A 71,453-nucleotide genomic window follows, 5' to 3' on the forward strand; every position below is an offset into this window, starting at 1 on the left:
GTCCATGCCACACTGCCTGATCACAGCTAACAGGTTTAGGGGTTGTAAGTAAAGCCTGCATTGATGTCATTCTAACACAGTGCCATGTTGACAATGATGGCTGCCTATTTTGCCTTATCTACTCTCCCAGTCTGCTCTCATAGCACCCTCCTCACAGATCAGCCTCCTATGTAGCACCTAGACACACTGTCCAAGCCCCACCACTGACATCAAAAGGCCAAAAGAAAGTCAAGATATAGGGTTTGTGTGTGAAATAACAAAATAAGGTGGAAGCCTTAATTTATGTACGCCCTCTTTACAGGAACATTGGGTATTAAGGCTGTCCCATTGTTTATCTCTCTGTATTCCATTTTCCCTTCTGGATCTTCAAGGAGACTGTGTCCTAGTGGCCATCAGTAATCACCTGAACTTCAGCGTTCACTTGGTACTCCAGGGAACATACTGAAAATCTCAACCATGAGTTGTCTGTCAGCTCAAGGTGAACTGTGCCTGGTTACCTTGGCCCAGTAGCAGCAGCAGCAGCAGCAAGAGATGACCAGCAGCAGAGGTTGGAGCAGTGGTAGCAGCCACAGCAAGGCAGCTGAGCCCTTAGCAACCATGAGGATTTAAGCAACTTGTATTCTCAAGTACAGACAGGGTCACATGTGATGGCCACTGTGAGACTCGAGGTGGTGGGGGCTAGTACAAGACACAATGAGTTTTCAGATAAGACCACCATGAAATGGGCAGCAGCATCTTGACTATGGCCTCAAACCACCATCCTCACAGCTGAGACCCCTGTGTAACTAGCATTAAGATAAATGGAACAGAAAGAACAGGCTGAACTCACTCTCAACTCTCAAGGACCATTTCATTAAAGCACAACAAGGGGCAGCAACCTTCCCACAGGAATGGAGGCTGTTCCAGGAGGTAGAGTTAGGGTCAGGTTTATATTGGTCTCAATGAGGAAACAGAAATAGAAAAACAGGCTGTGGTCACTTAGGAGAGAGGGGGAAGTTCCTTTGATTAGGCCCAGAATGGAATGTTCAGCGTGGGGAGATGGAACTTTCTGTGTGGCCTAGGTCAGAATGATCAGCCCGAGAGGTCAAACACATAAGTCCTAATCCATGTGGTGTTTTGCTTGACCTGGAGAAATAAGGCAGGGGTCAAGCATTCAACTAGGATTACAGGCTTGAGTACTGGAAGCCTGATGACAAAATGACCTCAGAGTCAAGAAAGGTGACAAAGGAGTTTTATTAGCTGGGCTGTGACTGCCTTATCCTGGGCTACCTCAGAACTAAAATCAGCTGTGACCTCCAAGGGGATGAACTTCTTTCTCTGTCCTTCCCATTGCAACCCACAACCAATATAGAGAGGGTGCTCCAGCTCCAAGCCACCCACTGCCCAACCACTCCAACTGCTCTAACCACCCTTTGATGCCCTGCCCGCTCCAGCATCAGCATGTGGTGGGACTTCCAGCCAGGCTAAGCTTCCTGCTCCTCTGGTTCTCATGTTGCCCACCGGTTTTCATTGATTTTTTACATCCTCTTTTTGGGCCAAATCCTAAACACCACCCCCCACACACACACACACCCCATCAGACAAGCTTAGAGTTCATGCAGCAGGTCCAGCAGATAATAACAGGCCATCCTTTTTCCAAACGAAATCTCCAGGTTGGAAGAGATGGGCTGGATCTGGGCTGGGCTGGGATAGTGTCTCCCAATGGCTTCAATGGATTGTCACACCTACTGCTGTCACACCCACACAGACTGGTAGGTTTGGCAGGCTGAGGCCCCACTGATTTTCATGACAGTTTCAGGCAATGGTCTGTGGCAGTTTACCAGGGTGACAACCAGATATACACAGACATAGAAGGCTTGAGCCTTTAACTATTGCTCACAAATGCAGTCTCCACCCTTGCACACTTGTTACCACTGTTTTCCATGCCTCTTCCTTTAACCTTATCCTGCCTCATTTTCCAAAAATGACTCTGATCCCTTGATATGTAGGGGACTAAGATCCAAGAAAATTCTTCAAGCTGACTCAGGGGTGCTGACCCTCTTTACTCTGGAACCTATAATTTATAACTTTATTTTAACCTGACATCTAAGTTACCTGTGTAGGCCTTTGGACAGATCTCAATGAAGGCACAATCTGAGGTCCATAGACTTCCTTTGCTGAATTATGCAGCTGGTATCAGCCCAAAATTATTCAGTACCCACTATCGCACATGACTGGCAAATAGACAGACATGGACATTCCAAAGGCATCCTTCCTATGACCTCCCAGCTCTGATTACTTTTTAATACATTTTTATTGTAAAAAATACTGTACAGAGGGGTTACAGTTACATGAGTAAGATGAGTACATTTCCTATCGAGCTTTGTCACCTCCTCTTTTGTTTTTCCCCTACCATTCCTTCCTTCCTACCTCCACAGCTACTCGCCCCCCCTCTCCTGCCCCCGCACTGAAGTTGTAAAGTTCATTTTCAACATAGTGTCTTGTACATCTCATTGTTACAATGGGTCAACCTATATCCCTATTTCAGCATTTTGTTTTTTCCCTTCCCCTCCTCAAATTAGAAAAGTGTATATACAAGATATAGGACACCGGAATCCAACAGAGTGAAAACAGGGGTTATACCATGGGGGATGAACATACCAAAGAAACAAAAAAAAAATCACATACTACATTATAAGTATGTTAAAAGCAATAACAATAAAAAAACACTTGTGTCCCTATCTTGGGGTTCATTTCACTTAACATCATCTTATATGGTAATATGCACATAGCTTTAGACCTTTTCTGCTTATCCTAGACATATGCTAGTTATTGCAAATAAGGGAAACCATGGGACCAATGTTTCTTTAGACCTAGCTTACTTTACTTAATACAATTTTTTCCAAGTCTTTCCATTTCCTAACAAATGGAGAGATGTCATTCTTTCTTATGGAGGCAAATAATTCTTGTGTGTGTGTGTGTGTGTGTGTGTGTGTGTGTGTGTGTGTGTGTGTGTGTGTGTGTGTGTCACATTTTCTTGATCTATTCATCTACTGAGGGGCGTCTGGGTTGGTTCCATATCTTAGCTATGTTAAATAATGCTGTGATAAACATAGTTGTGATGGTAGCTTTAGTATGGCCTTGTTTGTGATCATTTGGGTAAATGCCCAAAAGAGGGGTTGCTGGGTCATAGGGGAGCTCTCTGTGGAGTCTTTTGAGGAACTTCCATACTGCTTTCCATAGTGGTTGAACAAGTTTACATTCCCAGAAATAATGCAGTAGGGTTCCCTTTTGGCCACATCCCCTCCAGCATCTGTTTTTATTAGATTTATGATTATAGCCATTCTAACTGGGGTAAGGTGGAATCTCAATGTTGTTTCCATTTGCATTTCTTTTATGGCTAGAGAGGTCGAGCATTTCTTCATGTGCCTATCAGCCATTCTTCTTTCCTCTTCAGAGAAGTTTCTCTTTAATTCTTTACCTCACTTATTTATTGAGCAGTTGTTTCTTTGAGGACTTGTTGTTGGGGGATTGAATTTTTTTGAATTCCAGGTATATTTTAGATATGAGACCCTTGTCCATTGTATGGCTCATGAAGATCTTTCCCAAATCCATGGGCTTTCTTTTTTTTTTTTTTTGTAGGTCCTGGGGCTTGAACTCTGGGCCTGGGTGCTGTCCCTCAGCTCTTCAGCCCAAGGTGAGCACTCTACTGCTGGAGCCACAGCGCCATTTCTGGTTTTCTAGTGGTTTATTAGACATAAGAGTCTCACAGACTTTCCTGCCCGGGCTGGCTTTGACCGCGGTCCTCAGATCCTCAGATCTCAGCCTCCTGAATAGCTAGGATTACAGGTGTGAACCATTGGTGCCCGGCTTTCCATGGGCTTTCTATTGATCTTGGTTGCTAAGTCCTTTGCCAGGCAGAAGCTCTGCAGTTTCAAGCAATCACATTTGTCCAACATTTGTTGTGTTTCTGGGTCTTTATTAAGAAAATTTCTGCATGTACCAAGGAACCCTATTCCTTCCTGTAATGTTTTCAGGGTGTCTGCTTTGACTTTGAGGTCTTTGATCCATTTGGAGTTGATTCTGGTGCAGGGTGATATATAAAGATCTAGCTTTAGTTTTCTCCAGATGTTGAACCAATTTTGCCAGCACCATTTACTGAAGAGTCTGTCTTTCTTCCATTCTATTTTTTTACCTCCCTTATCGAAGATTGGGTGGCTATAGGTCTGTGGGTTCATTTCTGGGTCTTCAGTTCTATTCCATTGGTCCTCAGGTCAGTTCTTGTGCCAGTACCAAGCTGTTTTGATTACTATGGTTTTGTAGTAGAGTTTCAAATTTTGTACTGATATTCCTCCACCACTGTTCTTTCTGTTAAGGGCCGTTTTTTTTTTTTTCTAATCAGGTTCTTTTATTGTTCCATATGAATTTTTGGATTGTTTCTTCTATTTAATCGAAGAATGAGGTTGGAATATTGATAGGTATCTTATTGAATTTGTAGATAGCCTTTGGAAGTATTGCCATTTTCACGATGTTGATCCTCCCAATCCAAGAGCAGAGGAGGTTTTTCCACTTTCTAAGTTCTGCTTTAATTTCTGATTACTTTTTGAAGTGCCAACAAGTGACTCTGGTATCTGACATCATCTCTAATTTCTGAGAAGAAGCTTTTAACTGACATATACTCTGTTGCTTTGATCCCAAGAGTGTCTTCTCCACACTCCCACTCAGCAATCTGAACCTTGAGTTTTCTGAGTTAGCCAGCCACTCCCACTCAGCAAGTTGAACACTCAACTATATGAGAGCAGTACCAGATGGTGGGTGGACAGCCCAGAGACCTCCCAACCATGACAGGACCAGATGCCAGGTAGGCGTCTCCCCCAAAGATGGCCAGAACAGATGCAAGGTAGAGTCCTACCAAGGCCAGACCAAATGCTGACTAAATGGTGAGAGGCTCCCTCAACCACAGCCCTATGGTGGATAGTCTCTCAATGTACCATGACTCTACAGAACCTCACAGTACAGTTGCAATCTTGGAGGTTGTGAATGGGTTACCAAGTGTGTCCACTCCCCATTATCTCCACTGCTCCAGACGGACCAATCCTCAGAATATGGTAACTATGCAGACAGAAGATGTCTGAGTAACTCTAAAAAGATTTTTTAATGGCATGTCTGGCATCCATGAGCCAGCTGTCAGAGTGGTGGAAAGACCATGGGGCCCTGAAATATCTCAGGAAGTGCCACCTCCGTGGGGAATTCCATCCCTTGGAAGCCAAGGCCATCTGACAGTGTCTCCAAGGAACCCCAATATCCTAAAAAGAATAAAAATTAGGCAGACAACAAAAGACAAGACAAACAAGTGGCCACAGACATTTCTTTCTTTAGTTACTGGTCCTTCTGGTTTTTCCAATGCCGAATAGGCAGCTCCAGTATCCATGAGGAATTTTGTCTTTTTGCTCCCTATTTGCAATGTTACCATGGGCTCTGGAGGGGGAAGGGAGTTGCGGCTGAGGACAGAGCCTTGGCTCGTCATTCTACATCCTCTCCCAGGTTTAGAATCTGAGCCTCCTTCTTTGTCCTCCTTGGACATTCCTTTTTCCCTGCTACAGTTCTCTGTTTTTCCTGCAGGGAATCTCTGTTATCAAACATTCACTGAGTGACCACTACAGGTTCAGATAACACCTTTCCCTCAAAACCTTCTAAGCTTTGAAGCATTTTTCTAATATCTGGGGCCACCTGGTTAACGAAGGCCAAATGATTCCTGTCCACGTTGGTCTTCATGAAACAGGCACTCAAGGGAGGCTTGGGGAACCTCAGGGCAGAGAAACATCTCTCAGTGGCTATCCACTGAGAACAGGACAATCTCCTACAAGGGTATTTTCTGGGGGACAAGGCCTGATGCTGTCCAGATGCATTGTCTTGCTGGGGCCTCCAGATGAAATGACCTCGGAGTCAAGAAAATCCATGGAGGCCAAGTCAAAGGTGATATAATGATCATGGAGTGAGGAAATCCACAGATACACAGTTAAAGATGACAAACAAGGTTTTAGGGGATTTTTTGTTTTTTTGTTTTGAGCTGGTAATGAGGCGTGAACTCTGGGCTTAGGCGCTGTCCCTCAGCCCTTCAGCTCAAGGCGAGTGCTCTACCACTTGAGCCACAGTGCCATTTCTGAGCAGTTTCTTGGAGATAAGAGTCTTACAGACTTTTGTGCCTGGGCTGGCTTTGAACCACAATCCTCAGATCTCAACCTCCTCAGTAGCTAGGATTGTAGGTGTGAGTCACCAGTGCCCCGCTAACAAAGGAGTTTTGTTTACCCTAGAAAGGGGGTCTGTGATTACTTTGCCCTTGCCTAGCTACCCAGAACCAAGAGCAACCTCGACCTCCAAGCCGCCAAAGAGAAAGCCTTGACAGTTCTTAATGGCTCTGCAAAGCTCAAAATCTCCAAACCTCCTATGGGTGAGTTTTTCCTTTTCCTCCTTACTCCTTCTCTGCAGGCCTCTCTGACAACTGCTGGCCTCTCACCTCTCTGCAGCCCTCTCAGGAGTCCACAGGTCTCTCCACAGGTCTCTCTGTAGGCCAATCGCAGGATTGAGGCCTCTCCACAGGCCTCTCGGAAGGCCTCTCCACAGGCCAGCCCCACTCTGCTCTGGGAAGTGCCTCTTGCCACTTCTCTCTCTCTCTCCCAATCCTGATCCTCTGAACACACAGCCCATATATAGGGTTCCCCATGCCTCTACTCCAATGGCTCCAATGGCTCCAACTGCCCTCTGAAGCCCTGCCACCAAGCTGCCCACTGCTCAATCCCTCCTTGTCTGTCCCTTGACACCCCACTCCCCACATGCCTCCATGGATTTTCTCTCTCCAAGGTCATTACAGTGACAAAGAAATTTTATTAGCCTGCAACTGCCTTGTCCTGGGCTACCTCAGTACTACGAGCAACTACAACCTTCAAGGAGGTGAGTTTCTTTTCTTTCTTTCTTTCTTTCTTTCTTTCTTTCTTTCTTTCTTTCTTTCTTTCTTTCTTTCTTTCTTTTCTCTCTCTCTTTCTCTCTCTTCCCCTCTCTCTCCCCCCTCCATCTCCTCAGAACATGTACTATATATCTACAAGGTGTCCCACCCCCAAGCCACCCACTTCCCAACAGCTCCACCTGCCCTTTGACACTGGGCCCTCTCCAGCATGGTGGTGATGTTAGTGTGGGGTGGGACTTCCATCTTGGCAGAGCTTTCTAAGCCTCTGGTTCTCACAATATGTAAATGGTTTTTTACAGGCTCCCTAGTTATCCCTTCTCAAGAGGTTGACTGCTGTTGGATACAGGATATTAAAATATGAATGTATGTCAGCATCCTCTCACTTTTTACCTGCTTAGAAACTAGGATTATACATGTTTTTACTGGCAGTGAGCTTAGGGCTAATGTTCTGTTGGGTCCCCCCCCCCATTTTCCTGCAAGATTTACTTTATTTTTCACAAAGTTGATCATTGTAATCCCCTGGATCCAGATTTTAAGAGAAATTTCCTTTTCTTTCCAAAGTAAATGAAAAAAAGACAACTTTGAATTGTTTATATTACTTGTTTAATATTTGAAAACAAAAGTCAAATTGTGTCCTTTTTTCTATTTAATACAGAAGCTACATTTACAAACCAAAACATAAAATGGATGGTGCAGTTATGGTCAATTGTTCCAGGTACTACACAGAATCCAGGCACCTCATCACAGCTTCACAGTCTCCAGCCACATAAACAGTGACCCACTGACACCTAACAAGTAGAAACGGCCCCATAGACCTTTTTTGGGAGATGCAGTACCATAAATATTGGAAACAAATAATTGAGCCAATGAAACCTGACCATGTAGATGCAGACTCTGCAGAATCAAGTACACAGACATAGGCTACAAATCCCTGGCCAGATTGACATGGTCTTACAGATCCTAGCCAAGTACTACTGGCTCAAAACTCAGTAAATACATACAGCTCCACAGACAATGGCTGTGTAGATGAGCTCACATAGACTCTAACTGCATACATGCTTTCCTAACAAACCTGGGCATGTAGATGAAGTGCCACAGCCTCCTGTCTTGTAGACAGTGCTCTACCCACCCTGGCTGCATTGATGTAGCCCCAGAGAACCTAGCCTAGTAAATGTATACCCTCAAGTCCCTTTCCAGAGACTTGCCTCAGAGATCTCAACCTGTTAGACAAGATCCCATGGAATCTACCTGTGAGGATAGAGCCCCACAGATCCAGGCGACATAGATGTGTGTGACACAGTAACAACTCCAAGTAAAACTGTACCAACTGACCCTGGCTGGACAGATGCACTTCCACATATTCTGGACATGTAGAAATAGGGGACCTTGCTCACCTAGATTCATCCCAACAGACACCATCCACTTAAACATGGCTCTGAACACCCTGATTGCATAGACATGGCCTCATTGACCCTGGATATATAGACACAGTTCCACAGTCATCAGCATTAAGGAGACCACATTCACAATGGTTGCATTCATTGGGCTCCATAGTGCCTGACTGCATAATATATGCAGTTTACCCAGATACAGTACTGGCCACGTAAATGTATGTCCCACAGACCCTGGGACAAGCAAATGTGGCCCATAAACTCTAACTATAAGCATATAGCTACACAGACATCTGTCACAGACATTTATCATGTAGACATGTACCCACACACCCTTGTCATATAGATGTTTCACCACAAGCTGCAATCAAGTTGATGCAGTCACACAAACTAAGCCATGTAGAGGCAGCCTACACCAAACCAGTCTGTATAGCCCAAAGATGCCAACTATGTACATTCAGTCCAATACTCCCTGACCATATAGACACAGTTCCATATAGACACAAGCTATGACCACATAGACATCTGCCCCACAGACCTTGGTTGTGTATACTTCCAGACAGATTCCAGTTTTCTATAGTCATGCCCTATTGACCCCAGTCACACAGAGCCATCTTATTACCCCCGACAGTGTAAACACAGACCAACAGACCCCAGACAAGTAGATGTGGCCACTCAGACTCTGCCAAATAGATGATGTCACCATAGACCAGTGCTGCATAGATGACCCATAGAGAGTATCTACATATACTTGTTTCCACAAAAGTAGATCACTTAGGTACAGTCCTCACAGACTCAGACACATAAAAACAGATCCCAAAGGCCCTGGCTATTGCACTTACTCTTGCTGTGTAGACATGAACCAACAAACCTGTATGGATAAACAAGGCTGCACACACCTTGTAAACATTAGCCACACTGATCCTGGCTGTGTAGAATAGGCTATACATATCCTGATAGGGAGACGCAGAGCTAAAGATACTGGCAACATAAATGCAGGCACCTTCGACAAATAGGACCTCTTACTCAGATGAGCTCAATATACTCTATTGGGTAAATGTAGCCCATAAATATCTGCCATGTATACTTTCCTCACAAAACTCAAGCACATAAAATCCAGGCACATAAACATAGACCCTACAGGCCCTGCCCACATAGATACAGGTACAAAAGAAGCCAACCATGTATACACAGTCCTACAGACCCTGGTTGCAAAGTGGCAGCCATGTTGATGGAGCTTCAGTTGACCTGGCTATAGAGATGCAGCTCCACAGTCCCTAGCTTCTATGTAGAGCCACTATCCCTGGTTTCTAGTTGCCTCCATAGACACCAGCCAAAATCCCATGGCTCAAGCAAACTAGGCTGCATAGGCTACATATTCCACAGTCCCTAGCTTTTAGGCAACTTCACAGACTCTGAAAGGTGCAGTTTTACACACATGCACATATGCTTCACAGTTCCTTGTCAGGTAGACATACCTCACAGAAACCAGCCACATAGTTGCAAATCCCACAGATGTGGTCTGTACCCAGCTGTGCAAGACACAACTCCACAGAACCTGGGTACAAAAACATGAACCCCACAGACCCCATCCTCATGAACACAGCTCCACAGATCTTGATCACATAGATGCAGGCTACAAGATCCCCTGCTGGATAAACACAGCTCCATAGACATTGGCTGCATACACCCCACTTCATAAAACCTAGCCACATAATTTTCAGCTCAACAGACCCAGACAAATAAATTTGGGCCTCTCAGACCTTGGCCATGTAGATGTAACTTCACAGATCTTGGCCTCATAGGCAAGTGTCTCACAGACACTAGCTGTGTAGACATGACTCCACTTCTGGCCATGTAGATGTAGACTGAACATGTACACTGCATAGACATGGCCTCACAGATGCTATCTTGAATATTCAGGCCCCATAGACTACTCTTCTGGGTATACACAACCTACATAAAATCCAGACACACAGACACGATCTCCACAGATCTGAGCATGTAGACATCGGCCCCAACCACATAGACCCTGGCCCTGTAGAAGGGTCCTTGTAGAGGCTCTGATAGCTGTGATGACATAGCCCCACTGACTCTGTTAACAATGACAAGGCCCTATAACAGCCATGCAATTTAGAAATAACCCCTATACCCAGCCACACAGATGACCCTTCAGAGACCTTGTCCACATAGTCAAGGGCCCATGCCCATGGATTAGGAGAAGATCTTCACTAGCCATACAATGGATAAGGGTCTCATATCTAAAATATACCTGGAATTCAAAAAATTAAATCTCTCAACAACAATCCTCAAAGAAACAACTGCCCTATAAATAAGTGGGCTAAAGACTTAAAGAGAAACTTCTCTGAAGAAGAAAGAAGGATGGCCAATAGACACATGAAGAAATGCTCAACCTTCCTAGCCGTAAAAGAAATGCAAATCAAAACAACATTGAGATACCACCTCACCCCAGTTAGAATGAATATAATCAAGAATTCGAATAACAAGAGATGCTGGAGGGGGTGGGGCCAGAAGGGAACCCTACTGCATTTTTGGTGGGAATGTCATCATGTTCAACCACTTTGGAAAGCAGTATGGAGGTTCCTCAAAACACTCCACATAGAGCTCCCCTATGACCCAGCAATCCCACTTTTGGGCATTTACCCAAACTATCACAAACAAGGCCATACTAAAGCTACCATCACAACAATGTTTATCACAGCATTATTTACCATAACTAAGATATGGAACCAACCCAGATGTCCCTCAGTAGCTGAATGAATGTGATACACACACACACACACACACACACACACACACACACACACACACACACACACACACACACACACACACACACATAATGGAATTCTATGCCTCCATCAGAAAGAATGACATTGCTCCATTTGTTAGGAAATGGAAAGACTTGGAAAAAATTGTATTAAGTAAAGTAAGCCAGGCCCAAAGAAACATCGGTTCCATGGTTTCCCTTATTTGCAATAACTAGCATATGTCTAGGATAAGCAGAAAAGATCAAAAACTATGAACATATGACCATATAAGATGATGTTAAGCGAAATGAACCCCAAGATAGGGACGTAAGTGGGGGGTTTTCCTTGCTATTGTTTCTAATGTATTTATAATGTACCATGGGATTTTTGTTTCTTTGTCTGTTCCTCCCCCACGGTGTAAGCCCTGTTTACACTGTATTTGATGTTGATGCCCTGCATCTTGTATATACACATCTCTAATTCGGGGAGGGGAAGGGAAAAAAAACAAAATGCTTAAATAAGGATACAGATTGACCCATGGTAACATGTCAAAAAACAAACTTTACAATTTAGATGGTGGGGAAGTATAGTTGTGGAGGTTGGAGGGAATGAAGGGGAAAAACAAAGGAGGAGGTAACAATGCTTGATAAGATGTGTACTCATTACCTTACTCATGTAACTGTAACCCCTCTATACAGTATTTTCACAATAAGAAACATATATTTTTTAAAAATAAACCAAAAAAAAAGATGTCCACTGAGTACACTCAGCCCCAGATACCCTGACAAAGCAGATATAGGCCCTACATGCCCCTTCTTGGTAGAGTCTGTCCCACAGACATCGGTATATACTCATACTTTTTTTTTTGCCTGTCATGGGGCTTGAACACGGACCTGAGTGCTGTCCCTGAACTCTTCAACTCAAGGCTAGCGCTCTACCACTTGAGCCACAGTGCCACTTCTGGCTTTTTCTGCCTATGTTGTGGTAGGGATCCAACACAGGGCCTCATGAATGCAAGACAAACATTCTACCACTGAAACACTTTCCCAACTCTGGTGCATACTCTTGACTACACAAAACTCAGCCATGTAGACATGAGCTGCACAGATCCATGCACATAATCTCAGAACAAATAGAATTTGATTGTGTTGATACAGACCCCAGAGACTCAGACCTCAGAAATGTATTCCCTACAGACACTGGCCACATAGACCTAGTCCTACAAACCAAGTGTCTGCCAAAGCCCATCCTGTTGACAGCCCACAGACCCCCAGCCCTATAGAAACAGGCCCCATGAATACCTCAGCAGTACTGATACAGCTTCCATGTATGTCATAAGGATTTATTTGCTCTGTAAACAAAATGGTGCATCATAGCTGATGGAGCTCTAAAATAGAGTCCATTGACATAAGAGAATAACAATGCAGCAGCATCTTGCTAATATGTTCTTTTCATGAAAACTGATACGTTATGTATTAAAAGGATCTGCTTATCCAAGTATGTTACATATGGAAATATAAACTTCAAACAGTATATCTTAGCTGAATGAACTCTTAAAGGTTGACTCAATGTAAATAGAACAAAATGAGTACAAAAAGATATAGCTAATATTCTATTTATAGAAGAACAGGCCAATAATGCTTTGAAATTAGCCAATTCTCAAATTCAGGCCATAGGAATCTAGTTGCTTCTAAACACAAAATAGCACATCTTCCATGGATGAGCTCTTAAAAGTAGGTCCAGCTCAAGCAGTAGAATAACATGAAGGCAACAGGGTCTCTCTGGCATGCTGATTGCATAAGAGCAGTTCTGTATTGCTTTTAAATTAGTCAGTTCTTCCATTTAGACCTAGAGACATATTTGCCTATAAAAAATGCTCTGTCTTAGCTGGGAAAACTTTTATAGGTAGATTCAGTTCAAGTAATAAAATAACATTAGTGCAACAGGATCTCATTTTTACACTGTTTTTGTTTGGGGAAAATAAGCAGTTCCATAATGCATTGAAACAAGTTGGAAGTGGCACTGTGGCTCAAGTGATAGAGTGCTAGCCTCATAGAAAAGAAGCTTGGACACAGTTCCCAGACCCTGAGTTCAAGCCCCAGGACTGGCACAAAGAAATGTAGACTTAGTTGGAATCATAGAGTGATATAAAAACAACAACATGTCACAGTGATGGTGATTTTATTTTATTTTTTGGGGGGTCCAGTCGTGGGGCCTGAACTCTGGGCCTGGGCACTGTCCCTCAGCTCTTCAGCTCAAGGCTAGTGCTCTACCACTTGAGCCACAGCGCCACTTCCGGCTTTTTTCTTTTTGCTTATGTTGTGCTGAGGAATCGAACTCAGGGCCTCAGGCATGCAAGGCAAGCGCTCTACCACTGAGCCACCTTCCCAGCCCCGGTGATTTTTTTTTATAAGAGGATTTCTGTAATGCTTTGAAATTAGCTGATTCTCCCATTTATGCTGTAGGGTTATATTTACCTTTCTAAACAAAGTATGTCTTAGTTTGTTCAGCTCTTAAATGCAAACTCAGTTCAAGTGGTAGCATAACTTGAATGCAACAAGATTGCATTGGTATGGTATTGTCTTTGCATAAAGACAAGTAAAGCAGGCTAAGGGAGCTCAGCACCCCAGTGGCATTGCTAAGGCTTTGACTCCCAAATATTTTATAAGAGCTTTCCAGCTGATTCTGGAGGGGGGAAGGGATCTTGGGTGTGCCCCATGAGGGAGGGGCTTTGAGGATGCAAGCTCTCTATAATGCCTTCTAGGGCAAAGTTGCATGATTCAATGAGTCCCTATCCTCCTAGCAATATGCCACAATATGCCACATGCCAGGACAGATTAAACAGGTGACTCCCAGAGACAGGTAGATTTAAATACAGAATGTTGGGGGATGGGGTGGGTCTTGCTCTGGGACAAGATGCCCCCTCCCACACCCTAATCTTACCCTGACCCTGCCTGGATGCTGGCCTGAGTTTCTCCCTGGGTGGGGTTAAGCCATGGCAGTGGCAGTGAAGGGTTTCAGAAAAACCCAGCAAATCAAGTTCCTATAAACTTGGGAGGAGAGGGGATTAGGGTAGGACAGAGCTGGAGGAAGTAGGGAAGGAAGAAGGGCCCAACTCTGTAGATCCAGTAACAATCTGAAGGCTGAGCTCTCAGAACAATGGGAGGCTGAGATCTGAGAACTGCGATTTGAGCCAGCCCCATGGCTGACAAAAACAAAAAAACAACAAAACACCACAAGTAATGCTTTGAAATCTGGCATTTCAGACATATCAGAAATATCAGAGTCTAAAATCAAAGCAAATACAGGGCCCCACAGACATCAGCCTCATAGTGGCATGCCCACACCCACCCTAGCACTGTAGGCGTGGCCCTCCAGACACCGGCTGCATAAAAGATCTCCCCCACAGATCCTGGGTCAGTAGATATAGCTCCACAGACCCTGTCCACAGAGTTGAGGGCCCTACAGACCCCTGCCGGTTAGACAAATGTCCCAAGACCTCAGCAACATAGAAAGTAATTTGTAGACACTGCTTATGGTATATTTGGCCCCACAGACCCTGGCCTTATAGACATGAGCCCAATCAACTCCAAAAACATCGATATGGCATCAAAACCCTGGCCACATACATACAGGCCCTGAAGACCCTTTCTGGGGAAAATATAGCCCCACATACAATTGGCTGCATGTATTTAGTAACGCAAAACTTGACCATATGACCCAAGCCCAAGCACAGAAATGTGAACCTGCATAGACTTAGATATCACAGACCTTTGCCACATAGAGTTGGCCCTACAGGCCCCAGCCAACAAAAAAGGAGTCCCAAAGACTCCTGCTGATTAGATGCAGTCCCACTGACATTAGCTTCATATACCAGCTCCACAAAGTTTGGCAGGTCCCATATACCCAGTTACCTAAACAAGGGCACGTAAAAATGGGCCTCACAGATCTTGGCTGCATGGATAAAAGTTGCACAGACCCTGACAACATAAATATAGACACACGGACTCTAGCTACATTAACTCCACTCCAGAGTACACAGGTTGTCAGGTTGTTGGCATTTGCACACACAAATGATTGCATAGACATAGATCCAGAGAACTCGTCCATGTAGATGTGGCTTCACAATACACAGCTGCTTGGCTACTCCAGAGACCTCAGCTAAGTAGATATAGTCCCTGCAGACCCAGCAAGGCAGACACAACCTCTCTGACACCATTCTCATAGACACAGGTTCCACGGACATTGGCTGCATAGACATGGGTCCCACAGACTCTGGTCCTATAAATGTAGCTTCATTAACCCCAACCAGGTAGATAAGGCCCCACAGAACCTAATCAGATAGACACAGGCACCACTGACCCTGTCTAATAGATATGAGCCCTATAAACCCCAGCTGTTAGATGTGTTCCTCACAGACCCCAGTCGAGAGACATGACATCACAAACATGGGTTGCATAGATAAGTGCCACAGGTCCTGGCCCCAATAAACTCAGTTCAACCAACACTGCCTCCATCCACACACCACAGATGCCTGCCAGGAAGAGGTGGGCCCCACAGACCTTTGCAGGGTAGATGAAGCCTCATGGATATTGGCCTTATATATTAGGCTCCACAAAACTTAGCTTCATCGATGTAGGTCCCATGGGCCCTGACACCTAAATGCTTGCTTCACAGACCCCAACCAGTAGACTCAGGCTCCACAGACCTTGACAGGTAGATTTGGCCCCAGAGATCCACACCAATGGAATCACACAGACCCAATGGAATCATGCCAGATAGACTCAGCCCTCAAAGACTTTGACAGGTAGACACAGCCCCTGTTACCCTAGGCCTGCATCTGTAGGCTCCTAAGAACAATTCTAGGCAGACTTAGCCTACATCCATTAGCTGAGTGTATGCAACTTCACAAAACTCAGTCATGTAGAAAGTCATCCACACAGGCTGGGAAGGTGGCTCAGTGGTAGAGCACTTGCCTTGCATGCCTCAGGCCCTGGGTTCGATTCCTTAGCACCACATAAGCAAAAAAAGAAAAAAGGTGGAAGTGGCACTGTGGCTCAAGTGGTAGAGCGCTAGCCTTGAGCTGAAGAACTGAGGGACAGTGCCCAGGCCCAGAGTTCAGGCCCCACAACCGGACCCCCCCCAAAAAAAAGAAAGTCATCCACACAGACACAGACCCCACAGACCCTGATAAAGTAGATGTAGACCCACAGACTATTGCCATATACATGTGACACGAGAGATCGCAGCCACAGTCAAATGACCCAATAAACACCAGCATGTAAACAAGACCCCTGAAAACCAAATCTTATAGCTGTAGCCCCAACCATACCATTCATATAAAATACACCAGAATATGGCCTATATGTTGTTTTCATGAAGTCAGTTCTTTAATCATTTGAGATCAACCATTTCTGCCACTATGTGAATTCATATAAAATACACCAGAATATGGCCTATATATTGTTTTCATGAAGTCAGTTCTTTAATCATTTGAGATCAACCATTTCTGCCACTATGTGACATATTTTAGAGACATATCTGTCTCTAAAAGCAACACAGTACATCTTTGCTGGATAAGTTCTTAATCAAGGTTAAGTTCAAGCAATAGGGTGGCATGCTGCTTTCATAAGAATAGTTTCATGCAGCTTTGAAATTGGTTCATTAGTCCATTTAGGCTATAAGAATATTAGCCTAAAAACAAAATAGAATATCTGAGCTGGATGAGCCCTTATACATAGATTCAGTTCAAATCGTAGAGCAACGTGAGAAAACAAGGATATTGCTGGTATGCTGCTTTCCTAAGAGTAGTTTTTCACTGCTTTGAAAGCATCCAATTTGCACATTTGTTTACCAGGAGTATACATGCTTTTAAAAACCAAACATTACATCTGAGCTGGCTGAGCTTTTAAATTTAAACTCATTTTTAAGTAGTAGAGAAGGTTGAATGCATCAAAATTTCAATGGCATGTCGTTTTTGTAAGAGTAGTTCTGTAATGCTTTGAATTAATTGATTTGCCTACTTATCTACAGGAATCTATTTGTACCTAAAATAAAAGCAGCACTTCTTAGCCAAATGAGCTCTTGAATGTAGATTTAGTTTTGTATGTCCTTCCTCCTGTTTTCACTACATTAGATGTTGCTATAATTTGTGGAGGGGAAGGGAAAAAACAAATTGTTTAAATAGGGATACAGGTGGACCCATTGCAACAATGAGATGTACAAGATGTTATGTCGAAAAACAAACTTCACAACTTTGGAGGGGGCATGGGGAGAGGGAATGGGGGAGATGGGAGGTCAGGGATTGTAAGGGGAAGCAAGGGAGGAGGCAACAATGCTTGATAAGAAATGTACTCATTACCTTGCTCATGTAATTGTAACCCTCTGTATGATATTTTCACAATAAAAAACTTATTAATAAAAATTTTTAAAATAAAAAATAATTATACAAAAAAAAAAGAAGTACAGCAACTTCTAGGCATTCTTACACAATGAGACCAAAGGAAGATACTCTCAGAAGGGGAATACACAGACCACAATGCCTATGTGCATGTGATCATATAAAATAATATTTTCTCAAAATGAGCTCCAGGAAATGGAAACCACAGGTTTTTCCATTTTTGTTGCTGTTGTTTTCTTTTCTTTTTGTCTTGCTTGTTTGTTTATCTGCCTTTGGTTGTGCAAGGAGGGGCACTGAAATGGAGGGACAAAGGGTGAACAAATGCAGCAGTCACTAGACATTACGTTGAAAATGAACAAACAATTTGTGGTGGAGCTAGGTGGTAAAAGCTAGGAGGGAAGGAGGGAAGGGATGACATTGTCCTCTTTCCTGACTTATATAACTATATCCACTCTGTACATCACCTTTACAATAACAATAAAATTTTAAATTGAAAAAAGAAATAGAGCAACTTGAAAAACTGAGAATCTCACTAGGTGCTGCTTTGATTTAAAAAAAAAAAAGTTCAAGCCCACGACTGGACCCCAAAAAAAAAAAAAAAGTTCTGTACTCCTTTTAAGTTACCTGATTCTCCCAATTGAGCGAGAAAGATGTATTTGACTATAAAAATCAAAACAATACACCTCAGCTGGATAAACTCTTAAAAGTAGAGTCAGTAGTAGAGCAGCTTATATACATGAGAATCTTGCTGCTATGCTGACTTCATAAGAGCAGCTTGGTAAAACTTTGACTTCAGCTTATTTTCCCCAGTTTAGACAGTAGGGATATATTGCAACTAAAACTAATACAGTACATCTTATCTGTATGAGCTCTTAAACATAGACCCAATTCAAGTCATAGTGCAACACGAACGAACACACCAAGATCTCACTGGGATACTGATTTCATAAGAACCGTTATGCAGCGCTTTGAAATTACCCAATTAGCCCAGCTAGGCCATAGGGACATATTTGACTCTGAAAACAAAATGACACATCTTTGTTGGATAATCTCTTACATATCAACTCAGTTCAAACAGGCACAACTTGAGCAAAGCAAGATCTTACTGGTATGCTACTTTCATAAGTTCACTTCCACACTCTTTTCAAAATAGCCAATTCTATTTAGGCAATGAGAATACATTTGTCTATAAAAACAAGAGGAATTGCTGGATGTGTTCATGTACTAGAATAATTTCAGTGCACCAGGATCTGGCTGGTAAGCTTCTTTCATAAGTTCACAAAGCTTTGAAACAACTGATTCTCCCATTTGAGGCATAAGTTATGCTTGACTCTGCAAACAAGATGCTACCCATAAAGTGAAGTAAGTTCTAGTAGTAGAGCAACTTAAATATACTAGGATATCATTTGAAGGCTTTTTTTGTGAGAATACTTCTGTAATGCTTTGAAAGCAGCAACTTCTGCTGTCATACGCCATAGGCAAATATCTGCCTTTAAAACCAACTCAGTATATCTTTGTTGGATGAATTCTCTAAAAATACTCAATTCTAGTAATATAGAAAGTTGATCACCCTAAGATCATGCTGATATGCAGCTTTCATAAAAGTAGTTGCAAACAGCAGCAGGTTAACCCATAAGCCAATTTATACTACAGGGATACTTTTGCTCTAAAATCAAACTGGTACATTTTACCTACATAAGCTCTTCAATATAGACTCAGTACTAGTATTATAATAATTAAATGCACCAGGAATTTGTTGGTATGCTCTTTTCATAAGATCACTTCCACGCCCCTTTGAAATAACCCATTTCTGCCAGTATATAGCATTGTTTACACTTCTACATCTAAATCCAATATAGTATGTCTCTCTTGGATGAGTTATTAAACAAAAACTCTGCTCAAGTTGGAGAAAAACTGAAGACAGCAAGATGTCACTAGCATATTGTTTTTATAAAGAGCCATTCCAGAATGCTTTGATATTACCTGATTCTCCAATCTGAGCCAGACTTACATTTGCCTCTAAAAACAAAACAGAACATTTTAGCTGAATGAGTTTTTAATCTACACTCTGCTCACATACTAAACAATCAGAAAGCACCAGGATCTGGCTGATATGTTGCTGTATAAGAACAGTTTCGTGCAGCATTAAAATTAGCTGCTTGTGCCATTTGGGACATAGATTTATATTTGACTCTAACAACAGAAGAGTACATCTTTGCTGGATGAGTTTCTAAAAGTAGAGTAACTACAAGTAATAAAGCAAGTTGAATACACCAATTCAACTAAAATACTGCTTTCATGATATAAATTCTGTAATGCTATGTGATCATCTACTTCTGCCATTATATTCTATCATGACATATCTGCTTTGAAAACTAACACAGTACATTTTTTGTGGGTAAGTTCTTAAAAACAGTAGAACAACTTAAACTTCCCAAGATATCATTGGAGTGCTGCTTTCATAAGAACAGTTTCATAAGGCTTTGAAATTAGCCAATCCTCCCATTTACACCAGAAGTGCATATCTGCCTATAAAAACAATTCACTTTAGCTGTAGCAAATGTATATGAATACAGTTCCAGTAGTAACACATCTTGACCAAATGAAGATTTTCTTAATATGCTGCTTTCACAAGAAGTTCTATACTACTTTAAAATTACTCAATTAACCAATTTATAGGATTATGTTTGCCTTTAATAACAGAACTATATTTTGCATGGGTGAGATCCTAAATGTGGACTCAGTTCAAACAGCGAAATAACTTGAATGCGCCAGTATCTCACTAGTATGTTTTTGTCAAAAGAACAAATCTGCAATGCTTTGAAATCAGTTTCTACTATTATATGCCATGGGAGTATATATGATGCTATAACCAAAATTATCTCAAAACTGGATGAGCTCTTAAATGTATTTTCAGTTCAAGTAGTAGAGAAACTTGAACCCATACAATTGTGCTTACATAAAGCTTCTGTAAGAACAGTGTAGTGCAGCTTTGAAATGAGCTAATTAGTCCATTTAGACTATAGTAATATATTTGCTCTAAAAACAAAACAATAATTCTTTTTTTTTGGGGGGGGGGGCCTAAACTCTGGGCCTGGGCGCTGTCCCTCAGCTCTTCAGCTCAAGGCTAGCGCTCTACCACTTGAGCCACAGCGCCACTTCTGGCTTTTTTCTTTTTGCTTATGTGGTGCTGAGGAATCAAACCCAGGGCCTCAGGCATGCAAGACAAGTGCTCTACCATTGAGCCACCTTCCCAGCCCCAAAACAGTAATTCTTAAACAATGGGATCTCACAAGTAGACTCAGTCCAAGTAGGAGAGAAACTTGAACACATTAAATGTGTCCCAGAATGCTATAAAGCTTTGAAATCAAAAGATTCTCACATTTAGACAGTAGGGATATAGGTACATCTCTGAAAACAAAACAGTATATCTAGATGCCTAAGCTGTTGAACATCGACTCAGTTCATGTCATAGAATAGTGTGAATGTACCAGGATCTCATTGGTATACTTCTTTCAGAAAATTAGTCAAATCACAACTTTAGTACATCAAAATATATTTGTCTCTAAAAATAAAATGGCATATCTTCTGTGGATAAGGTCTAAAACATACACTCAGTTCTAGTAATAGAATACAATGAATGCAGTAGGATCTTGCTGGCATGTTGTTTTCATGAGACAAATAAAATAAGAAAAATAAAATAGTTTCCTGCTGCCTTGAAATCAACCATTTCTCCCTGTCAAGATGGTAATGAAATATACTTCTATAAAGCAATAGTTATTATTACCTGGATGAACTCTTTAACATAGATTTACTTCCAGTAGTTGAGCAATGTGAATGCACCAGAATCTTGGTGCTTGTCTTCTTTGGAAAGAGCAGTTCCATGATGCTTTGATCATCTCTTTCTCCATGTAGAAAACATGTCAAATTATTTAACTCTAAAACCAAAATGGTAAAGGTTAGCTGGATTATATCTTAAGTGTAGACTCAGCTCAAGCAGTTGAACAATTTGAACAAACCAGGATTTCTGTCCTGTTTGAAAATCAGCCATAGAGGAATATCAGCCTCTAAATACAAAATGATAAAAACTATCTTCTAAATACAAAATGTAAAGATGAGCAGGATGAGTTCTTAAAAGGAGACTCAATTCAGATATTTGAGAAACTTGAATGCAGCAAATTTTCACTGCTAAACTATTTTCACAACAGCACTATTGTGTTATTTTGAAATTGGGCATTTCTCCTGTTATAGACTCATCAGGAAATATATTACTCTAAATACAGAACTATGAATATTAGCATGATGAGCTTTGAAACAGAAAATCCACTACATGAAGCACCAGGATGATGCTGATAGCCTCCTTTTATAAAAGCAGTTCAGTGAAGCTTTGAAATAAACCATATTTCCCGGTGTATTCCAGGGAGAAATGTTTGCTTGTAAATCCAAAATGGTAAGTGTTCACTGGATGAGCTCTTAAACTCAGATTCAATTCAAGTAGTTGAGCAACTTGAAGGCAGCAGGATTTTGTTGCTAGAATTATTTTATAAGAACAGTTCCTTTCTGACTTAAAATGAGCCATTTCTCCTAACATAGGCAATAGTGAAAAATATACCTACATAATCAAATGGTAAATGTTAGCTGGATGAGCATGTAAATGGTGAGCAATTTGATCATACCAGGATTGCATAGTAGCCTCCTTTAAGATCATTTCTGTTCTGTTTTGAAACCAACTGGATTTCTTGGAATAGGATTATAAGGAAATATCCCTATCTAAATACAAAATGGTAAATGCTATCAGGAAACTCAGTTAAAGTAATTAACAATGAGACTACTCCAGGATCACACTGGTAGCCTTCTTCCTACATCCTTATTGTCTATTACAGGACAAATGGCATATTTCAAAGCATATGGGACTGCCCTCATGAAAGCAGCTGGCAAAGGTAACCTGGTGCATTGACGTTGCTCTGCTCTTTTGAATTAAATCTAAGTTTAAGGTCTTGTCCATCTAACATTGGCACATATCAAGAGAAAGGTCTGATTTTGAAGATTATGAAACAACTGTTTTTTATGATTTTATTGTAAAAATAGTGTACCGAGGGGTTACAGTTACATGAGTAAGGTAATGAGTACTTTTCTTATCCAGCATTGTTACCTCCTCCTTTGTTTTTCCTCTACCATCCCTTCCCTCCCCACCACCCCAACTCCACCCTCCCCCTCCCAAGTTGTAAAGTTCGTTTTCAACATAGTGTCTTGTACATATCATTCTGATAATGAGTAAACCTATATCCTTATTTCAGCATTTTGTTACTTCCCTTCCCTTCCCAAAGAACATTAAAAAAATCACATATTACATTTTAAATACATTAAAAACAATAGCAAGAAAGAAAAAACAAGTTGCGTCCCTATCTTGGAGTTCATTTCACTTAACATCATCTTATATGGTCATATGTACATAGTGTTCGACGTTTTCTGCTTGCCCTAAACTTATACTACTTATTACAAATAAGGGAAACCATGGGACCTATGTTTCTTTAGGCCTGGCTTACTTCACTTAATATAATTTTTTCTAAGTCTTTCCTTTCCTCACAAATGAGAAGATGTCATTCTTTCTGATGGAGGCACAGAATTCCTGTATGTATGTATGTATGTATGTGTGTGTGTGTGTGTGTGTGTGTGTGTGTGTGTGTGTATATATATATATATATATATATATATATATATATATCACATTTTCTTGATCCATTCATCTACTGAGGGGCAACTCTTAAGAAAAACTCATAGTACGAGATGCAAGCTTGTTCAAATTTTGCTATTGTTTGAACTATGCCTATGTTTAAGACCTCATCTAGCTGATATTTACCAATTTGTTTATAAAGGCATACATTTCCCTATGGCCTATACTGGTAGAAATGCCAGATTACAAAGTTCTACGGACTTGTCTCATAAAAAAAAAATAGCAAAGAGATCTTCATTAGTTCAATTTAGTCTATGAATTAAATTTGGTCTACTAATTAAATTGGATCTGTTTAAGAGCTCATCCATCTAGCAATTGCCATTTTTAATTTAGAAGTGGATATTTTCCTATAGCATATACAAGGAGAAATGATTTCAAAGTACACAGAACTGGTCTTATAAAAGCAGAATAGCAGTGAGATCCTGGTATGCTCAAATAGCACTACTATTTAAACAGAGTCTATATTTAAAAAATCATCTAGCTAACATTTTGTTTATGATTTTAAAGGATAGCATTTCTCTATGGCATATATCAGGAGATATGGATGGTATAAAATCACTCTGGAACTGGTTGAATAGAAACAGCACAGCAACAAGATGTTATTATGCTAAGGCTGATCTACTACTGGACTGAGTCTATGTTTAAGAGATTACCCAGACATTATTTATTGTTTTGGTTTTAGATGCAAACATTTCACTTAAGCTAATACCAGGAGAAATAGCTAATTTTGTCGCTCACTGAAATGATCTAATAAAGGCAGCAAGATCCTGGTATACTCAAAAAGCTCTAAGACTTGAACTGTGTCTACAGTTAAGAGCTACCTAGGGACTGGGAATGTGGCTTAGTGGTAGAGTGCTTGCCTAGCACACATGAAGCCCTGGGTTCAATTCCTCAGTACCATATACACAGAAAAAGCCCGAAATGGCACTGGTGCATCAAGTGATAGAGTGCTAGCCTTGAACAAAAAAAATGGTCAGGGACAGAACCTAGGCCCTGAGTTCAAGCTCCATACTGGCAGTGAGAGAGAGAGAGAGAGAGAGAGAGAGAGAGAGAGAGAGAGAGAGAGAGAGAGAGAGAGAGAGAGAGAGAGAGAGAGAGAGAGAGAGAGAGAGAGAGAGAGAGAGAGAGAGAGAGAGAGAGAATTTAAGTAGCTAACATTTGCTATTAATCATGGAGTCAGATGTTTCTCTGTGGCCTATAGCAGGAGAAATGGCTTATTTCCAAGCACTATGGAAATGCTCTAATGAAAGAACCATAGAGGATGGTTGGTGGTGGCTCACACCTATAATCCTAGCTACTCAGGAGGCTGAGATCTGAGGATCACGATTCAAAGCCAACCTGAGCAGGAAAGTCCCTGAGACTCTTATCTCCAATAAACCACTCAGAAAACTGAAAGTGGTGCTGTGGCTCAAGTAGTAAAGCACTAGCCTTGAGCTGAAGAGATGAGGGACAGCGCCGAGGCCCAGAGTTCAAGCCCCACGACCAACCCCCCCACCACCACCACCAAAAAAAAGAAGCATAGAAGTGAGATCCTGGTGCATTCATCCTGCTCTACTACTTGAATTGAGTCTACCTCTAATAGGTCACCAGCTAAGATCTACCATTTTATTTTGGAAGTTGATTTATTCCTATGGCTCAGAATGGTAGAAAAGGCTGATCTCATTGCCAAATACCACTGCTATTTTTAAGGCAGCATAGGGATGAGATGCTATGATTTCAACCTAATCTACTATTTTAAGTGGGTCTCTGTTTAAGAGTTCATCCATGTAGTGTTTATTATCTGGGCTTTGCCAGGAAAAATATCTGTTTCAAAGACTACATAGTGGCTCTCTTGAAAGCAGCATAACCTCATGTTTCCAGTGTTTTATAGTTGCTCTACTACTTGAGCTGAATATCCATTTAAGAATTTCTTCAGTTAATATTTGTTTTTATTTTAGTGGAAAATATTTCTGTATGGACTATAGCTGGAGTAATGGCCGAATTCAAAGCACTACAGACTTGCTATCATGAAAACAGTATAGCAGAGGTAAACTGGTGCCTTGCAATTGGTCTGCATCTTAAACTGGATGAACTCCTAAACATTAACTTGATTCAAGTGATACAGAAATGTAAGCATAACAGGCTCTTGTTACTATGTTGATTTCATGAAAGCAATTCCATACTGCTTTGAAATCAACTATTTCCATGGCATAAGCCCTAGGGAAATATTTGCCTCTGAAACCAAAATGGACCGGACACTGGTAGCTCACATCTGTAATCCTAGTTATTAAAGAGTCTGAGATCTGAGGATCATGGTTCAAAGTTAGCCTTGGCAGGAAATTTCATGAGACTCTTATCTCCAATTAACCATCAGAAAACCAGATGTGGTGCTGTGGCTCAAAGTGGTAGAGCACTAGCCTTGAGCAAAAAGAGCTCAGGGACAGCACCCAAGTCCTGAGTTCAAGCCCCATAGCTGACAAAAATTAAAAATAGAACCAAATGGTAATTACCTGAATGAGCTCTCAAAAGTTGACTCAGTTCAAATAGTAGAGCAATTGGAATATACAAAAACCTCATGTCTATGCTACTTTCATGAGAAGTTCCATACTGCCTTGAAGTTCCACATTCCTTCCAGTATAGGTCAAGGGAAATCTCTAAATGCAAAACCAAAATGGTAAATACTAACTGTGTGAGATTTTAAAGGTTGACACAGATCAATAGTACATAGGTACATGAAAGCACCAGAATCTCATTGCTGTCTTACTGGTATCAAATAGCTAAGAAATAATAATTTCTTACACTACACAACATTCTCAATTTTTCTGAGATATAAAATTATACAAACATATATTTCACACTGCTCAATGGAGGAATGAATTTCTTTTTTCAACTGGATTAATAGCAAGTACTCACAAATCAATTCCTACATAAGTTCACTGGTTTACGTGTTCTGTTCAAAGGGAAACTGTAAAGTCATGGGCCCAACTCTTCACAGCTAGAATGTGATAAAGACATAGGTTATGTCACTGTCAGAAAACTGATATATCTTGTATCTGAACATCTGTATTTATTTATTTTAATTCATTCATTTTAGTTGTACTGGAGTTTGAACTCAAAGCCTCACACTTGTTACGCAGGTATTCTACCACAAAAGCTACAACTTCAGCAATTTTTGTTTCAGATTATTTTGTAGGTAAGTCCCATGGTTTTTTATTCTCAGACAATAAGCCTCTTACCTATTCCTCCCTGTGTAATTGTGATTTCAATTATGAACCAATAGTCTCAGCTTTCTATTGAAATGGGATCTTGCTAATCTATTTTTTATTCCAGTTGGCCTCAAACCTAGATCCTCTAAATCTCCACTTTCTGGTTACCTGAGACAAAAATCACAATGCCTGACCTTGAATTCTTCAAACAGAAAATGGTGCACACATGCACAGGTGAGTACACTTATATACATAAACAATAAAGAAGACATGGTTCACACGAGTAGTCCTAGCTACTCAGGAGGCTGAAATCTGAGAGTTGAAATTTGAAGTCAACCTGGACAGACAAATCTGATCTCCAATTAACCAACCCCCAAAACCCAGAAGACAAGGAGTAGACTGAGTGGTAGAGCACCATTCTTGAGTAGTTCAAGCCCCAATACTGTGCACACACATACACAAAGAAAGAAATGGAGGCTAGTTTATCAGCACACAGTGTAATGTGGGTTGGAATCTATAGATTCCTACCTAAGACCTTGGACAATCCATTTAGTCTTTCTGAGTAATGCTTAGCTTCTTTATGTGCCCTATGAAACCACTCTTGGACATTTGCCCAAAAGACTACTAGTCAGAGCATAATAAAGACATTTGCACAACCAAATACCACAACCAAGTTATGGAAACATTCAGATGAATGAATGAAGGACTCTGAAATGTAAGCACAAAAAGGGAGGGGGGTTCTGCTTTTACTTTTTCTTCTGGTGCTAGGAATAGACAAAGTGTCTTATACTTATTTAGCAAGCTCTGACTCTAAACTATTTACAATGGGTTTTTTTTTCAAATCCCTGTTTTAATCCCTATTTTTTTGCGTATGTTTCACTGAGGAATTGAACTCAGGGCCCCATGCATGCTAGACAAGCACTCTACCACTAAGCCACATTCCCTACTTAACCCCTATTTTTTTTTTTTTTTTTTTGTCAGTCATGGGACTTGAACTCTGGGCCTGGGCGCTGTCCCTCAGCTCTTCAGCTCAAGGCGAGCGCTCTACCACTTGAGCTACAGCGCCACTTCTGGTTTTCTGGAGTCTCACGGTCTCTCCTGCCCGGGCTAGCTTTGAACCGCGATCCTCAGATCTCAGCCTCCTGAGTAGCTAGGATTACAGGCGTGAGCCACCAGTGCCCGGCTTTAACCCCTATTTTTTAATCCCTAATTTTTAAGCATAGAAAAGTTAAGATTCCTCACTAAGAACACAGAGAATACTAATTCTGAGATCTGTGCCTAGCTAAATTATATATGTATGGAAGTTTACTCATCCATCAGGAAGAATGATTTTATGCCATTAGCAAAGAAATGGATGGACATATAAAAAATTATTTTAAGTTAGTCAGGCCCAGAAATACCAAGAACATGTGCTTGCTCCCAACTACTTAAAGATAATAAAATATTTAAAATATTAAACATGAAGATTAAATACAAAAATGCATATAAAATAGCCTCTACAAAGATGCACTAAAAAGTTAAACAAGTAGGTTTGTTTGTTGTTTGTTTGTTTCACTTATCTGTAGTGGATTTTTGCAAAGGCAACTAATATGTCACTTCAGCTGAAAGCTTTACCCAGGGCACTGGAATCATCCCACAGATAGGCCCCCAGGGAAGAGCTTGATGGTTGTTGTCAACTTTCTCTGGAGGTGGTGGGTTCGGTTTCCTTACCTCCCCAAAGTTAATCATGCTCCATACCATCAAGCCTAGCAGAGCTACTGGTATAAGTACACATTCACTTCAGCTGTTATTTAATGATCCTAATTTCTGAACATTTATTTTGGAGAATACAGTAGTGGTTTAAGGTACTTTAAAGAGATTATAAGTTGAAATCATTCCCTCATTCGGCCCGCTAAAGTTTAATTCCGTCTAATTATTTCATATGGCATTGACTGTAATAGTTTCATAATTTCTAGTATATTAAGCACTTAATATGTTGTGTCATTTGAGATTGCATATTAAATTCAGCAAAGTACATTTTAATGAGAGTTAAGTGGTGTGAATAGATTAATACAATGTGATGTGGGGTTCATCTTGATGCTCCAATTTTGCAGGTCTATTCCAGACTCACAAATGCCTCATCCACCAGGTAAGGGGAGCAATCAGCAGCCAAGGCTCCCCTGGGGGTCTGGTCAAACTGCTATTTTTATCTAGTATAGCAGTTTCCAGTAAGATTTCTGAAATTGAGCCCTGCAACCTTACAAAGTTAGCATGACACCATTACTTCTGCTTAGAGGTGAGAAAGCAGAGGTGCAGCAACCAGAAGTTACCTGCTTTGGCTATATCTGGTAATGTTGCTGCAAGCTGGCCCTTTTGACTAAAAGTCCCTGTAGTTTTTCTCTGTACTACAGCTGCCATCACTGTCACCTTGGGAGTGAATGACATGGGGATTCCAGATACAGGGACTTGGAGAGGTATCCCACTTTCCCAACACAGTGACAGCCAAAGAGAAGCTGGCTGAGTGTGTCCTCAGTCTTGGCAATTCTTCTTCTCCAGCCTGCTGTGAGAGAGCATCCCCAGTCCTTAAACTCAGACACACATGGTGCTCATCACTCACTCTGGGATGTGTAGAGGCTAAGGTTTCAATGAACTAAGTCCCAAAGAGCACTGGAGTGACAGCTCAGCATAAGGATGTACTAATGGTGGGGGTTAAAGCCACAGAAAAAGGTTCTCTGGAAGTTCTCATATTGTACCCTTACTCTCTGGTTGGGAAGCTATGCCTGAGTCTAGAAAGCTTGGCACAATCTCACAATTGACACATCTACCTGGGTCCTTTCTCAGGACTCTTAACATTTCTATGCATAGACTTTTCCCATGATACAGCAGGGATTTAAAAAAATAATTCTTTGTATGAGCTAAGGAGGTAATTAAGTGCCAGAACTTTCTAAGCAAGTATGAGACCCTGAGTCCATCCCTAGCAACAGGAGAAAACCTCCTGGCCTTTTGCTTACCTCTCAGAACCCTACAACTCTTAACAGAATACCAGAAGACTCCTGTGTTTGTCATAAAAGGCAAAGAATCCAAATAACATTCCATGTGCTGTCTCCTTTCCCAAAGATATCATTCCCTCTTTCCTTTTATGTATCTGCCAGTCCTCGAGCTTGAACTCAGGGCCTGAGCACTGTCCCTGAGTATTTGTACTGAAGGCTAGTGCTTTACCTTTTGAGCCACAACTCTACTTCTAACTTTTCTGGTGCTTAATTGGAGATAAGACTATCTTCAAAACTACAATTGTCAAATCTCAGCCTCCCGAGTAGCTAGGACTACAAGTGTGAGCCACTGGTGCCTGGCTGTTCATTTTGGTTTTTTGTTGTGCCAGTATTGGGGCTTGAACGGAGAACCTTGCCCTCTCCTTTAGATTTTTCCCCTCAAAGCTGGCACCCTACCACTTGAGTCACACCTCTACTTTGGGCTTTTTGCTGGTTAGTTGAAGATTAGAGTCTCTCAGAAGTCTTCTTGGCATCATTGCTTCTTAATGAGAATATTTAAATAATTGACCCTAAGGAATTAAAGATATCTGGGTAGAGCCGGGCACTGGTAGCTCACGCCTGTACTCCTAGCTACTCAGGAGGCTGAGATCTGAGGATCGCGGTTCAAAGCCAGCCCAGGCAGGAGAGACCATGAGACTCCTATCTCCAATAAACCACCAGAAAACTGGAAGTGGTGCTGTAGCTCAAGTGGTAGAGCGCTCACCTTGAGCTGAAGAGCTGAGGGACAGCGCCGAGGCCCAGAGTTCAAGCCTCACGACCGACAAAATATATACATATATATATCTGGGTAGGCCTGAATGGTGGTTCACACCAGTAATCACAGGACTTGGGAGGTTGAGGCAGTTAGATCTTGATTTTTGAGGCCAACCAGGGCCAGTCTGTCTAAAAAAAACAAACAAACAAACAAATAGATACAAAGAAAACAAAACAATGACATGGGTAAGGGGGAACAGTTCTCATTATAGCTACAAGAAGAAGCAATAAGAGGATTTGTCCCTAGCTTATTGACTTATTGTTTTCTTTTATGAAGAGATTCTTTTGTTCATATAGCTATAAAATTAAGGGGAAAAGAAGGGAGGGAAGTAGAACACGCTCTGTGCAGTAGTTCTTATCTGTAAACCTAGCTACTCAGGAGACTGAGGTCTGAGGATCAACATTTGAAGCTAGCCTGGGAAGAAAAGTCCATAAAACTCTTATTTCCAACTAACTACCAAATAGCTAGAAGTGGGACTGTGTCTCAGGTGGTAGAGGATCATCCTTGAGTAAAGATGTCAAGAAAGAGAAAAGGCCCTGAGTTCAAGCCCCAGTGCTGTCACAGAGAGAGAGAGAGAGAGAGAGAGAGAGAGAGAGAGAGAGAGAGAGAGAAGAACGTGATTCTCTGTTGTGTATCTTTATAGTTCTCATGTACTTCTCAAGTGCCCAGGACTCTTGAGACTCTATTATCTAAGGCAGGTATAGGAAATCTTTTCTCTACTGAAGACCATTTGGAAGACTATAACATACATGGGTCCTACATACTTATCAACTTAAAATTAGCTTGAGCCAGTCACTGGTAGCTCATGTCTGTAATCCTAGCTACTCAGGAGGCTGAGATTTAAGGACTGCAGAAAGGAAAGTCTATGAGACTCTTATCTCCAATAAACTACTCAGAAAAATCTGGGCATGATGCTGTGGTTCAAGTGATAGAGCACTAGTCTTGAAGACAAAAAGGCGCAGGAACAGCAACCAGGCCCTGAGTTCAAGTCCCAGGACTGGCAAAAAATAAATACAAATAAAAATTAGCCTAATATACTTGGCCAAACAGTTAATGAACTCACCTCGTACTATGAATGGAATGGCTTCTCTGTGGAGGTGTGTGATGTTAGCTGGTATTGATGTTGATACTGGAAATTGTTTTTCTAGGTTTGGTTCAGTCAGTCTGGAGCACACCTGACTCTTTGCAATGATAAATTTTGAAAAGAACTGCTTATAGCAGGAAGTTGTTCTAAACACACACACACATATACATATACATATGTTAATGTGTCTCAAAATGAGAAATTCCTTGTTTATGTAATGTTTATAGGATTCAAGCAATGGGATATTGTTGTCCCTAGATTTAACGCAACATGGCTCTGCAGCTAAATAATTTTGTGCTGTGATTATCAGTCACATCTGGTTCCACACTATACAATGTAGCAAAATTGTTCAATTCCATTTGTATACTTTTTATGTCCTTTAGTCTTTCTTTGAATGCCTGAATTCATTTTTCACATCACCAGCATATTCAAGAGTCACATCAGTGGTAAGTGACAGTGGCTCACACCTATAATCCTATCTGCTCAGGAAGCTGAGGTCTGAAGATCCAGGTTTGAGGCTGGCCCAAAGAACAGAACTTCAGACTCTTTTCTCCAATTAATCACCAAAATCCCTGGCTGGAGTTATTATGATTCAAATAGTAGAGTAAAACCATGAGTGAGAAAAGCAGTCCAAAGCCCTGAATTCAAGGCACATTACCAGAAACATAAACACAAACACACACACACACACACACACACACACACACACACACACACACACACACACACACACACACACACACACACACGTCATTTTTTGTCCTTCCAGAGAAGGGAAAAGCATCACTTTATTCCTTTCAAGTTACACTGTCCACAGCCTTCAAGTGACTTTGTGATTGCTGGTAGGAAGCTAAGAAGCTGGTTAGGGCCCTGTAGCCTGACATTCAGCTCTGAGGCCTACTTGGTAATGTCCACCATCAACACTAGAGCCCACTAATGCTTTCTATCATTGAGCTTGCTGACACTTTCCCTTCCTCTCCATGATCTGCTTGACTTCATCCCATAGTATATAAAAACTTCATGAGTAGAGGGGAAGGGGAATCCCAGAAACAGATGAACCAATTCAGCAGTGACAACTCATTAGACACTATGTTCTAAATGAACTAAAGAGGGCTGGGAAGGTGGCTCAGTGATAGAGTGTTTGTCTAGCATGCATAGGGCCCTGGGTTCGATTCCTCAGCACCATATAAGCAGAAAAAGCCAGAGGTGGCCCTGTGGCTCAAGTGGTAGAGCACTAGCCATGAGCTGAAGAGCTCAGGGACAGCACCCAGGCCCAGAGTTCAGGCCTTACAACTGGCAGAAAAAAAAAAAAAAGAAATGAACTATACAACTTGGAGGATGGAGGAGAAAAAGTGAGAGAAAATGAGGGAGAGGAATAATACTGTTCAAAAAGAAATGTAGGGGCTGGGAAGGTGGCTCAGTGGTAGAGTGCTTGCCTTGCATGCCTGAGGCCCTGGGTTCAATTCTTCAGCACCACATAAGCAAAAAGAAAAAAGCTGGAAGTGGCGCTGTGGCTCAAGTGGTAGAGCACTAGCCTTGAGCTGAAGAGTTGAGGGACAGCGCCCAGGCCCAGAGTTCAGGCTCCACAACAGGACCAAAAAAAAAAAAAAGAAAGAAATGTATTCATTACTTGACTTATGGAACTATAACTCCTCGGTGCATCACCTTTACAATAAAATTTAAATTAAAAAATAAATCATAAAAAAGATAAATGTATATAAAACTTTAAAAAAATAAAAACCTCATGAACCATGCTCCCAAGACTCAGTGACTCAGTCTAATAAGGCTCAGGTTCAGTCATTAACTTCTTAAACTAACAGCTATTAAACCCTCTGCTGTTGACACTATTGTTGACATCCTATTTTTGAGCTGCAGTGATGTACATAGAGACTCTCTTTGTTGTATGAGGCAATGGTATATGCATATGATTAAATCACATGAGTCAACACCAAGACAATTCAGTTCTTTCTTGACAAATGCAATGGTAACCTTTCTTTGGAAGCCAACCATGGCTTGAGCACCATACAGAGTCAGGTCACTTGACATTTCAAATGTTAGATCAAGTTTTTTTCAAGAACAGAACAAGTGTCACTGGCTTGAACTCAGGGCCTGAACACTGCCCCTGAGATTGTTTTGCTCAAGGTTAGCACTCTACCACTTGAGCCACAGTTCCACTTCTGGATTATTTTGGTGATTAATTGGATATAAGAGTCTCACTTACTTTCCTTTGCCAGCTGGCCATGAACTGTGATCCTTTGATCTCAGCCTCCTAAGTAGGTAGAATTAGAGGTGCAAGTGACCAGTGCCCAGCTAAGTCTTCATCACTTATAACACTATATATGGCTTCAAGTGGACAGAAGTTCCTCTCTCCTGTAACTCTGCTGTTATACTGTGAAGAAAGACAGCTACTTGGACAGTGCTCATTATGGCTATTGGCCTATTTACACGGAGAAAAATTGGAAATCTCTTGCAGAATCCTTTCGTGATTTTTCAATATTTTGTGATAAGGCAGTAATCCAACCTGAGACTGTTGTATGAGACAAGCTAACACTCTGAAACAATTTTACTTTCACTGCTGCTAATAAGTCCACAGCAGCAACCATGACATAACTTCTTTTATAAAGTCTCCTTCAGCTTCTTTGGGATTACCTCGCTCACTACATAACTCGGTAGAATGATGTCTCTGTCATGAGGCCTTGTGAAAGTGACTTGTGAAGAGCATTGATTTTATCTAAATAAATGTGCCCTCCCAACTCACTAGGCTGGGCAAGTTTTGAGTGCTAACAGTGCTCCACATTGGCTTTTAAAAATATCATTATTATTATTACTAACATATCACCACAGACTAAAGATATACGTTTGCCCATGGCTTCAACAACAACAACAAAAATAACCATTTCTCCACTTCTCACAGGCAGATCAATTCTCTGCATCAACTTTTCTTTGTAGTCACTATCTATCAGATGTCACACTTTTTAAGTTTCAATAACTTCGATGTGTGTGCATGCTTACATTTAAGGTCTTGCACTCATGCTGGGATATTTATTTATAGCTCAGGATATTTTTTTAAAGCTCTACCATTTGAGCCACATCTCCACTTCTGGCTTTTTCCTGGTTAGTTAGAAATAAGAGTCTCACAAGTTTCTCTTCCTGAGGTGTTTTCAAACCAAGATCCTCAGAAATCAGCCTCCTGAGGAGCTTGGATTTCAGTCATAAGCCACTGACACCCAGCTTTGATCACTCTTCAAATTCTGCATCTAATATTTGGAACAATGTCAATGTTTGTGCCATGGACTCTTGAGGTCTTTTCTTTGTACTTTAATTTCCAGAAATTAAATGATTTTAAAATGTCTGGATAAAGTTTGGATTGAAGTTATCATCTGGACTCACAAAGAAGTCAACAACACGCCCTCCCAACATATCCAGCAATAATCTAATCCCTATCATCACTGGATCCACACAGTATCTTAATACTTTTCCAACATGTGCCCTTGCTATCTGTCTAGCATTAACTGTTTTCTGAAAAAACTGCAATACAGGCAGCTAGGCCACATGCAGTCAAAAAGAACAAAACATGTCTGCTTTACCATGTACTTGTATTTATCCTGTCTAACCCATACTGAATATTCCTTATCCCTCAAAATTTACATTCTTATTATGATTCATTGCATATAAATGTATGTTGCTATGGAAAAATCTCCTAGATTTATTGAATTTTTTGTGCATGTATCAGTACGAAGGCTTGAACTCAAGGCCTGAGCACTGTCCCTGAGCTTTTTCACTCAAAGATGGTGTTCTACCAGTTGAGCCACAGCTCATTTCCAGCTTTATCTTGGCTACTTGGAGTCTCATGGGCTTTTCTGCCTGAGATGGTTTGAGATCTCAGTCCCTTTAGTAGTTAGATTACAAACATAAGCCACCAATGCTCAGTTATTTATTGAGTTTGAGCTGCACCTGCAGTTTTCTTGGAAGGGCCAAACAATTTCACAAGCCTTACATGTCCCATGGACTGGATATTGTCAATCCCTGAGCTAAGGTTTTTCATATCCTATCTTACAATTAATCCCCAAGTAACTCTTTAAAATTACCATCATACACCAACTTCCATTGCCTCAACATCAACCAAGTTTCCAGCTCATGAACTCATAGGAAACAAACCAAAAAATTTTTTAATTTTATTTTATTTTATTTGAGAACATACTGTACAGAGGGGTTACAATTACATTGGCAGGATAATGCATACATTTCTTACCAAGCATTGCAGCCTCCTCCTTTGTTTACCCTTCACCTCCCTTCCCAGCCTCCCCCCTCCCCCCACCCAATCATACCCCCCTCCCCCCCACACCGACATTGTAAAGCTTGCTTTGACATGACATTTTGTAATTCTCCTTGTTGCAACAGGTCCACCTGAATCCTTAAACGACTTGTTTGTCCCCATCTCCTCCACATGTTATACTGACATCAAATAAAGTGAAAGCGGGGGTTACACTGTGGGGGAGGGACATACAAAGCAACAAAGAAATAATCTTATAAATGCGTTAGAAACACATGCATGAAAGAAACGAAAACATTAAAATACATATTTAAGGGTTCGTTTTCCTAACATCACATTATGTGACCTTTTCCGCTTGACTCATACATATACTAGATATTGCAAATAAGGGAAACCATGGGACCTATGTTTCTTTGGGCCTGGCTTACTTCACTTAAATATAATTTTTTCCAAGCCTTTCCATTTCCTAACAAGTGGGGAAATGTCATTCTTTCTGATGGAGGCATAGAATTCCATTGTGTATATATACCACATTTTCTTGATCCATTCATCTACTGAGGGGCTTCTGGGCTGGTTCCATATCTTAGCTATGGTAAATAATGCTGCAATAAACATAGTTGTGCTGGTAGCTTTAGTGTGGTCTTGTTTGTATACATTTGGGTAAATGCCCAAAAGTGGGATTGCTGGATCATAGGGGAGATCTATGTGAAGTCTTTTGAGGAACCTCCATACTGCTTTCCAAAGTGGTTGAACAAGTTTACATTCCCACCAACAATGAAGTAAGGTTCCTTTCTGTCCACATCCCCTCCAGCATCTGTTGTTGTTAGAGTTCTTGATTTTTGCTGTTCTAACTGGAGTGAGGTGATATCTCAATGTTGTTTTGATTTGCATTTCTTTTATGGCTAGGGATGTTGAACATTTCTTCATGTGTCTATTGGCCATCCTTCTTTCTTCTTCAGAGAAGCTTCTCTTTAAGTCTTTCGCCCACTTATTTATTGGGCAGTAGGAAACAAACCAAAATTAAACCAAACCTACCCCTTCCTCCACATTGGCCCTTCCAAACTAAGACACTCATATGGTTTGGTGGGCCCTAGACCCTAAGTCCACAACAGCCTCTTTGCACTGTTCTGGGACCTTCCATGGCTCGGAAAACTGGCATATTTCACTCTTCTAAGGCAAAGAAGAAAGAAAAAAATTTTAAATGCAGGTGCAGTGGTTTATACCTGTAATCCCAGGCACTTGGGAGACAAAAGATTGAGAGAATAGAAATTCAAGGTCATCCGCAGCAAATGTTAGACACCCCTCCCCATCTCAACAAAAACGTAAAATGTGATAGCACACACCTATATTCCCAGCCTATCTGAGAGGCATAGATAAGACTACTGTGGTCCTTCTGAGGTTTCCATTTCAAATTTGCTTACTACTTGTTTAGAGAGAAGTAACAAGAGAAGTTAGTCAGCCAATGTGTGCCTGATTTCCATTTTACTGAAAACCGATAAAGAGGGGAAGGACTGCAGTCCCCAATGACCAAGCCAGCCACTTCTCTGTGTCTGAGTCCTCCTTGCTCAAAGTACTAAGACTGAGTAAGTACCACAGGGAGTGCCGACTTCTTTCACAGTGACCTCTGCTGGACGACTGGCTCCAATGATTGAAACTGCCCGCAATGGTCTGTCCTGTATCATTAAGTCACAGTGCAAAGCTTGCCTCTCCACTGAAGTGGTCATCATCACCCATTGACTCTTCATTTCACATTTTCTCTCTGTGTGTGGCACACATGCCACTCCTGAGGCTTGAACTCAGGACCTGGGCGCTGTCCATGAGCTTTTTTGTTCAAGGTTAGCACTGTACCACGTGAGTCACAGCTCCACTTCTGGCTTGTTGTGATTAATTGGAGGTAAGAGTCTCACAGAGCTTTCCTGCCCTGGCGGGCTCGGTGAATAGCTAGGATTACAGGCTTGAGACACCACACATCCCGCTCATTTCACGCTTTCTTTACAGCAAGGCTCCTCTGTATTCATCTGGCTCCTTTACCAGAATGAAAGTTCCTGCCCACTGACTTCCCACTGAGCCTGGGGCCTGACATAACAGGTGCTCAGGATTTGTTGAAGGAAGGTCTGAAATGAGTGTTGGCAGCAAGAAAGATCTTTTCTTAGAGACCTACTCTGAAGAAAAGGCCAGACTCTGAAGCCAGGCTTGCTCCAAAATCTCAATTTCTTTACCTAGTAAGAAGGGTGACTGGATGTTGGTGTGATCTCCCAGAGCCTGTGTGTTCACCACTACAAAGTGAAGGTTTGGGGTGATGCCTATAAAGTGCCTGGCCCTTAGCAACTACATGATCAACTACTACATGGACTACTGAGGCTTCCCACACCTGCAAAGGTCCCTGGCTTCAAAGGCAGAGCATTGATGCTGGCAGGTGAAGCCAAAGCGTGATGCCCTGGGGTTCTCCAGGAACCCCAGCGGGACCCCAGTCTTGGCTAAGGTCCGGGTTGAGGGTATTAGCGTTGCAATGGGCTCCACCAGCAACTCGGAACCTTTTCCTGCGTCTTGGAAATTGGAGACTCCATGGATACCACGGCCCCTCTCGCCAAATGTGCTCAGGAATTTTAGGGAGCTTGGGGACGTGGCGTTGTCACAATTCCCAGCCCAAAGTCCAGGAAGGACAGGTTCCAGGTCCCGCTATTTGTCAACTGGCCCCGAAGAAGCATGCGCAGTGTGCGCACCACGTCCCAGAGCTCCACCCCCAGCCTCGCCCTTGGCCATCTCCCATGATTCCCTAATTTGCATATACAAAGAAAGCTATTAGAAAAAAACGACTCATTTTGACTATTCATAAAGGCACAAACATGTAGGATGGTATTCATAACATCATAATTTCCTGAGTGTTTGGTCATTTGGAAATACACAATTTAGTAGTCACCATAAGTGTAAGAAATTTCTGATATCTTACCTTATATAACTTACGAGAAAGAATATAGTTTGTGTTCGCTTCGGCAGCACATATACTAAAATTGGAACGATACAGAGAAGATTAGCATGGCCCCTGCGCAAGGATGACACGCAAATTCGTGAAGCGTTCCATATTTTGGACCCTTTCAAAGGGTATCTGATTCCCTTCTCCCAACGCTGAAGTTCTGGGCACCTGTATATTGACATTGAAGCCGAAGTAGTGTTACCATAATGTGCCCAATTCCGATGTAAAACAAACCAACACCTAGTGTAGTGACAGAACATGAGTATCGATTCCCTTCTCCCAACGCTGAAGTTCTGGGCACCTGTATATTGACATTGAAGCCGAAGTAGTGTTACCATAATGTGCCCAATTCCGATGTAAAACAAACCAACACCTAGTGTAGTGACAGAACATGAGTATCCTTACCAGAAACAAAGACCTAGTGTAAGAACAGAAGATGAGTATCCTTACAGATGTGTGCAGATGACTAAGTATTGGTAGTTGAGCTCTTTACTTGGGTAATTTCTGTTAGTTTTTTGACTGAAAGATTAGAGTTCTACCACTTGAGCCACAGCTCCACTTCCAGCTTTTCGGTGGTTCATTGAAGATGAAAAGCCTCATGGACTTTTCTGCCCTGGCTAGTTTCCAATTCCAGGTCTCAATTCTCAGCCTCCTGAGTAGCTAAGATTACAGGCGTGAGCCACCAGCACCTGTCTCATTTCATTCTTAAAAAAAAAAAAAATGATGATGCCCACTATTTATTCTGGGGCCGTCCTGTGTCTTTGAGGACAAATGGGCTTTAATATTCTCAACAGTCTCACCCTGCGATATCTTCGTCACCTTTTCTATGGAGCCACAGATGTAGAACAATCTGGACCAGACGACGCGACCACCGAGCAGTGGGAACATAGCAGGAGACCGCTGAAGGCACAGATCCCAAAAAGACAAGGACCACTGGGTGGCAGTGTTTCATGCCTCTAAACTAGCTACATTTCTTCCTATTTTCCTGGGAAAGTACCCAGGCCCTTGGAACTGGGATCTTCACATTTCAGACTCCTGAGGAACTAGGAGCCATGGGCTTGGGGCCCATTTTTGTTCTTTCCTACAGAGGTGAAACAATGGTTTCCAGGTCATAGCAGACAATTGGAGTCTGTGGGACAGACACTTTTTGTGCATCTGCCTTGGCTTGTGGCTTTCCTCTACACATAGAATTGGACAATTTCTGCCAGTTGATTTTCCTTTCTTTTCCCAAAAATGCTTGCTTGCTGACGATTCATGGGGACTGACCTAAGGGTTTGTTTAGTTGTTGTTGTTGCTGCTGTTTTGGTTATGGGGTTTGAACTCTGGGCATTGGCAATGTCCCTGAGCTCTTCAGCTCAAGGCAAGCACTCCATCACTTGAGCCACAGTGCCACTTCCCTAAGTCTTCTAAAAGAACTGTATTCTTTTTGACATGACCAGTTTGGGGGGACAAAATTAGGAAAGACAAGGTTAATAGTTGTAGAAATTCCAAAGACCTGGCTGACTTTCTTGGCAGGGAACTTGGGTAATTTCCCTAACCTTTGGACTCAGGTTGGCACTGAGGGATGTTGTCTAAAACTGGGTACTTGTGGATTTCCAAAGTGTGTCCAGAAAATTCAAAAGGCCAGACTCTACAAAGCACTAGCTTGTCCCCTTCCGTGCACAAATGGAAGGCCACAGACTGAGACCCATTCAGGGACTCTTTTATCTCCTGGCTTGAAAAACGAATGAAAGTTATGATCTTATTAAGCACAGATAATATTAGCACTTATTGGTCAGGAGCTATTCCCTGGGCTGTACTTACATTAACTCAGTCATGCACAAAACAGTTTGGAGGCAGGGGATGCTGGGTCACGTTAGTAAGGGCATGTATTCCTGTCAACTCCAACCTCTTGAAAGTTTCCTTTAAAATCATGTTGACATCAGATACAAGAATACCCCACACAGTACCCAATGTTCCTGAAAGTACACCTTTCACAGCAGTCTTAAAGTTCACAAAGAAGAGATTAAAGTGCCTGCATTCACAAGTACAATTATTATCAATGAGAACAGGAATAAGTTCCATTAGAGAATACTGAAAGTGTTTCCTCTCAAGCATGGGGTCAGAATTTCACATTATTCCTAGAGATTGAGTTGGGTGTTGTTAATATCTGCCACTTGAATAAATTCTGTACTATGAAAACACCATGAGTCAGAAAATGATGGAAGAGGACCCTATTCTTTTTTTGGGGGGGGGGCCCGGTGGTGGGCCTGGGCGCTGTCCCTCAGCTCTTCAGCTCAAGGCTAGCGTTCTAGCACTTGAGCCACAGTGCCACTTCCAGCTTTTTTCTTTTTGCTTATGTGGTGCTGGGGAATCGAACCCAGGGCCTCATGAATGCAAGGCAAGCACTCTACCACTGAGCCACCTTCCCAGCCCAGACCCTATCCTTTCTTGTTGCTTTCTGCTCTCCTTGTAAAGAGGAATGCTTGATGGTGAAGGCAACTACTACAGCCAGACATTGGTGGCTCTTGCTTGTAATCATACTCAGGAGTCTGAAATCTGAGGATACAGATTCCAAGTTATCCCAGGCTGAAAACCCTGTGAGACTCTTATCTACATTAAACCAGAAAAAAAGGCCAGAAGTAGAGGTGTGAATCAAGTGATAGAATGACAGTTTTCAACAGAAAAATTAAGCAAGACCTCTAGGCCCTGAATTCAAGCCCCAGCATAAACATAAACAAACAAGTAATCTTATACAGCCCTGGGTTACTTCCTCACAACTCAAGCAGGGAGTTTATTTGTGGCAAATGGATTGTCTGACAATTCTTTTGGAAAATTAAAATTTACTGATTAAAAAAACCCAACCTTCCTATGTAGTAGGTGCTATCATTTCCTCCATGTTATAGATAAAGTAGCTGAAGCCCAGAACATCAGCAATTTGCTCAGTATCACACATCTACAGAATTTGCACTTTTTGTTTGTTTATGCCAGTCCTGGGGCTTGAACTCAAGGCCTAGGTGCTGTCCCTTATGAGCTTATCTTTTCCATTCAAGGCTAGTGTTCTACCAGGTGAGCCAGAGCTCCACTGGATTTTTGGCAGTCAATTAAAGGTGGGAGGCTTCCCTGCCCAAACTGGCTCCAAACCTCAATCCTCAGATCTCAACCTTCTGAGGAGCTAGGATTACAGGCATGTGCCACTTAACTAAGCATGGTGCTACCTCTGCAGGGAGAAGGGTGAGGCTGTTTATAACAAGTGGAAAGAGCATACAGATCTAAATCTACCTTTGTTCTATTCTAAATTCAAGGTAGAATTTGCATTTCCACCAAGGATCAAGGCTACATTAACAGCAGAAGTGCTGGGAATAAGTGCACAGTTATGTGGCAAGGGGCCTTGCAAATTTTGAGGAACTTAAGGGATCCTCCTTTGTTTGGGACACAGTTGGAATAAGAAGAAATTTCTTTATTCTAATTGATAGTAACTTGACACATACCCCCAAATCTAATCCTATTCGTGAAGGATCTTTCTAAGCAGTAAGCTTGTGTTTAATTAACCTTATGCAAATGAGCTTAATTGTTTTGAGTGGCTGTTGTCCAGAAGCACCTTGTGATTTCTCCTCTCAGATTTTTCCAGGAGCCAGATGGACCACCAAATTGCATTTTTCTTTTCATTTGGACATTTATTGTGTGCCTTTGTATCAGAGGTCACAAGAAAGACCAGGGAAAGAACTTCATCCTGGGGTGCTTACTGCCAAGTTTATAGCAATGGACCCATATAACCGAGAATAACAAAGCAAGGCCAAGTGTGCTTTGAGGTCTCCAGGACTGAGTGCTTTTTCCAACAAGTTGTCAAGATTTTCTTCTGGGAATGCAAATTTGAACTATGGTCCTTAGTGTCTCCAACTATACTCAGTATCTGTCCCTGGATTTGCTGGACAGTTGGAGGACAGAGACCATCTCTATCATACCACTCTGGAGAGGGGGGCTGAATCTTGTGGGGGGAAAAGGCAGTAGAAGGCAGAAGTGATGGGTTCACAGGATCTTCTACCTCCAGATCTTGATGTAGAGCTAGACTTCATGTAGGCACCTCTGGGAAGAGGAATCCCAAAATAAACATGCTGGGAACTCACCCACACCCACCATTACCCTTCAGTTTTTCAAGCCCCAAGGTAATGCTGCAGTTGGCTTTTGTTGATGTTGGCTGCAGTTTCAGCCTTGGGTTGACTGTAATATCTAAAATCTGTCACAAGGTGGCAACCTTGTGGCGAGAAACAAGACTTAAAAAAAAATCTGGTTTTTTGTGTGTGTGTGTGTGTGTGTGTGTGTGTGTGTGTGTGTGTGTGTGTGTGTGTGTGTTTAAGCATATTTTCCCTATTAATGTTTCATTTAAGTTAATTAGAATCTGGTAAACTAATTAAAGTAGCTACGAGCCCCGCAATCAGCAATAATCGCATAATTATTGATAATTACATCCATACCAATCATTTCGTTATTAACATTTTGGGGAGAATAAACCACTTTTGAAGGGACAAGGAGCCCAGGAGGGTTATTTTGCTTTTTGTGTTGTTTTGAGGGTTTTTGTGTTTTGTTTTGTTTTTTGCAAAGACACCTTCTGGGTTGGATCAGTTTACAATACCCCCCAAACCTCCTTCCTCAGGAGGAAGCCAGGAGGTACCCCTCCTGGCTTGCCACACCTACCTCCCTGCTTTCTTTTCTCTGTCTCGGGATTATTTTGGCAAGATTATTTTCTAGTCTCCGAACTTCCTGCGGGGTGTTATCTATCTGCTATGGCCTCTTTGGAGAAGCAGAGTGTGACTGTCCAAGGTGCACGTACTCTTCCGGAGAAAGGACATACAATCTTCCAACACCCTCAATGCGAGACCACTTCCCAGCTCTCCGAGCTACAGGGCGCAAGTCACTTCCTCTCCAGCACCTCTGCTCTGCTGGTTGGACAGGCCCAGGTGAGGGTTTGGGGCTCCCTGCGGGAACCCCACAGGGAGACCAAAGGAAAAGTTACAATTTCAGTTTGCCTGGTGCCCTTCACCAGCATTGTTTCTCTCTTTTCTAGTTTTAGACCTCAGAACCTTCTGGGCTTCAATGGAAGGTCCAGAGCCCCAGTGGGTCGGGACTGCTGCTTCCATTGGGCTCCGGGACCCCAGGGCTGAGCTCCTTTCCTTTCCCAGACAGCAGCCCTGCTTGCCAGCTCTGCCCATAGTGAACCTCCTTTTCCAAGCAGCCCAAGGTCTCCGGCCCGATCCCGGCTTCCAGGGTCTCCGGAGCATGGTTGCTGGGCCTGGCAGTGGCCGGGGGTGCTGTGCTTACCTCCCAGATCATTTCCCTGAGCCTCAGGAAACACAGGCTGGAGTGTCCGTTTATAGGACCTGGAAACCAAGGGCAGGGGTGGGGGAAGCCACCGCAGGACCTTTACTAAGCTGATGAGGAAATCCAACCCAGGCTGAATGACTCTCAATAGAGTGCTCATTCACACTATGCCGAGAACAGTACTTGGGTGGGGTGGGGTGAGGTGTCTGCAGTTTACATAGGTTATCTGTGGACCCACCAGTAGGTGCAGTGGAAAACGAGAAAGCAGGGTGGGACTTTTCCCACTGCAATTTAGCCTTGCCTTGCCTCCATACTTGGTTCCTCCACAACCTCAACTCATTTTGAACTATAATGGAGGGAATATTAAAATATGGCCCAGGGTCTTTTCGGGGCCCACGGAGGGCATCTGCGCATGAACTCCAAGTCTTTTCCAAGTTCCTGGGAGACAGACTTCATCCCCCCCCCCACTCCATCCACAGCACCCGTGGGTTAGCCCCAGGGAGCAAATTCCCATCGTACCCTAATTCCCAGCAGGTCTTTTGAGAAGCTTCTAGTCCCTGAGGGTCTTTCCCCTCTCAGAAATGGACAAGAAACAAGTCTGAGTTTCTACTAGAGCTTGAGGGAAGGGACCAGGGGCCAAGTAGGCCCCTTTCCCCAGGGGGGTGTGGGGTGGCCTGAGGGGAATACGGGGTGTGTCTGGGTGCTTGGTAGAAAGGTTGCAGGCCCCTATTTGACCTGAGGAGAGATGATAGAGCACCTGCCCAGAAAGTCCAAGGTCTGGATTCCAAACTCCCATTCACCACAGCTGTCTACCTGAGTTGTCATGATTCCAAAACCCATGGGGCAGCCCCTGCACTGCACCTGTGGTACAATCTTGCCCCCTTTCCCCAAGCTCTAACCCCACCATCCATTCCCACTTTGGCAGCCCCAGAAAGTGACATTTTTTTTTATTATTAAAAACAAAAGTCACGGATACAAGATGATCTTTCCAAGTAGGCTCAAAGTGGTAGCCATCTTGTGAGTCAGGTGTTGCCCTTTTAAAGTGCTGTTATATCGTGAGGTTACAATAAAATAATAATACAAAGCAAAACAAAATCCAGTGAGAAATGCTCAGTAGGACTGAAAATAAATCCAGGAGAATAAAGAAAAAAGAATAATTTACAGCATAAATAAATTGAGTGAACCTTAATACTAAACCAAGAGACTCACAGTACATTTATATCCATTGCACATAGCCACTTTGTCTTTAGGTACACGTTTCAGACATAGATGATGGGAGCCCAAGCAGGTGCCAGCAAAGTTGCAGTTGTATTCACAATACTGGGCCTAGGCTGAACACCCTGGCAGGTGGTAGGGAGAGATCTCCCCTCCCCTTTCTTGCCTCCTCACTCCACCTCCACCCCTTAGGTCCAGTTAACCCCTTGAGGTCCAATGTCCAGAATTTCAGTGGAGGGGCGAGGCCATATTTACACTGGGAAATCAGTGGGCCCAGGAGGGGGCAGGCAAGGCTGGAGCCAAGGAGGATGGCAAGCAGGCCGCTGTATTTACATCAGTGGGGTTCCAATGGCTTGTTCCTCGCTCTGGACCGCTGGGCCAGCGGGTATTTACAAGGAGCAGCATGGCTTGAAGGCTCTTGGGTGTGTCCAGGCCGGCCCTAGGGCATCAGCGGGGGCTTGAAGGAGCAGTTGCCAGTACAGTGGCGAGGTGTCAGCATCTTGCAGGAGAAGTGGTGCAGGGCATCGTGGGCTTCTGGGGAGAGAGTCACAGGCACCATGTTGGCCATCATTATGTGCCTAAACAGAACACCAAGTTCTCTAGCCCCCTTCCCAGACCTTGCTCAACCCACTGGACACAGAGAGAGAGCCTTGCTGATTCACAACCACTGCTCTGGTTCAGTAGCCTCATTTGACAGAAGAGGAAACTGAGGCACAGAGAATGAAAGATCCATTTGCTGAACATCAAAGTAGAATCAGAAGGCAGACTTTTCACAAGCCCCAGGACTCAAAGGGGCTCTTTTTCCCTACATTGTCGTTATAGAAAAACCCATTACAATCAGTTCTCACTTCTCCTCTGTTTCTACTCCAAGTAAATCCTGGTCTTCCCCCACACCAACACCACTATGGATTCATACATTGAATCACACGGCCAAGCCCTGTCTTGTTTCCTGATTCCTCACCTTTCAGTTTCTGCTGGATGGCATAGCGCGCCTTCCGCTCTTGGTCCAGTTCATTGCACAAGGTATCTGGAAAACAGGGAGGAAACCTATCACCCGCTGGCTGGCCGACAAGAGTAGCTTGGGTCACAGCCCAGGCTGCTTTGTCTCCACTACCTATCTCTCCCCACCATCGCCACCTCACCTCCCCACCCCCACCCCTGCACAGACCCTAGCATAGCAGAAAACAATGCTGCAGAGACTAGGCGCCAAACTGCCGGCTGGCAGAGGGAGGAAATGGCCTGGGATGGCGCTTAAAGGCAGACGGAGCTAACCAAAATTAAAGCAAACTTAGGCATTACTTCCCAGGTAATTTTACGCCTCGATTTTTAATTTAGAAACCATGGAAATTGCCGCGATAAGAAGTTCAATCACTCCATGTAATGATGCCTGCAAGCCGTTTGCTGGGCTCGCTTGCCATTCGGAGGCTAATCAGAGTATACAAAGGATATTAAATAAAAAAAATAATTGTTAAATTACCTTCCATTTAAATCTAAATGACTGAGCCAACATTGAGGCTCCTGCCAGAGGAGAAGCAGTTATGGCCGCATCCACCTCACCTGATTCTCGTCTTACCTCTGACGATTTGCAGCTGTTGCACCATTTCTTCTCGATAAGCCAATTCCCTCTTCATTTGATCCTGAAAATTATCTGTGCAAATTGATTAAGTGAGAGCTATAACACACAGCCTCCTCCTCCCAGCTCCCCAACTCCACCAACCCCTTTCCTCTACCCCAATCTCCCTCCCACCTAGTCCCTAAGCCTAGCTAGAAACGCTGGAGAGAAGAGTTTGGGGTTCCCTCTAGGTATCTGTAGCAGCCACCAGCACCTTGCAGGTCCCCAAAGCAGGTCCCCGTGGCAAAGGTCACGCTGGGGAGGTGGGATAGGGAGGAATGGACGCACCTTTGAGACTTTGGAATTCTCGCTCGAGCTTCTTGCGGAGCTCCATTTGCTCTAAGAGCAATTTTTGCAGTTCCTCTGTAGAGAGAGGGAAGGAGGAGAGGAGGCTGAGCATAACCCAGGGGCCTATTATTATGCACAGAAGTTCTGCCCTAGTCAATGGTTCTGGGACAGTCCGTTAATTCTCTGACTTCCACTTGCCTCCAAAAGATTTGACCAAAGACTTGGTGCTACAGGATAAGATTTCCAAGAGAATCCTAATAGGTGGATCTAACCCGTTTGGGATTTCTGGGCCCTTGGTCCAGGAAATAATTATTTTGAAATCTGCCTTAGAGTTGTTCTTATTTCCCTAACTTTTGAAGATGGTCCACAAATAGACTGATTCCCCCACTTCAAATGACACTGCCAATCCCTCCTTTCAATACAAATGAGGAAAAATCTGGTCAAAGTCATGGGCAGGGGGCTGGGAAGGTGGCTCGGAGGTAGAGCGCTTGCCTTGCACGCATGAGGTCCACATAAGCAAAAAGAAAAAAGCCGGAAGTGGTGCTGTGGCTCAAGTGGTAGAGCGCTAGCCTTGAGCTGAAGAGCTGAGGGACAGCGCCCAGGCCCAGAGTTCAGGCCCCACGACCGGACCCAAAAAAAAAAAAAAAAGTCATGGACAGCCTTCTCAAAGAAATAGACATATTTAACAACTTATCTACAGTGTTAGGAGGTTCAAGGATGACCCACAAAAAAAAAAGAAAGAAAGAAAGAACTCAGTGCCATAACCTGCAAAATAAAACATCAGCTATTCTCACAGTGATGGGATATTCTGTATTCTGAAAAATTTGTGCCTAGAGAACGTGGATGACTGCTAACCATTTCCTTCTCGCACCAATTCCCAAGCCCATGTATCTACAGGCTTTGTGCTGTGCCTACAGAAACCAGTTCCAGAGAAGTGCTTTCCAGAGAAAGGCTTTCTCTGACCCTGGGGCCTTGGTTATCTCCTTCCTCCTCATGGAGAGGCTCTTTTAAAACAGAGTTCAAGATCCCCTTCTTTCTGTGCTCCAGTGGCTCACACCTGTACTCCTACTACTCAGGGAGATGGGATCTGAGCATTCAGCTTTGGAAAGTCCACTTTCTCAGAAAAGTCCCCAAGACTCTCTCCAATTAACTAGCAAAAAGCCAGAGTAGAGCTGTGGCTCCCGTGGCAGAGCACAGGAACAGTGCCCAGGCTGAGACGAAGCTTCTGACTGACACCGACCAGAGAGGGGGTAGAAGGGAGGGGGGGGGGGAAGGAGGAAAGGGAGAGGGAGAGGGAGAGGGAGAGGGAGAGGGAGAGAGAATGTGTGAGAAAGAGTGCGCTCTTCCTCTGTGCTTCAGGCCATCTTCTACCCTTTGAGGGTTACGCAGCTAATAGGGTTGCGAGTTCCATTCTACAAGCTAGCCCCGGACTTTGTTAATGCATTAATAGCTATATATTAATTCCAGAGAGAAATTGATTGTAACCTCTCCCAAATTCCTAAAATAAGTGCCTCACTGAAGTCATGATCTTCAGAAAACAAGTCTCTTCTCCATGGAGTTGAGAAGACCTAGATCAAGTTCTGAGACTCATTACTCACTGGATTATTCAAAACAGACTCGGGCCTTGGGAATGCAAACTTCCAATAAACTTCCAGCCTTTAGTTCACTCCCTGCAACTCCTATCCACCCAGACTTAATATACCTATGAGCCACGATTGCTCAAAGGATTACCCTTTCTATTCAATGAATTGAAAATGGATCCCCCTCCCCAGGCATGTCTTCCCCACACACCCACTAAATGGCACCCATCTACAGGAAGGACCTATTATCCTCAAGCACAATATACCCTCATTTCACAGATTTAACCTCACCTCTTGCCAGGTTTTCTATATCTTTCTCCACCAGCTGAGTTCCAGTGACATCCAAGTTGAGCCCATCATCGCCTGGGATACAAGAGCAGGTAAGAGGGTTTCTGTCCTGAGAGAGACCTTCAGAGAAGGAGAGGTGAGCTTCCTGGACACTGTGCCAAGGGGACATACTCCAGTCTCCTCTATAGTGGCTTCCCCATATTTTCTTAGTAGTATCAATTAGTTGCACAAGAGGATTTCATTGTGACATGTCAGGATATACACTCAATGCACCTAATATCAGATTCTCTCTCGCTCCTTCCCAAGCCAGACTCAACAAGCTTCATTGTTCCATTTCCACAAATGTTTATAAAGCATTTTGACCATATTTACCCAATCCATTTGCCTTCTACCATACCCTGGAGAAGACCTGTTTTACACTCCAGTCATTTTTTTAAAAGTATGTGCTTAGGGGAGACAATAAAACCTGTACTATACACCTTCCAAGTCAATAAGGTAGGGGATAGGACAGTGTATAATCCATGAAGATGGGTTCCCCTGGGACAGAAAGTGCCCTTTGACCTATTTAAAGTCCTTTATTTTCTTTTTCTTTTTCTTTTTTCCAGTCCAGTCTTGGGCCTTGAACTCTGATCCTGGGCACTGTCCCTGAAATCTGATCCTGGTCACTGTCCCTAAGATCTTTTTGCTCAAAGATTGTAAGCTACCACGGGAGGTACAGCACCACTTATGGGTTTTTCTGTGATTAACTGGATCCAGATCAGTCTCGTGGACTTTCCTGCCCCAGCTGGCTTCAAACCATGATCCTCAAATCTCAGCCTCCTAAGTAGTTAGAATTACAAGCATGGGCCACCAGTACCTAGCCCCTCTTACTTTTATTTATTTATTTATTTTTAGTATGACCCCTACCCTTATCCAGAAAAAAGCAATTGACTAAATCTGGCACAAACGACCCCTGCAATACATTTTTAAGTATCTACTCAAGCAGGAAGAGAATTGTTTGCAAATCTATCTATGAAGATCAGAGAACCCTGGGTCTCCATCTGCAGCCTATGGGGGCGGAGGAGGGAGGGGGAAAAGGCAACGGGGGATTCTAAGGCTCACCTCGATCTGTGTTTGTGGGGCTTGGCTGGGAGACACTCCTTTGGTCTGAATAGGATTTCCTCGTTTCCAAATCATCGGTGGTCGAGTGATTGTCTTCCTTATCAGGTTCTTAAAGGCAATAAACCGAATTTCAAGGAGAGGCAAAGAAACCATGCCCCGGATACTGACATAGCTTCCGCAGTTAGGACGTCCAAATCCTAATTAGAAACCTACTGGCCGCCGCTGGTTCCCGGCTGCGCGCCCAGGCGCTCACCCTGAGGCTTTGGGTCGGGCCACTCCCTCCCCACCCCACCCCCGCCCCTGCCTCCAGCCCCAGTCTGCGGTGCAAGGGCTGCTCCGCTCCCGGCTTGGTCCTCACCCCACCCTCGCCCCAGCCCCTCGGAAAAGAGCTTGAAGAGCAGCCGAGCCCACCAGGGACCAACGACCTACATCGCGCAGATACTAGGGCACCGCTAGCACGCGCGGCCACCAGTTGTCCGCGCGACTCCCGCAGAGATCCCATCCCAGGCATTGACCTTCAGGTCTTAGTGACGTACGGGCGGGGGTGGGGGTGGGGGTAAGAGTCCTTGTCGGGGTAGCTCTGGTGGCTCGGGGTGCCTGGATTTCTGAGACCCCCAGGCCTCTCTGCTGGGCTCAATGTGGTGTCCCCAAAACAAGGCCAGGGCTTCCCTTCCCACTCGCGCGTTGGGGCGCAGCTACGCCGGCGTTTGTGCAGTACCCAAGTGGGCAGCCGAGCGCCCCGAGGTTCCACCCAGACCGGAATGGCCACAAGGGGACCCCGAGGCCCAACACACTCGCTGAATGAGAGGACTTGAAGAGGGTGCCAGACGCGGTTGTAAAAAGGTTTCCGCACACGTAAGAGGTGTGTTGGGACATCGTATGCATGTGTGATGACAGAGGGGGTTGTAACTGCTTTTAAGTAACCAAACCGTGGGAGCTGGGTGTTGGCGCTTAGCATCATTTTTATTTCAGTATTTTCTCTCTCCCCCCTCCCCCCCCGCCTCTTCCTTCAAAAGGCCTTCCTGGGCCTCAGCCCTCCGCCAGCAGTTCCCCGGGTGACAATGGCGTTACCGTGGGCCTCGGGGGTGCAGAGATAGGTGGCCGCGGACCCCAGCGCCGCCGTCGCGCTCTTCCCAAGCTCGTCCCTCTCGGGCGCGTACACCTGCTGGCGGCCAAGAAATGACAGGCAATTGGGGGGTGGGGTGGGGAGGTTGGTGTCTACCCGGAGCCCCGCAGGGGCCACGGGAAAGGCCGAGCGAGGGGGGCTGGCCCAGGACGTCGTGCCCACGGGACGCGAGTGTCCCGGGGCAGTGTTGACACTCCCTCCGTGTCCGAATCACGGGGAAGTCGATTCGGGGTAATTATTAGCACACCCCGGGAGCAAATGACTCCGAACACAAAGCGGCTCCCCAGCCCCCCCCCCACGGCTGCTGACGCCCGCCCCCCACTTTCCGCGCAAGCCTCGTGTTCTGCATTGCCCCCCCCCTCGCCGCTGCCAGCCCTGCTCCGGGCAGAAATGACACCTTTCTCATCCGGTTAATGATTCGGGTTTTTAATGAACCGAATGGAAATGCATGTACAGGTGTGCGCATCCAATTCCAAAATGGATGATTCTGGCAAAGCCACAGTCTAGCCTTCCATTCCCAGTCCTGACGGTTCTGAGGGTCACTCCCTCCCCCATCCCACCCCACACCCCGCGACTTCGGAGACCGCTTCCCAGCAAGCAACTCCGCGGGTCCCCAGGCCAGAGTTTGGGGAGACGGCAAGGCTTGCCAGGTCGGGTGGGTGAGGACCACCAGGACGCAGTACTACCTGGGGCCAGACTGGGGGGACAGGCTGCCCCGCCCCGGCTCTCAACTGGTTAATGTTCCTTGGGAACATTAGCTGTCCCTGGCACGGAGACCACTTTTCTCTGGTCCGGGGGGGGGTCCCCCCATTTCCTCCAGACCTCTTTTATTTCTCTTACTGCTTTTCTGGGACTGTCTGCCTGTTCCCCTCCATTTCCATCAACAAAACCAAAGCCCACGCTCTCCTCCCGCGGGTCCCCTCTCCATCCCCTTCGCACACCTTTCGAACCCCTCAGATTGGGGTTTCCCTCGAGGCCCCCACCCCACCCCACCCCACACTCTCGAGCTGAGGCCTGCTGCTAGAGCGAGGGCTGCCCCGCAAGCCCGCGATGCGGAGCTGTAGGCGGGGAGGCGGCTCTGGGGGGGAAGGCCGGGCACGGGGCTCACCTTGGCCGTCGCGGGGCCTCCCAGAGACCCACAAGGCTCTCGAAGCTCGTAGCCGCCGCTTGGCGGGCTCCTCTCGGGTCTCCGGACCGCGTCGTCGGCCGCCAAGTCCCCAAACGCAGCCCCATCGCTGGCGGCTGGCCCGAGGCGGCGCCGGGGACGAGGGCTTCCGCCATCGGGAGAGTCTGCGGGCCCGTCTGCGCCCGAGGAGGCGGCAGATGAGGGCCCGATCCGCTGGTCACTCTCTGGGCCACCTCCTCCGCTGGGCGCGCTAGGCTCGGTCTCATCCTGGGCGCTTTCATCGTCGGGGAAGCGGTTGGACTCCACGTCCACCTCCGGCTCGTCCGCAGTGTCCACGTCGGGTGAGGCGGAATGGTAGCTGGAGCTGCCCTCGCTCAGGAAGTCCGGGCTCACGTAGCCGCCGCCGGTCGCAGTGCCTGGGCCCGGCCCGCGAGCAGGCCCCGCGCCGTACGCCTCGCGGGCACTGCCGTACAGCTTGGCGATGCTCTCCGCGTCCTTGACCACGGGGCGGAAGGCAGACACGTAGGAGCCTTTGCGCGCAGGGGGCGGCGGCGGCGGCGGGGGCAGCGGGCCCAGCGGCGGCGGGAGGGCCTCCTCCGCGCCGTCCTCGTCCAGGGGCCCCCGGGACAGGGCGCTGGCACAGCGCTCCTCCGCGCCCAGGCCGCCCTCCTTGGCGGGCTCAGCACCGTCCAGGGGCTCGGGTCCGCCACCCCCTGCGGCCGCCGCCGCCGCCGCGGCCGCCGCCGCCACCGCGGCCGCCACGGCCTTGGCTTGGCTCTGAGCGGCCGGGTAGGGCGGCACCGGGAGGCTGCCCGCCGCGGGCCAGAACATGGGGAACGTCGGATACACCGTGGCGGCGGCCGCGGCGGCGGCCACGGCCGCCGCATCCTTGGCTGCTCCAGAGGGTTGATGCCCCCAGAACATGGCACCGCCACCCGGGCCCGCCCCTGCCCCCGGGGGCAAGTGGCCGGCTCCCGGGCCGCCCGCACCGGTGCCAGTGCCCGCGCCGCCACCGCTCCCGGCGCTAGGGCCACCCTTGGGCTCTCCCGCGCCCAATACTGGATCGTCCTTTTTGGGACATAGGCCGAAGGCCGTGGGGAAGCCGTAAGGATGCGGGAAAAGCGGCGGGGGCAGCTTTTGCAAGAGTCCAAAGCCTTTGCTGGGCACGGGGATCACCGGGTAGCTGCGCACACCCGCGCCGCCACCAGGTCCTCCCGGGCCCGTGGGTCCCGTGGCCGCCGCCGCCAGGCCGAGTCCGCGCGGAGGGTGGGGCGGCGGGGGCCCCGGAGGCCCAGCCGCCTCATCTTCGCCACAGCGCAGGTTTTTGTGGGGCGGCGGGCCTGGGGCCAGGTCCGTGCCGCACCCCGGGCCCCCGCCGCCCCCGCCGCCCGCGCCCCCCTTCCCTTGCCCACCCGACCCGCCATTCGCGCTGCTTCCTTGCAAGGAGAAGGTCCGCTTGCGCGTGCCGCCGTTAAACATGGCCTTGACGTCCTCCCAAGCGTGGCTCAGCTCGTCCGTGGCCGACTTATCGCTGAGTTTGAGGTGCCGGCGCCACGAGTTGAAGTTGGCGGCGTCAGGCTGAGTGTACTTGGCGTCGGGTGTGCGGTGGGAGTGGAAGATGAACTTGTTAGGTGAGAAGTACATGCTGCAGTAGCCGCATTTGATGCACTTGGCACGCGAGCTGTTGTAACGCGCGGGAATGAAACTGCCACGCGAGCCCCACGCACACTCATGCACCACATCGAAGGCGAAGTTCTCGGGCAGCTTGGGGGGCTTGTGTTCACCCAGGAATGACTTGCACAAGCGTTCGGCCTCGCGCTTGGTGATCATGCCGCAGCGGCGCGAGGAGATGGGCATGGCCCCGGCCCGACGCAGGATCTCCAGCTGCACCGGCGTGCATTGCACGCACGTGATGCCCAGGGCCACGCGCCGATTGTGGATCTCATTGTAGCTGTAGTTCTTGAGGAGGGTGTTGGAGATCTGCGCCAGGCACAGGCGCTCCTGGCCGTCGATGACCAACGACACGATAGGCACCCCGTACAGAGACGTCTCGCCCACTTGGTTGGGCTTGAGGGCGCTAGAGCCCGAGTAGGGCTGCAGTTCCTGTTTGGAGTTGGGAGATGAGCTGCCCTCGAGTCCCGGCCCCAGCTGAGTGGTCAAAGCCTCCATGCCGCCGCTCCTGCGAAACAGAGAAAGCAGAGGGCAGATGAGCCATTTGCAGCGCCAGAACCACCAACAGCACGGGCCCGCCCAGCGAGGCGCCCGACTGGGGCGCGCCCGGGACACCAGACTGAGGGGGGGCCTAAGCTCATTCGCCTCCCTGGACGGGAGTCTTTTGTTTTTCAAACTGGCGTTGACGCGCAAACAAAAGGGGGCTTAAGACAGACGTTAGGGATGCGGGGGATGATCCAGCTTCAAGGAACCCAGTATAGTTTTTTTCTGACTGGGGGAAAAAGTGAGACCCAGAGACGGAGAATGACTTGCCCAGGGCCACACAGTAATGCCATTGCCAAATCCCGGCTGTCCCGCGGGTGCTCAGATTGCCGCGCCTTCAACCACCCTCTCAAGTCTTTGCTGCCAGCCTGGCCCTAAAGCCCAGACTTTGGGGATCCGCGGCCCCTCTGCTCAGTAGCGCACAACAGACGAGCACTGGGCGGGGGGCGTTGCGAGAAGGGCTGGGAGGCGAAGGAGGGGCGGCCACTGTTCATCTCCAGACTGAGGGTGGGGTGAGGAGAGCAGGGAGGAGGAGGGACCTGGGGCCCGCCTCGCAGTGGAAGAGGCGGAGGCCACCACTGTTCGCGTGTGGAAAGCTACCCTCTCCAAAGCACGTCATTTACGCCCAGACCCAGGGTGGCCCTTACTGCACGGCTCCTCGCTGACAGGCTTCTGGGGACAACAGTGAGGGTTTCCACAAACCCGAGTTTTTCTTCTGACGCCTAGCGCCTCGCGTTCGTTTGAGCAGCAAGATTGGGGGTAGATAATGTCAAACTGTTTTCTTTCCAGACATCAGTGGCACCAGGATAGTGCAGTTTCTCACCATGTTTTCTGCCTTCCAGCTGGTTTCCATCTAGGCCAACGCTTGGGACAGAGTGATTCTCAAAGAAGTTTCTCAGGAGCCACTTATTTCCTTTCCAGTTGCCCACTCCCTCAGCTTCCCTCCGCATATGCCTTTCTCAGGACAGCGAAGGCGACCTGGGGCCCAAGGCTTCTTATTGGGGTGGGGGGATTCTCCTCTCTGAGTAACCTTCATCTCCTGCTGTCCAGGATCCTATGGGCTAGCAGGAATCCCTGCGAACCTTGGAACTCACTTTGCAGCTTTAGACACCAAAGTTGCTGTGGGTCCCGAGATTTGCTCTCTGGACAGGGAATGGAGGTCGCTGGGCCCACAGTTCTAGGGGGACCAGGAAAATGATGTTTAGGGCCTTTTAAAAAGGTCTTCCGGCTCAGCCACGTGTCCTCAACAGGCAAAGCTCCAACCTGGTTGCTCCTGCTGGCCGCGGGCAGCCCCAGCCAGAGGATGCCGCCCCTAGACGAGGCTGGAAAGGCAAGCCTGGTTTGAGATAGCTTCAGCCTGACTGGGATTCTCAGTTCCAAAGCCTTCAGTGAAGAAACTGGCATCCACCATCTGTTTGTCTCTCTCCCTCCTTATCTATTTGTTTAGGTGTTCCTCATATCTGTCCCTGAACTGTCTCAGCCAGCTCCCTCTTTCCCCCCCACCCCATCTGTCCAGTACTTTCTTCAAGCTATTTATCCATTATCTGTCTCATCTTTTTATATCATCCAATCAAGCTAAAAACAAGTGACCCTCCCTTCACATTGAGGTGCCTAGTAACATTATAGGCGGCAGGAGAAAAAAAAAAAAAACCACAACAACATCGTCCTAACTCCCTGGCTGAGGGGTCAACAAGACAAGCTACACGCCCCCAGGGAGGGCTCCCAGGCCGGCTGCGGAGGTGCGGGGGGCGCGCAGCACTGGGAAATGACGAGGGCTTCTTGGTTTCCCTAAATAGGCAAATGTGCCAGGGCCCCGCATACAGTGAAGAGAGCACCCAGAGCCAAGCCGAGAGTCCCGGGTCCCCGCGAGCGTTTCCCTAGTTAATGAAGGGGGTCTCCGGACCCTAGAGCTAAGAGAAGGGGAGGGGGCCTTAGGAAAGGAACAACATTTGGGGGCCAAAGCGGAAAGGGGCGGTACGTGGAGACCAGGAGCAGCGGCCCGGGCAGGTTGGGAACCCTCTCTGGCGCCTGGGGCTCCAGGGGCCAGTGTGGGGCGAGTAACAAGGCGGGAGGCGGGCAGCGGTGGGAGCAAGGCGGTGGAGTCCTTAGGTATAATAATAATGGGGGGGGGGAGACCCAAACAGACACAAGAGTCCAAATCAGAACTAAACGAAAAAATGATGTAGCGGCGGGGCACAAGAATGGCCGGCTGTGGATCGCGGGTACTCACCGTGCGGCGGCGGCTGGAGCCGGGCTAGCGGTGAGCGGAGGTGCGCGGCGGGCGGAGCGGCGGGCGGGAGTCCGGGGATCCGCCGGGTTCTCCGGGTGACGGCGCGGCCCCTCCCCGCGCGCGCGCACAGCCACGCTCCCACCCGCGGCCCCTCCCGCTCTCAACAGGCGTTGGGCGCCAGGGTCCTAGGCGCAGAGACTTGGGTCCCAAATCGCGGCCCCCGAGGCCGACGACTGGCCGGAAGAAGAGGCCGAAGTCTAGAGCGCATGGCGTGGCGGTGGGCACCAGCGCCAGAGTGTTGGAGGCCAGCGCTGGGAGGGCACGTGTGACAGCTGCGAGCCTGGGCGCCACACCCACCCACCAACCCGCTCAGTCACTCCAGCCCTCCCCGGCTTCATTCGCCCGCGGGCCACGCGCGGTGCCTGCCGCCTTCGCCGCCGCCCGAGGGCTGTGCGTCCCAGGTAAGCGGCCACACACACCTGCGGCCCGCGTCCTGCGCCCGAGGCCCGCTCCCGTCAGAGAGTGGGAGGAAGGACCTGGGGCCACAAAGTTTACCCCCAAGAACCGAGTAGGGACGGTGGTGGAGCGCTCCCGCCAAGGAGCCGGGAGCGGGTGACGAGTTGAGAGGACTCCAAAGGAAGGAGCCCCGGAAACGGATCCCTGGCTTTCTGGATGCAGGGTCACCAGCAGTGGGGACAGGGACTAGTGCACCCCGCATTAGAGAGAACCCCAGGAAGAGGCAGATTCATCCAGCTCTCTTTTTGTTCCTGACTCCGGCAGGAGATGCCAGGAAAGCTCCAGTTGGAGAGAGAGAGAGGCCCTTCTGTTTCCTTTACTGGATACAGGATTGGGGAGCGGGTTATTCTTCCCGCCCCCCCCCCAACCCCAGCTTTGAATACCTCTCCTCATCACCAGCAGCAGGACGAGGGCCGAAGATCGAGTTATTTCTGGGAGCAAACTGGGGTCAACTACTCTGTCAAGTCCGTTTTCTAATGATGAGGGGCCCACCGCCTCACGCAACAGACACCCCTTGACACTTTTCTCCCCAAAGCAGCGCAGCTCTGTCTCTGTCCTGTCTCTGTCTGTCTCTTGCTTTCTCTTTCTCTCTCCCCCTCTCTCCCTCCACTGACCCGTGGATGCCGACCGTGTCCTTGTCACTTTGCTCTTTTTCAATCTTGGCTTCTACTTCATGAGTCGCAGCGTCCCCCCCCCCTCCTCGCCCTCATTTGGGCGCCCACTCAGCCACTTCCACCCCCACTCTTGCCCCAGTGGCATTAAGTGTCCTTAATGGACACGTTAATTAAACTGTAATTAATCATACTGTCCAGCCCAAGTTTGAACAATTACCCTAATCAAACAGAAGTTAATAATGGCAGGGATGGCCCCGGGCACCGTGGGCTGCCCGCGCAGGGGGCTCAGCGGCCACAGGCGGCTGTGGGCCGGTGGCAGCAGAGAGCGGCTGCAGCAGCCTGTCCTTGGAACCCGAGCAGTGCCATAAATCTTCCTCGGGCAGTGGCTCGGGGTCACCCTCATCCCCCCCCCCCGCCCCCTGTTTCCTTCTCGATCAGGGTTATGGGTCCTTTTCCCTCCCGCCTTTCTGCTATTCCCTTCCCTTTCTCTGCCGCATCTCTCTTCTCTCTCTCTTCTCTCCAGGACCCTGTGAAAAGTCACTAGAGCCCAAACGGATTGACCAGGCCTAGTTCTCCAAAGGAGGAATAGCCAAAGTGTTCTTGGAGCCCGGTTTGAGGCTCAGTGCTCACATCTAAAACAGGTTCTTTCTTGCTTTCACTTCCCTCAGTCTCTCTCTCTTCCTCTCTCTTCCTCTCCCTCCTTTCCTTCCTTCCTCGCTCCCTCCTTTCCTTCCTTCCTTCCTCCCGCCCTCCTTTCCCTCTCCCCCTCCCTCTCCCCCCCCTCTCTCACACACACACCCTCCCTCCCTGCCTACTCTCTCCCTCTGACCCCTCTCCCCACCCTTACCTCTTTCCCTTTCACTTTCTTCCAGTTAAGCCTGCTCTGTCCCTCTTTTTCCTTCCGTTTCTGGTTCCTTCGTTCCAGTGTCTTTCCCAAGAGAAGCTTCTATCCCACTCCAACTCTGCCACTCTCCACATCCCCTTTTTCCCCTCTGAGGAAAACAGAAACCTGTTTTCCACCCCAGTTTGAGAGCTACCTCTAGTCCTCTCCCTTGGTCCAGTCTCCCCCATACCATAATTACAATCTCACTTGGTAATTATTCTTAGACTCCTAATGATTTTTTTTAAAGCAACAGCAGGATTCTGTATGGTGGTCGTAGCTGATGGGAAGCTGGCGGCCCCTGGGGTGGGGGTAGGGGGGTAGAATGGAAGGATGGACAAGGTCCCCTGAGGAAGGCCTCCTTGTCCTGGCTCTTTTGTGCTGAAAGAAGCCACAATGATTCTAGGGTTAGCCTCAGGATTTTCTACAGCCGGAACTCCAGATCCCGAGAACCTTTTATACAAAGAATCCCACCCTGGGCTACCACGCACAACAGGGTGTACAGTGTCTACAACTTCCGGTTCAGCACTGAACTGCGGACAGCTCCCTGCCCAGGCGCAGTGCCAACAGAGCCATCTAAAGCTCTGGCTCCAAGATTTGAGCTGGAGAATGATGTAAGGCGCACAGAGGTAGGCTGGGAAAGGCTATTGCTTGGTGCTGGTCTCCTGGGAGCTTGTGGGGGGACAGAGGTGGGAGCTCTGTTCTGGAAAAAATGACTGGACAAGTTAATGTTACCATGACTGGCCGCTTACTGTTTGCAGAGCTGATTCTTGGAAATAGCCTGGGAATATTTATTCCCATTTTACAGAAAGGAAACATGGTTTCAGGCAGTGGAAGCCAGCCCACCAAGGGTCCTCAGTCAATAAACTCAGACTGTTCCAAGACCCAAAATGTGGTGCCTGGCATACTGCAAAGAGAGCCCAGTTGTGTAAAAGACATCCAGAAAGGCCTTGTGTGGTTACCCAACTCACAGCACTCCGTGCAGAGGGCAAAGGCAAGGTCAGGTCACTTGCTAGTGGGTGTGGAGTTGTGGCAGCGTTCGGACTTGAACCCAGGCTCAGACAAAGGAGGTGACCTGTACTTTTTCTCACTGGGAGCTTGTGGGCCCTGTGGTCTGGTATAGAGCAAGAGGAGCTTTGGGGAACTGTTGCCCTTGATCCTACCTGGCCTCCATTAGTGACGATTTTGTCCCTTTTATCCTTGGCTGACCGAGGTTATCAAAGTCCAGAGATCCAGGATGGGCTCCTGGCAGCCCCCTACCGGGCCTGAGCTTGTCTTGGAGTCCCAGAGTCTCCAGCATGGCGTCCACAGGGCTGGGCCTCCGTGGCCCATTCCACTCTGGCTTGGGCTGGGGCTGGGCGGCCGCGCCTTCTCCGTAAGCACATATCTTTTACCAGTTGAATTAACGGCAGTTTTCGTCAGTTAATTAGGTTTAATTTACATAATTAGTACAGTATAAAGAGGATTGGGGATAATCATGGGGTACGTAGCGCTTACTGTGTAAACACGTATTCTGAATTAAAAATCAGATGTAATTAAGGCGCGCAGGCCCTGTTTAGGCAGGGTTTTAATTGTAATGAATTTCTAATTAACACTCAATGATTGCCAAATGCAAACGGCTGTAAAATTTTCTTGTAGTTTTGCTAATTTATTGTTCACTTAATATCTGGATATTAATCCAACGGCCAGATAGACTGCAGCCCAGCCCGGCAGTCATGGCCCAAGCAACTGAAGGAGAGCCTGCTAGACCCCAGAAGTGAGCATCCAGCCAGAGCAGAAGTGAGATCCAGTCACCAAGGAAGTCCCACCCACCTCACTGTCAATCAACTGGACTGAGGCCTCTGGGCTTCGTACTCCATGTTTCCACTGCCAGACCCTATTCTTTGGGATCATGACCCTTCCTGGCAGGAGACTCCCTGCAACCAGGAACATCAAAAGGAAAGCAAAGAGTCAAAAAACTAATGCATTCAGATTCTCACCAATCTTCTACTAACCAACCACATGAGAGATGTTGAGCTTGGCTTGGTCTCAGTATCTCCATCTGTAAAATGGGCACAGAGACCAAGCACATGAAGAGAATCAAAGATTTAAAAGGGAGTTCAGGTTGGAGGGATCTGCTTGGGTGCCTGGTGAAGGGACAGAGCTGGAAGTCTTGGGAATGGTTCAGAGATTTTAGGTCTGGGCTTTGCTCATCCCAAGACGTTGTTTGCACTTGGAGATATAACTTAGATTGAGAGGGCAGAATCGAGAGCCCTATACCAGTTTTCTTTGCACTGGAGGCCTCTGCAGAGGTGTTGGGAAAAAATTGGATTGAGCAGTCCAACTGGGGGTGGATTTATTTATTTCCTTCCTCCCCCCCACCTTGCTGGTACTGGGCCTTAAACTCAGGGGCTCATGCTCTCCTTCGTTCCTTCCTTCCTTCGTTCCTTCCTTCGTTCGTTCGTTCCTTCCTTTCTTCCTTCCTGTCAGTCGTGGGGCCTGAACTCTGGGCCTGGGCACTGTTCCTCAGCTCTTCAGCTCAAGGTTAACGCTCTACCACTGGAGCCACAGCACCACTTCTGGCTTTTTCTGCTTATGTGGTGCTGAGGAATCAATCCCAGGGCCTCATACATGTGAGGCAAGCACTCTATCACTGAGCCACCTTCCCAGCCCGTGGGGGTGGATTTCTGGGTGAGATTGTCCTTTCCCTGGGATTGGGGTTCCCACATTGCCCTTAATCTCTTGGTAAGGAAGAACTCTCCTTCAGCTCCAACTCAGCAAGAAGCTATGCCTCTCTCCCCCCCCCCCCCCCTCCACCTTCTTCTGGGCCTTAAACTCAGGGCTCATGCTCTTGTTCTTGCTTGGCTTTTTCTCCAAGGCTGATACGCTATCACTTGAGCCATACCTTCACTTCTGCTTTTTTGCGGACTCACTGGAGATAAGAATCCCACAGATTTTTCTGCCCTGGCTGGCTTAGATCTCAGCCTCCTGAATCGCGAGGATGCATGAGCCAGTAGGGTCTAGTTACAAGCCTCTTTCTAAGTTTTTCTGAGCAGGGAGGAGATTGCATGAGCATATAGAAGTTGACAGCTCACCTGAGGAAACACACAAGGAGAATATAATACCACTTAGAGGCTTCTTCGAAGATAGTGGACAGCTTAATTTCTACCCTCACTCCCTACAGTTTCCTTTCACAAGCTTCAAGGCCTTTGACCCTGGGCAGGACCTTCTCCAAGCCTGCCGGCTTGGCAGACCCTTATCATAGACATTCTATTTTCCGTCATTGGTTTATCTATGGGTTAGTGTTTATCATTTGTGAGGTTTTTCTCTCACATTGGAGTGTAATACACACCTCCAATCTAGCCCATCCATCTCAGGTTTCCTACTTCTATTTTATTGTATGTACATTGAGACTGTGAATGTATTTACTCACTACTCCTTTTTCTATTTATTTGCCCCCCTCCTTTCTGGTCTCTCTCAGGTAAAACATGTTTCCACTTCCTGATTCTTGTATTGTCACTCTATCTGTTAACTGTTCAAAGGGGTTAACAGCATGGATTCTTATTCCTCCATCTTTGTATTATTACTCTGTTCATCAATGATTCTAGATCCAAGTCCCTTATCAAATACATGATTTATAAACATCTATTATTTAGTTGTGTTCTTTTTTCTTTCCTACCTTGCTTTCTTCCTTTCTTTCTCCTTCCTTCCTTCCTTTCTTTCCCTCCCTTCCTTCTTTCTTTCTTTCTTTCATTTTATTGGTTGTAGGGCTTGAACTCTGGGCCTGGGCGCTGTCTTTGAACTCTTCCGCTCAAGCCAAGTGCTCTACCACTTGAACTACAGCGCCACTTCCGGTTTTCTGGTGGTTTGTTGGAGATAAGAGTCTCATGGTCTTTCCTGCCTGGGATGGCTTTGAACTGCGATCCTCAGATCTCAGCCTCCTGAGTAGCTAGAATTACAGGCATGAGCCACCGGCGCCTGGCTCTTTCTTTTTTAAAAAAACATTTATTATTATTATTATTATTATTATTATTACTATTATTATGTAGTTGTGCCAAGAAGTTCCCATTCTACAAATCAGTATATGAATACAAGGTGTCTGACCACATTGTCACCCATTGCTCCTCACCCATCCCTTCTCTCACCTTTTACTTTCTTTCTTTCCTTCCTTCTTTTCTTCCTTCCATCCTTCCTCCTCTTTCTTTTCTTTTTTCTTTGTGGTGTTGGGGGTTAATCAATCTTTTTGTAATGGTATCCCTTGAAGCAATAAAGTTTTTAATTTGGATGCTGCCCAATTCCTTTTATATGTTGCTGGTTTTTTGGGGAGTGGCATCATATTTAAGGTTTTTGACATGTCACTCTTCAGTAATGTTTTTCTAAGAGGTTTTCATTCCAACTCTAGTGTGAGTCTATGATCTATCCATTTTAAGTTAGATTTTGTGTATGGTGTGAGGTAAGAATCCAGATCCATTCTTCATGTGGATATTCAGTTAGCTCAGCACCATTTGTTGGAGATTATTCTCTGTTAAGTTGACTAGGCATCCTGATGCTTTTCTGGTCCAAAGGAATGATCATCTTCGCTTTCCAAAAAAGTGATGAGCCAGTCTTTGGGGGGATTTCCAGAGAGCGATTAGGTAGCCCCAGTTAGGAAAAGGCACTCCCCTGGGTCTCTCTCGAATTTTAGCAGTGCCCAGCATGGGTACTAGAGACAGTGTCATTTACCAGCCACTTACCCAGTACTTGCTGTGTGTGCTCAGTGCTGAGGGTACAATGGGATCAAGGCAAGCGAGCCACTGCTCTCTAGGCCTCACCCTTTAGCATGAAGACAACAAAACTTATGGTAATTTCTTCACTCCACCCATTTTGTGTTTGTACTGGGGTTTAAATTCAGGGTCATATTTTCACCTGGCTTGCTGCTTAGCTGGTTTTACTTATTACTCAAGCCACACCTCCAGCCTTGCTTTTTGTTGGTCACTTTGGAAAAAGGATCTCATGGATTTTACTGCTTAGGCTGGTTTTGAATGTTCTTCCTTTGGATTTCAGCTTCCTGAGTAGCTAGAATTATTGGCTTCAGCTATTGATGCCCAACCCTTTCTCAGTTTCTTCCTCCCTTACATTTTCTTCCTCCCTCCCTCTCCCCCTCTCTCCCTCCCTCCTTCCCCCCTCTTCCTTCCTTCCTTCCTTCCTTCCTTCCTTCCTTCCTTTTCTTTCTGTTTTCCTTCCTTTTTTCCTTTATTTTTTTCATTCTCTTTATTTCTCTTTCTTCCCCCCCCCCCCCCTTCTTTCTGATATGGTATTAGTGTGTGCTTAGTTTGATCTGGATCTGCCTGGCTTCATTTCCACAGTGCTAGGACTACAGGCATGCGCATCATGGTCAATAACTGTAATTTCAAATGGTGACAATTGTGAAAAAGAAATCAAGCAGTGGTGCTGTGTGGAGGATCACTCTCCTTCTGTTGATATAGGTAAAGGGACACCAGAGTTGCTAGGGGCTGTGCTGGGCCTTTGATACCTCTCATGTCTTTTAGTTCTCCCAAAGAATCTTATGATGTCACAGCAAAGGTTCAGAGAGTCAAGGTGGTTATCCTAAACACACACACACACACACACACACGTGCATGAGCGCACTCACACATACACACTGGGAAACAATAACTCTAAAACTCAAACCTGGGTCTATATGAAGTGAAGACACTTCCTATTTCCACAGCACCTGCCTCCTTTTAAGGTGATCTTACAGGATGCTCTACCCAAGAGGGGGATAGAGCATCCTGAGTCAAACTTATAGAGGTGGGTGTGCTCGCAAGTTTCATGCAACAGAAAATAAAGGTAGCAGAGTGGGGAGGGATATTGCCTGGGGGCACAAAGCTTCATCCATATTTGCTGGAGAAATACAAGTTTGAAACCATTCCATCAGCTGTCACTGGCATCTGCAGAGGAGAGAGGCCACGGGGGCCCCTTTTAGGGGAGGCCCCATCTCTCCTAGGAAAGGGAGACGACATTGGCTGCACGGGCTTGTGTGTATGTGTCTATGTGGAGTGCCTGTCCAGAGGAAGTGGCCAGAAAATAGTTCTAGTCCTTTAAAAGTATTCTGTGAATGTCACTATCAGTAGCAGAGATAACTTACTAATGACAGAGACAGCATCCATAATTGTTTTGATCCCATTTTACCAAAGGGAAACTCCTCCAGGCTCAGAATGGTTGGGTATCCTGCCCCAGGTCACACAATGAATCAGGGGAGAAGCAAGGCTGTATGACTCCAAGTCTGTGCACTCTACAGCTCCTCCATTCCTTTACCTCCCACACAGAATTGCCAAAATGGGGCCCAGGTGAGGTAGAAAAGATCCATTTGGTCATCTGGAGAAAAATTTCGTTGTCAGTAGCCAAGATCAGTTTGGTTGTAACACTGAATCCTGCCTCTCCCACTGCCTTGATTCTGATCAAAAGGTTTAAAATATTTTAAAAGCAAGCCAGACACCAGAGACTCATTTCTATAATCCAAGCTATTCAAGAGGCCAACATGTGAGAATCATAGTTCAAAGCTAGTCCAGACAGGAAAATCCATGAGACTTTTATCTCCAATTAACTACCCCAAAGCCAAGTGTGGCTCAAGTAGTGGAGCACCAGCCTTGGGTGAGAAAGCTAAGGGACAGTGTCCAGGCCTTGAGCTCAATACCCAGTACTGGCACCAAAAACCTATTTTAAAAGAAAAGTATTTTAGGGCTGGGAAGGTGGCTCAGTGGTAGAGCACTTGCCTTGCATGCCTGAGGCCCTGGGCTCGATTCCCCAGCACCACATAAGCAAAAAGAAAAAAGCCGGAAGTGGCGCTGTGGCTCAAGTGGTAGAGTGCTAGCCTTGAGCTGAAGAGCTGAGGGACAGCGCCCAGGCCCAGAGTTCAGGCCCCACAACCGGACCCCCCCAAAAAAATAAATAAATAAAAAAAGAAAAGTATTTTATTACAAAATAGGACCTATTAGTGAATAGGTTTAACTATTTTTATTAATTATTATTAATTATTAATGGCTGCCTTTAACTAATCTGTTACCTGTAGACTAGTAGGGAGGCAATTAAGAAGCAGTTTCAGTACCTGTCCTTCAGTATTTGCATGTTGGAGGCCAGAAGGGGCAGGACTGAAGTTTTCAGGATCCTTGTCTGCCCTGCCCCCTTGATTTTTCTAAGTATAGTTTCTAGGGAATCATCCAAGCTCCTTCTCCAGCTCATGCTCTAATCTGCATTAGGAACTAGCCAAAGATAATACAACAAGGTTAAATTCCATTATTGGAGCCTATGGGCAGGTCTCCTCTACCTGCATGGAGGCTAGCCCAGATGGGATGGCAGGAAAGTTCTATGTAGAGGAACTGTATTGGGGCTGAGGGATAGAGAATGAGCCGGAATCTGGTTGGAGACAGAAGACTCAAGGCAGAAAGGGTTCATCACATTTAGGAAGCAGAGCATCAGCTCTGTGATGGGGGGCAAGGACAGAGGGACAACTGTGCTGTCCCTGGTCCTTGTGTGGATTCAGGGAGGACTAATAGAGACCAGGGTGAAGGTAAAGTTTACCATGTCTAATCCACACCGCAGGACAAACAGTATTTTTCTTCTTAGAACTTTCCCATCTGAGCCCACATCTCTTTTTCCAATGTGTACCACTGTTCTTGTACTCCTATTCAAAAAAAAAAAAAAAAGAAGAGGAAAGAAGAAAACAAGAAAGGAAGATCAGAAGGAAAAATAGAAAGAAAAGAGTCTTAGTTAGGCCCAGAAGAGAAGGAAGAGAGGAGGAAGGAAAAGAGAAAGGAAGGAAGGAAGGAAGGGACAAACGGAAAATAGAACAAAGTCTTAGCCAAGTCCAATGACTGGCTGCCTTTAACTAAGTCTGCAGGCTGGAGAGACTTTTTATCCTCTGCAAGTTAATGCAAACTGTTAGGAAGATAAATAAATGACAGAGCTGCCGATGGACTGTTGGGCTCAAAGCAGGGACATTTGTCTCACTTTAGAAGAAGGACCTGGAGGGCTCAGCCCCATCGACTCGTTCATTGTGCTGTTATCTGCCAGAGAGGTGGTGACACCACAGCAATTAAGACAAACTTTAGTCTGTAAGATCCTGCCTGCAATCTTGGGGCTTCAAAACAAGACAAATGATACCACCAAAAGAGGAAACAAAGTCCTTTTCAGATCGTGTCCAAAGTCACAGCCAATATTTGTAGTTGTTCAGCAGAAAATTTGTCATTAAGAGGCCTGACTCTACTGGCTTCCCTTGCCTTATGTTATAAACCTTTTCAGGGGTGACTGCCAGCCCAGGCTGTCTCTGGACCTTTACTAGACCACACCCCTGAACAGCCAAAACCTCATCCTGCTTGCCCCCTATTTTCCTAGCATCTCTGGTGGATCAGGGAACTAATATTTGCCAAAGCCAAGGGTGAACAAAGCCACCAAATGCCATGGTAATTCAGCCCATGGCTGAGTAGACTTCCCTTGTGTCCTGAGGTCCCAGATGGACCAGGCTTAGGGCCCCTATCCTAAGCTGTTTATTAGTTTTACTAGACTGAACCTCTCTGTAGACCTTTCTGTCCTTTTAGCTCCAAACTCTACCACCACACCTATTTCATTGCCCTTTTTCACAGAACCTGGAGCTGACATTGGCCTCAGCCTCCCTCCTCTATGCCAGCTAGACAAAATGAAAACATTCGATTCCCTCTATATGGAGGCTGGGCCTGGTCCAAGTCCAGGCCTGAGGGTGCCCATGGCTTCTAGGATGGAGTCAGGACCCCGATGGACTGCTTTGAGTCCAAAATGCTGGTCCTCTTTTTTCCCCCCATCCTGCTCCTATTCCTTCTGACTTGCTGAATCCTGAAATGGGGCTCTTGGTCTTCTTTCCCAAAGCCTTGCCCTGCACCCTTCTTTCTGCCAGACTGAGAACATAGACTTTTCATTCTAAAAGGCCAGGCTCTCCAAGGAGGTGACTCCAAGCAGCCATGAGGTAGATAGGAGAGCATCTTGCAGGGTCATTGTGGCCTTGTCTGTACTCCCTAATTCCAGGTGGAGGTGGCCATCCACACTCTTCTGACCATCTAGTGTGATGGGAGGAGGCTGGGGTTGCTGCCAGCCTACATGCCTGCCATCATCCTAAGATTCCATTTTCAAGTTACATGTTGGCCATCAACACGGAGTATGCAGAGATCTGGAAGCATAAGATCTGAGTGTATTCAGTGCCAACGTGGTTCTCAGCCTTTAGGCAGGGTACCCTCAGCTTCCCTGCCAGGTTACTCCATCCTCACACTGGCTTCACCATCTTCCAACTGTGTTGGGCCTCAAGCCAGGGGCTCCGGGGTCACTGAGTTGTGACCTGTCTAGGGCCTGTGTCTAAGCACACATGTGTTATGAGGGTCCTAGCTTTCCTTTGGATCCTCAAACACTGGTGATCTGTATATTGCATTTCTCAGGTAGGAACACCACAGGCAAAAGCAGGAAGAGGAAGGGGGCCGAGTACTGAGGATTCCTGGCCTCTGAGCTAGGCTCCCTTGCAGTGTGACCCAGGGGCTCCACTGGCCCCCACTCAAATCCCAGGAATGCTCCCCACCCAGCCTAAGAGGTCTAAAGCCATAGCCAGGGAAGGGGCCTTATCTCCAAAAGGCTTTATCAGGTATGTGGGTGTCACAAAGGGCCAGAGTGGGAGGCCAGAGGAGGACAGTGACAAGCCCTGGGGAAGAGAGGTTGCCCCGAGGGCTCAGGTCAGAGGGTTCTAGCCTCTGATCCACTCCCCCTTGTATGTCTGGGTTTCCTTTCCCTATGTCAGCCTAGGGCCTGGTCCTAGAGACAGAGGTAAGCTTTGAGGGATTTGGTCTGTACCTGGAGAAGCAAATAAAAAAGCTTCCCTTGAGAGGAAGAAGGACAGGAAGTATAGGAATGAGCCACAGAGCGGGTAGCATAGGTGGGGCAGAATTTCTTTCTTTTTTTTTTGGTCGGTCGTGGGGCTTGAACTCTGGGCCTGGGCGCTGTCCCTTCAGCTCTTCAGCTCTAGGCCAGCGCTCTACCACTTGAGCTACAGCGCCACTTCCGGTTTTCTGGTGGTTTATTGGAGATAAGAGTCTCACGGTCTCTCCTGCCCGGGCTGGCTTTGAACCGAGATCCTCAGATCTCAGCCTCCTGAGTAGCTAGGATTACAGGTGTGAGCCACCAGCGCCCGGCAGGTGGGGCAGAATTTCTGCCTGCAGTGTTGCAGGTCTGGGTCCTCCTCTGAGGGCAAAGGCAGTGTGGCTTTTGGCTGCCAAGGGGTTAAAAGGAATGACTATGCCTCAACAGGCCAAAGAGGGCCCTGCATCCAGCCAGAAGGATCTTTGCAGGAGAACCCCTTAGGAGCCATCAGCTCTTCACCTTCCTGATTCTAAATATATGAGGGGGCTGCTCCAAAGAAGCATGCGTTATATTTGGGGTGCTATGGGCTCCAAAATCCTTGAAACTGCGAATGAAGCTGCGCGTGTCTACATGTGTGAGCGTACAAACTTATCCCAAGCTGGAGCCTCACAGGAGTCCGTAACGCAAAATGTGGGAACACAAGGGCTGGGAGGAGCTGGAGGATTCAAGTTCTTGCACTGACAAGGTGAGGAAACAGTGACTCAGATGGGGGTTTGTCTGAGGCCACATTGAAGCTGGGCTTCCAGCATCTGGCCAGATCCACTTTTGGTGGTTAGATGTTCCTGCTACGGCCCTGAGGTGGGAATGTGCCTGCAAGGCCTAGAAGTAACATGGAAGTCAGCTGTGTAAGAGCAGACTGTAACTGGGTACTGGTGGCTCACACCTGTAATCCTAGCTACTTAGGAGGCTGAGATCTGAGGATCAGGGTTCAAAGCCAGCCTGGGCAAGAAAGGCCGTGAGACTCTTATCTCCAATAAGCAACCAGAAAACTGGAAGTGGCACTGTGGATCCAGTGGTAGAGTGCTTGCCTTGAGCTGAAAAGCTGAGGGACAGCGCCCAGGCCCAGAGTTCAAGCCCCACAACTGACAAAAAAAATAAAGAAAAGAAAAAAGAAAGAACAGACTGTAGAGTCAGTCACACAGGCCGCTGCTGGGTCTTCAGTGTGGGCACCAAGTGACTTGGAAGCCTGTGGAGGTTCTGGGCAGGTCAAGGAAAGTTGTGCCTTCTGTTTTAACAGGCTCTTCAGCTGTCCTGTGGAGGGTGGCCTGCAAGGACAGGAGGGCAGTAAGAACTTTCCCAATGGTCTGATGAGAGGTGGTGGTGGCCTAGACCAGTATGGGGAAGGGAAGAACTAATACTTTGTAAAGGGAAAGACAATATGACTTCCCGGGGTCTGGATGTGGGGTGAGAAAAAGGATTCAGGGGGTATAGTAATAGGACTCGACTCTAGGGCTTAGGTTTTCACCCCCAGAATGGGGAGGGGGGAGGACCAGGGAGAAAGACAGACAGGCAGAGAAACACACAGAGACATATACAGAATTTGAGTCAAGGTCAAGTCCCACTCTTCGATGGACACAGAGAAAGAGATGGCAAAGCAGTGGGGGGAGGAGATGGATTATATAGGGAGGGATCACAGTTTGCTTGTAGACATGCTGAAATGCCACTTAGACTTTCAAATAGAAACCAGTCTCTGAGCCTCTGTCCCTTGAAAGATCATCTGACATGGTCATGAGTGGCCCAAGGAAAGAAGTTTGCTGGGTGTGGGGGTCATGGCCAGTGAATGGGCATCTTGTGGCAGAGATGTTGGAAGCAGGGTGGGGTTAGGGGTGGGCTGACTCCTCCGAATTCTTTGGGTTTCTTTCTTAGTCTCTAAGCTTCTTCCTTGGCCAGCCCCACCAGACCTGCAGTAGAGCTGGTGTCACGTCTGGGCCCGAGGCTGAGGAGAGTGCAGGGCCCAGGCTGCATGGCCATGACCTCATCACATTTCTCTCTTAACACAGTCAGAGGAACACGGGCCCATGGGGCAGACTCTAGTTCAGGAAGGGGACTACTCTGAGGTCTAAGATCTGAGCTCTGGTTCTGGCTCATCTATTCCTTGGTTCATATCTGTACTTGGATTTCTCATCTGTCCAGCGAACCTCATCATCAAACACAGGGCCTTGCAGGTGTCTGGATGGCAGGCCTGGTCACACACGTCCTTCCCAAGTGGAGGCCCCGCCTGCCCCTCATCTAGAAGGGGAGGTAACAAATTCCCTGGACAATAGAGTCCCAAAAGAGTAATACTTTTATTCCCATCAGTGCTGCTGAAGGGCTTGACCTTTACAAGGAAGTGTTAGGAAAACAAGGGGTGTGAGGCCACGGGAGCCTCCGTTCTCACTGCCTCCAGACCAGGGCTGAGGGCTTGCCCGGAGGGGCTGGCCCTTCGAGGGCTTTTCTCAGGTAGGGCCATCTCAGACAGGAGCAGGAGGCTGGGCCAGCAAAGAGGAGCCCCAGGTGGGCTATTTCTTAGCAAGTGGTCCTGAGTGGTCAGCGCCCCACGGAGGCTTCCCGGGGCCCCTGCTGGCTCCGTCTCTCCTCCAGTGCCCGGCACACCCACATGGACACCACGGCTGCATTTCCATCGTTGAACTGCACGATGAACGGGTGGCCCTGCAGGGAAGAAGAGCAGATGTGAGACCAGTGCCCATACGTCATACGGAAGAAAGCAATCCATGGTTTGCTGGCAGCCTACAGCTGATGTCTTTCTTTCCTTCTTTCTCTTGCCTGTTTGTGTGCCAGGCCTGAGGCTTGAACTCAGAGCCTGGGTGCTGTTTCTGAGCTTTTCTGCTCAAGGCTACCATTCTACCACTTTGAGCTACAGCCCCATTTCTGACTTTTTGAAAATAAGATTGAAAATAAGATTCTGCCCGGGCTGGTTTGAACCACAATCCTAAGTA

At 46.1% G+C, this 71,453-nt stretch overlaps 2 protein-coding genes and 1 non-coding gene across 8 annotated transcripts in view; 1 reads left to right on the forward strand and 2 right to left on the reverse strand.

Moving 5' to 3' along the window:
- Positions 1 to 38,545: 38,545 nt before the first annotated feature.
- Positions 38,546 to 38,652, forward strand: LOC138809048 (U6 spliceosomal RNA). Its single transcript, XR_011366675.1, has one exon. It is a non-coding gene; the product is annotated as a U6 spliceosomal RNA (small nuclear RNA).
- A 6,180-nt stretch (positions 38,653 to 44,832) lies between these two features.
- Skor1 (SKI family transcriptional corepressor 1) lies at positions 44,833 to 56,636 on the reverse strand. Of its 3 annotated transcripts, none has more exons than XM_069995437.1 (9): positions 56,617 to 56,636; positions 52,155 to 54,351; positions 50,992 to 51,082; positions 49,921 to 50,028; positions 48,823 to 48,894; positions 46,952 to 47,026; positions 46,625 to 46,699; positions 46,013 to 46,078; positions 44,833 to 45,585 (listed from the first exon to the last, which is right to left on the reverse strand). In XM_069995437.1, exons 2-9 carry the CDS (start codon positions 54,339 to 54,341, stop codon positions 45,491 to 45,493), a joined length of 2,769 nt encoding a protein of 922 aa, XP_069851538.1. In that variant the 5' UTR covers positions 54,342 to 54,351; positions 56,617 to 56,636; the 3' UTR covers positions 44,833 to 45,490. The 3 variants fall into 3 exon arrangements, with proteins under 3 accessions (XP_069851538.1, XP_069851539.1, XP_069851537.1); XM_069995438.1 differs by lacking the exon at positions 56,617 to 56,636 and adding an exon at positions 54,657 to 54,679 and having other exon boundaries at positions 44,833 to 45,582; XM_069995436.1 differs by lacking the exon at positions 56,617 to 56,636 and adding an exon at positions 54,657 to 54,679.
- Positions 56,637 to 70,783: 14,147 nt separating this feature from the next.
- Map2k5 (mitogen-activated protein kinase kinase 5) overlaps positions 70,784 to 71,453 on the reverse strand; it is a 269,496-nt gene continuing 268,826 nt past the window's right edge. For all 4 annotated transcript variants that reach the window (XM_069995057.1, XM_069995056.1, XM_069995058.1 and 1 more), the window contains one exon: positions 70,784 to 71,166. In XM_069995057.1, the coding sequence (XP_069851158.1) occupies positions 71,044 to 71,166 (123 nt within the window). In that variant the 3' untranslated portion in view covers positions 70,784 to 71,043. The remainder of the gene's footprint in view (positions 71,167 to 71,453) is intronic.

Source organism: Dipodomys merriami, unplaced genomic scaffold (genome assembly GCF_024711535.1).
Source record: "Dipodomys merriami isolate MVZ:Mamm:240054 unplaced genomic scaffold, mDipMer1.0.p SCAF_48, whole genome shotgun sequence".
Taxonomy (NCBI): Eukaryota; Metazoa; Chordata; class Mammalia; order Rodentia; family Heteromyidae; genus Dipodomys; species Dipodomys merriami.

Coding starts and splice junctions, on each gene's coding strand:
- Skor1 (XM_069995436.1), bottom strand. CDS start 54,679: ATGGCATTACTGTGTGGCCCTGG. Junction 47,027..48,822: donor TATAGAAAACCTGGCAAGAG/GTGAGGTTAAAT, acceptor CTCTCTCTACAG/AGGAACTGCAAAAATTGCTC. Junction 45,586..46,012: donor CATCCAGCAGAAACTGAAAG/GTGAGGAATCAG, acceptor CTCTCTCCCCAG/AAGCCCACGATGCCCTGCAC.